General features: G+C 37.9%; 2 protein-coding genes across 2 annotated transcripts; both read right to left on the bottom strand.

Annotated features, from left to right (window-relative positions):
• Positions 1–27,098: 27,098 nt before the first annotated feature.
• On the bottom strand, positions 27,099–49,759 carry LOC147609618 (putative serine protease EDA2). The gene is made up of 13 exons (XM_086787656.1): positions 49,465–49,759; positions 49,248–49,373; positions 47,981–48,136; positions 46,734–46,919; positions 45,678–45,794; positions 45,188–45,238; positions 43,402–43,473; positions 41,705–41,801; positions 38,578–38,671; positions 36,538–36,632; positions 31,999–32,073; positions 31,780–31,857; positions 27,099–27,330 (listed from the first exon to the last, which is right to left on the bottom strand). Exons 1-13 carry the CDS (start codon positions 49,696–49,698, stop codon positions 27,236–27,238), a joined length of 1,476 nt encoding a protein of 491 aa, XP_086643782.1. The 5' UTR covers positions 49,699–49,759; the 3' UTR covers positions 27,099–27,235.
• Positions 49,760–50,369: 610 nt separating this feature from the next.
• On the bottom strand, positions 50,370–53,408 carry LOC147609617 (uncharacterized). The gene is made up of 5 exons (XM_086787989.1): positions 53,299–53,408; positions 52,099–53,160; positions 51,683–51,867; positions 51,428–51,507; positions 50,370–51,311 (listed from the first exon to the last, which is right to left on the bottom strand). The coding sequence occupies exons 1-5, from the start codon at positions 53,406–53,408 to the stop codon at positions 50,370–50,372; spliced, it is 2,379 nt and encodes a 792-aa protein (XP_086644115.1).
• Between the last annotated feature and the right edge of the window lie 18,681 nt (positions 53,409–72,089).

Genomic DNA, 72,089 nt, shown 5'->3' with positions numbered 1-72,089 from the left:
GATGAGCATGTTGACTTGTTTGAAGGCTGTTGGGACTTTTCTTGGAATGAAGGTTTAAGGTACGAGGGTTACAGAACACATTAGTTGGATTGTAAGGGATTTGAAAGCTACTCTCACAGCCAGAAGTCTCGCACTTCCCCAGTGACACTGCCCACGTCACGACAACGTGCGCCTGCATGTGTGTGCGCTTGTGCTTGTGCATGTGAGTGTGCCCATGCATGTGCATGTATAACTGTGTGTGCACATGTGTACGTGCGCCTGCATGTGTGTGTGCTTGTGCTTGTGCATGTGAGTGTGCCCATGCATGTGTCTGCATCATGTGCATATGGGTGTGCATGTGTATGCACGTGTGTGTACATGGTCATGTGTGCATATGTGTGTGTGCATGCACATGTGTGAGTGTGCATGTGTGTATGCATGTGCATGTGCATGTGTGTGCACATTTTCATGGGTTGACACATATTCATGTGCATGTGTGTGCACATTTTCATGTGTGTATGCATGTGCATGTGCATGTGTGTGCACATTTTCATGGGTTGGCAAATATTCATGTGCATGTGCATGGGCATAGGTGGGCACATAGTCTTGTGCCCACCCACATGTAGATATTCATGTACATGGGCATGGGTGAGCACATAGTCATGTACCCACCCACATACACATATTCATGTGCATGAAGATGGGCACATAGTCATGTGACCACCCACAATCATGCCCCCACCCATGCCTACGCACATATTCATGTGCATGTGGGTGCGTATATACCTGTGTGAGTGTGTATGTGTGTGTACATGTGTGCATGGGTGGGAACGCATGTGCATGGGTGCATATTAATGGGTGGGAACGCATGTGCATGGGTGCATATTAATGGGTCGACACATTACACAGCTATGCATGTATTGGGATGGAGATAGATATATATATATATATATATATATATATATATATATATATATATATATATATATATAGAGAGAGAGAGAGAGAGAGAGAAGGATGGTTTAAACTTACCTCCTTTTTGTAAATAAGTTTGGCATCCATTTATATCAACACAATGGGCACAGTTCTCACAAGAGATGCTTGTCTCTATAGCACAAAATATTAAGGATAAATAAGTGTACACAGACTTTTAATTATAACAAGAAAGTCTCTATATCACAAAATACTAAGGATGAATAAAAGTGTATGGAGTTTTAATTACAACAAGAAAGTTTGAATAATTTTCTTACCACTTGGTGTTGAAGTTTGTTTAGAAGCATGTCGATAAGGATCTTGCGAGCCATTCAAAAATAGAATATTCGAACCTATTGTTGCAAAATGGTAAACACCATTTGTATTTTCCTCAATATGTGAATATCCAATATAGTTAAGATTAATATGAGTTTGACCTAGTACAAAAAATATAGAAGATAACTATTGTATTTTTTTAAATAATGACTATATTAAAAACATTAATGAACTAATCTAGTATTTAATAGGAGTTTTACTTGCTTAAATTACTATTATATTCATAGTCTTATGTTTACATATGATTTTAGAAAAAGATTTTTTATGTTTTTATATTTCTTCTATAATAAATAAATAAAAGGCATTTTAAGGTAATTAGAAAATTCATGAGAAATTTCCTAAAGTATTCTATGGTGAATTGTTTTCTTTACAAGTTGTATATATTTATGGATATTCCATAATCTCATTTTTGGGATTCTAAAAAACATGTCAAAATTACAAATAATGTAAGAAAAATGGGAAATGTTTTTAAACCTACACCTAGGATCTTTTTGTTTCCTTGTTTATGAGACATATACGTGTGTAAATCTATCAAGATCTAGACTATGGATTTCACTATGACAATCTACCGTGCTTTTTCCATTCTATCTCTTTTTCGTTTGGCAAAACATATTCCTCAATGTTCTATAAAGTTTATTGTAAAACACTTACAAAAGTACACTCAACATCATGATAGAACTACTTGAAGAACTTGGAGAACACCCATGTGGTTCTATGGACGGATCTACAAATGGCCATACAATTATGGGGAAAAAAAATCCACTCCACAAGGGTATTATAAAAATTTTAAAAAATTTACAAGAGCTCAAGGAACTTAAATCTAATCTCTCATTAGCTACCCAGAAATAATATCTTTTAATCATAATCAACATCTTACTACCTAATCAAATGCAACTTATTGTACTCATAGGGTATAAAAACTTTTAGAACTAGGGGCTTGTGCTATTGTGGTATTGCTTTTGTGATATTCTTCTTACCCTAATCTTCCCATAATTATAGGATTAGAATACAAAGTTTAAATCTTAAAAAAAACAAATAGCCAATTTTGAATGTAATTTTGACCTTTTAGAACACCCAAATGTGCATATGCATGATTGCCTGCTATAGCAAGGGAGGACCAATAAGAGAATGAATGGAGAAAAATACTAGAAGCATAGGAGAAGGAAAAGGGAAGTTTGAAGATATAACACTATGACAAGGAGATTATAAAGTTAAAGAACTAAATCAAGGGAATACCAATAAGAGAATGGATGGAAAAAGATACCAAAAGCACATGAGAACAAAAAAGGAAGCATGTAGACACAACACTATGATAAGGAGATTATCAAGTTTAAGAAATATTCCCCTAAATCAAGGGTCCACATGACAATAGGTAAGTAAAAGGTCCCCCAAGGAGGCATTGACGTAAGAGTTAAAGCAACTCAAGAAGGAACCACAAAGAATTTCAAGCAACAAAGAAGTAAAACATGGAGAACTTCAAGAAACAAAAAAGGAAATCATAAAATATATTCTCTTAAATGCCACCAAAACTAAGGTCCAAGCAAAGCAAACAAAGAAGGAAATTAGACAAGAGCTTTTCATAAATGCCACCAAAACTAAGATCCAAAAAAACATTGCTAGGATGAAGAAAGAGATCAAGGCCACATCCTGACAAGACTGCAAAATGAGTGGAGGTAACTTAGAAAAAAATTGGCTCACAACACAAACACAATCATGATGACCTTTGAAGACAAAAACACAAGGAACTTTCACCACACATTACATGTGTAAGTCACCAGCCAGCTCTCGAAAGAAAGATGATGAGACCTTGTGGAAATAAGTGGAACCCTATTCACAGACATTTGGTGTCCAGGGGGGGTAAGGACCTTAATAAGGAGAGGCCTTTTCTCTTTAATTACAAGAGAACTTATTAAGGAGAGGCCTTTTCTCTTTAAATTTAATGACACAAAAACCCCTTAACTTTCCTCCAAGAGAGAGTGATGATTTCCTCCTCCATGAAGATCCATTTACTTGATGATCTCATCCCCTTGTAAGTAGAGCAGCATAAATGTTCAATTATGCAAGTTATGAACGTAAGAAAGTTTTCAAATTAAAATAATAATTAATATAAAAAGTAAAAATAAATATAAATTTATATCATATAATAATAATAACAAATGTATACTAAAAGCTAATTGGTAGAAAATGTAAACGTTTTTTAAAATAGACCCCTTCTTGAAAAGTAGTGTATTTTTACATACAACCAAATTTAGCAAAACGGCCCATGTAGGGTTGTATACCGACACTATTCCCTTATTTTTAAGTATAAAATCAACTATGTTCTGGCAAGAGACTAGAAAGTTGCAGAGGCACTGCAAGTTGTAGGCGTGTACCTACATATAGGGAGCCATGACATGTTAAGACAAGCAAATGTCTACAGAGAGTATCAATTTCTTTTATTGTTTTTCTTGTATGGTTTAATTATTTCATGTGAGAGAGAGAGAGAGAGAGAGAGAGAGAGAGAGAGAGAGAGAGAGAACTCTATTAAACATGGTTTTTCAAAATTGCAGGTTCCTTGGATGAAGCTCTCCTTTCTTTCTAAATTCTCTTTTTGCTCCTTTCTTTTTATATTATCTTTTCTCCCCCGATGAGATGATGTATCCTCTCTATAAAAGAGATTGATTGTATCAAATTACTTCATATGTTTATAAATCATTAAAATGCTCATGTGTGAGACCGGGTCTCACACATGGGGGAAATTTTGTACCAAATATGGTGTTTATGTCTCTGCTATCTTTTCTTACAAATTATTATTTGAAGTGACAATTTGATTATTTTGAATTCAGTTTGTTCCACTACACAACATGGACTCCCCATTATGTGCTCTCATATGGCATAATATCATTCATCTACATTTATCTAGCTCTTACTAGACATCATATAGATAAGACATTTAAAGAGGTCTTAATAGACTTCATATAGATAAGACATGAATATATGCAATGAATATTTTTTGAATGCTTTTATCCTATATACTTGTTGGGAAGGTTTCATCATGAGAGGTTGAGCTCTCTCCAAAAGATGCAATACAATTGCATCGTTTGTCTAGACTTCATCAAGATGAGACATGAATATCACAATGCCTTATTCCTACAAACTTGGGATGGTTTCAGTGCTAGATTGAGCTCTCTACATAGATACATATCCCATGGTATGATGATCATCATAGGTCAACTAAGGGTTTCATCGCATCACAGGATACTCAAAAGAAAGGGCGTCCCATGAGACATAGGCATGTATGTAGTAGCAAATGGGAGATTAATTTTCATGAGAATTACATACTTATATGCACAAGTTAATATGAGATAAGTGGATGCACCATTATCTCTATAGGGAGGGGTTTAGGCCTTTTCCTAGGGGTAAAGCATTTCAAATATTAGAGATGCTTCAGTTATATACCTATTGGACCTAAGGCACCATATAAAGCATTATCTCTCCAAAAGGCAGTCATGCTTGTTAGTATTCATGCAATGTAAGTTGTTTTAAGTTCCATATATCTTTTTGATACCCTACCCTTGTGTCCCTTCAAGTATATCTTGGACTCCCTATTCTATGATCTCCTATGGCATAATATCATTCATCTACATTTATTTAGGTCTTACTAGACTTCATATAGATAAGACATGAATATTCGCACAGTAAAGATTTCTAGAATGCTTTTGTCCTATATAGACTTGGAAATGTTTCACTATGAGAGGTTCAGCTCTCTCCACATATGCAAAACAACTACATCATTTGTCTAGATCTCACTAGACTTAATCAAGATGAGACATGAATATCCTAATGCGTTCTTCCGACAAACTTGGAATGGTTTCATTGGATAGATTGAGCTCTTCACATAGGTACATATCCCATGGTATGAGGATCATCATAGGTCATGTAAGGGTGTCATCACATAACAAGATACTCAAAATTAGAAAGGGAATCCCATGAGACATAGATATGTATGTAGTAGTAAATGGGAGATTAATTATCAGGAGAATTACATACTTAGATGCATAAGTTAATATGATATACATGGATGGATAATGTAATATGAGATATGCATGAGTTAATACATGGATGGATAATTTAATATGAGATACATGGATGCACCATTATCTCTATAGGGAGGGGTTGAAGCCCTTTCCCATGGGTAAAACATTAAAAAGATCAGAGATTCTTCACTTATATCTATTGGACCTAAGGCACCATAAAGACATTCTATTGAGGTAGTAGCCTAAGATTGAAGGTACCATATAGAAATTTGCCATTGAATTCTTTGGTCCCACCAAATCTCTAGCCAACATTCATCCTATAGGATCTATGAGAATACATGGACTAGGACCCATAGAAGATTAAATTTCAAAATGTTTCTAACTTTAAAGATGTTTTAAAAAGTAGAGAAGTAAATACCTGCAATTTTAGTTGCACCATAATATATATCAGTGACATCTACAGGTGGTGAAGTTCCATTCCCAAATACATTTGCACAAAGGTCCACATAATATCTTTAATAAAAAAAGTACGACATTAAAATCTATCTCTCTCTCTCTACTCATACATGTATACACACAAGTCCACATGCATGTGTTTGAACACAAACACACACATACACATGCATGCATGTATCACAATTTCACATACACACACCCCCCACACACACATGTGCATGTGTATGGACACAAGCATTAATATAGTTTCTCATGGTGTTTTTAAGACAAAACAAGAAGCAACAACCCCAAGCACCATTCATATGCCTGTACATGTGAATGTGCATGCGCATATATATATGTGTACATGTACGCATGTGCATGCACATGTGCGTGTGTGTGTGTGCATAAGCATGTGTATGTGCATGTATGTGCGTGTGTGCTTGTGCATGGGCATGTTGTGCTTGTGCTTGTGCTTGTGCTTGTGCTTGTTCATGTGGTTATGATTATGCATGAGTGGGTTTTTTTTATAATCTATATGATGTGTCACTTCTCTCTAGGACACAAGGTGCACCCCATACCTACCACCCTTTGAAGGCATTTTATGTTGGAAGGTGTAGATATATCATGGATATGATGAAGGGCGCAAGAGGGTGAAGATTGTATTAGTACCCCACATGTAGTGAAAGTAGTGAAAGTGTGAAAGTTCAAAGGAAAAGCTAGATACTTTGGGCAAAAAGGTCTAATAAGGCAAAATGGATCTTTATCTATTCATGATAGCCCCTCACATAGCCCATAAAAAGTATGCACCTCTAATGGGATAGTCACTATGGTTTTTAGACTCATCATTGGCATTGACATTGTTTTGGATATGGTATTATTGCATTGAGCTACTCCTCTCTATGCTTCATGAATTCAAGGGGATAATAAAAGGCATAAATCTTATGTGAAGCAAGTGTGAAGGATATGCTACTTATACTAAATGTGGTGAAATCGTGGAAGTTGAAAAGCTATAAAAAGTCCAAGGGCATCATCCCTCACATATTCATTTTCCCCAAGTTTGTTCTTTTGGAAAGAAAGGTCGGTTGGGCAAAGTGGGACCCTACGTAGTCATGCTACCCCCTTCATTTTTTCCCATGAAAGTTTTTGATAAAAATATGGAAGAGATAGCTTCAAAAGATAAACACATGAGTTTGTTAATTTGCCCCAAAATGATGATTCATAAAAGAGTAAGACTGTGACCCCAATAATTGGAGCACTAGAAATCATAGAATTATGGTGAATTACAATGTCCCATTACTTATAAGCATACTGAGTTATGTATGTGTGTTTTGTGAAGGCATGCATGTCATATCCATGTACGACTATGCCTATTGTGCTAACGTGGTGATGTGCTAGTGTCCTTACGTGGGTACCTACGTAGAGCTTGATCTCAAGATCTCTAAAAAAGTGAAATGAAAATGAAGTGAGAGAAGGAACTATTAATAATTTTTTTAACGGCAAAAAAAAACCTAACTAAACTTATTTTCTTAGCCTTATTACATCTAGATTTGTGCTGGTGTATGCACAACCCAACGCCTCCCTTGTCTCCTCATTCATGCACGCCACAAGCACCATGCCTATGGGGAGCATTGGTCTGCAACCATTCAAGCCGAGCATTGGTCTCCAACCATTCAAGCCGAGCAAGACTTTTTGTAGCCTTGCATGCCTCTTGCACAAGCTTTGATTGTTGGGCCCGCCGCTCCCTAACCAATACCCTTCCAAAGGTTGTGCACAAAGGTTGTGCAATACAACCAATTGAACATCTCTTGTAGATAGTTTGTACGTGTTCCTCCTACAGAAGCTCCACCTCTATGTCTTGTATTTTTGAAATAAACCCCCTTGCTTTATAATGTGATTTCTCCATCCCTTGGGTACTCCACATGTCGAGCGATCCATACTTGTTCATGAAATATGCACCATACGCATAAACTATGTGCTGTACACATGATAATAGAATTCAATCAGAAAAAGTCAAGGTTAAAATGCCAGTTTATTTTTTTATTGTACAACTTACCATATAGTGTGTTACTTTACTCTCTCCCCAAGCACCTAGCACACTTTTGTGGTGAATTCTACGATATGTTGTTGGAATGATGCTCGTTCTTGGGCAGTTGTGCTACTTTGATTCATAAGCAAACCATGTTATTGAAATTTATCCAAAGCTGTTTGCGCATATTTACAATAGCTGGCATCGGACAATCTACATTTGTGGTGATTGCACACAGGTCTCTCAAGAGTCCCTAAGTCTTCTTTGAATTCTCTATGTTTGCTGGCTTCTCCAAAAAGCTCCTTGTCTTTGCTCCAATCATGGAGACCTTTTGAGCAACCTTGGTATGACATACCAAAGGCCTGCTTATTCACTTTAATTTTCATGTTTCTGCCATGGCAGCCCAAAGAATTCAAAAGATGCTTTAATTTACCAAGGGCTTCAACTTTTGTCTCTTGTGTAGGCATTGTGAATGCATAATCGATATGGCACTTAAGCAATCGATCAAAGATTCTCATGAATGCATGAAGCGTGTAAAAGTGAATATTCTTTAGTGGAAAAAAGTAATGATGGGGCTCCAATTTGAATTCCTATTTGGTTCTCCTAGCATAGTAGGAGACATGACACCTTCCACCCATCTTGCATTTGGTTGTTCCTCATCTTCATCATCAGTTAACTCGGTTGGATCTAATGCATCTTCCTATTGCTTCTTCCCTTTCTTGGGACCTTTCGAGACATCCTTCCCCCAAAAAAACCAACCTTATGCATACCTTTTCCATTTGTCTTTTTTCGCCTAGCAATATCAATCTGAGCATTGCAGTATGGACAAGGCCATCTTGATGTCGCGCCTTGAGCACAACCCATCATGTATTTAATTGTCTTAAAATCTCTCCCAAGATGCTAATCCACCTTGAATTTTCCTATGTTTTCTACATCTCAAAAAGTTGACCACATCAATTTTATTTTTGATTACATCTTTTATCCAAGGAGTCCTTTCAAACATCCATGTCAATACCTCATGTGTCTCCTTTGGTACCTTGAGTGCACCAAGCCACTAGACCTCTTTCTCAGATTGCACACTAAAACTTGGTTTGGTAGTCTTTTCCCATGCACATATCATGGCCTCATTCATGAGCGTAATGCTCATGCATTTCAGCTTCCAACCTTTCACAATTTGGCACTCATCTAGCTTGAGCACAAATGAAAGTGTGCTCCCCAAAATTACAAATAAACAGTAATTTACAATATTTAAAACAAAATAATCGTTTTCATTTTCTACTGAAAAACATAAATAGTAGTAATTTCAAGTTCTCACCTTCTGATGAAAGACCATAGAACTTCACCATAGCTTGTTGTAGTCTCTCAATATGAACAAAGATGTTATTGTAAACATAATAGTGAAATTTTGTACTTGTTCTCTTGATTTTCTTTCTGCTCGACCCTGTGTCTAATGTTAGTGTGCCCTCAACGTGATACAATTGTCCCATAGCTCACTACACATCATCATTATTAATACGCTTGACATTGTGAATCATCTTGAGTGTAGGAAATAAAGTGCTAGTGATTCCTTGTCTTAGAAATGCATCTTTTACAACCTGACAAATTGCTTGGTATCCTTTCATGCTAATTCCAGCTGCATCACAAGCATGTTGAATTAATAAAGAATCGATGGAGGTGGTAATCTTGCTAATCACCACATTGTTGACAATAGCTTTGCGTATTTTAGGACGATGAGGGTCAATAATAATTGAGAGAATATCCTTGGTATTCATAATGGCTTTGACCAAATCCTTCCATCCCTCTTCGTTAGAACCACACACCTCTTGCAAAAAATTCCTTGCAGAACACAAATCATGACTATTTTGTTTAAATCACTGAGTGCATAATGAAAGTTTATGTTTCTTACTTTGTTGTGTATGAATCCTTTTCTTCCATGCTCCACCTTTAAACGTAAGAGATTTTTTTACCAGCCAATGTCTTTTTGCGTTCACGAGCACTATTCCACGGGAACACGGATTATGGAAGGAGGCCGGAAGCAATTAATGCGAGAGAGCGGGATTGTAGCCATGGGAACATAAAGACACACATAATTTTTTCATATTTTTGTGTCGAAGTGCGATGTAAATCGTTTTAGGCCAATGTGGGTTCTAAGTGTATTAAGCAAGGCTCACTTATGGGGTTGTCCACCCATGTTTGAAAGAGGTCTAGGGTTAGTGACATCTCTATAAAAGAGATGTTAGCTAAAGAGATGTCCGCCCATGTTTGAAAGAGGTCTAGGGTTAGTGACATCTCTATAAAAGAGATGTTAGCTAAAGAAAGAGGACGTTTTTTGGTCATTCTCATAAGCTATTGAGTGAAGCTCTTGAGCTCTTTGAAAGCTATGGCAACTCTCTAACTCTCTCTATTGTACTCTAATGAGCATCAAGCTCCAATGAGTATAGCTCCACTTCTTTCTCTTAATCTGTTTTAGCATCATTGAAGTAGATTAATCTATGATTAGTTGAATGCTTCTTTCTTTCTCTTGTGTATGCATGCTTGTAGTGTGTGTGTGTAGTCTCCATTGATGCAAGCTCTTGCCCACTTCATTGGCAATGAGTTCTTCATGGATCAACTCTCTCTATGAGCTTGTGGGTTTGTGAATGTTACATTCTATGCTTGCTTAAGCTTGTGGGTTAGTAGATGCACGCTTATGGGTTTGCTGGCATTAGGGAAAGGTAAGATTTAATCAATGTTTGAATGGGATTAAGAGATTGCCATGCATTGCTTGTTCTCTTGATTAGTGTAGTGGGTTTAAGGGATTGAGAGATTGATTGAGGTGTTGAATGGTTGAATCGTCAAGTGGTGGTTCGTGTATGTGAGCTCTCCCGCAAGGGATAAGCCTTCATGCACTAATCGGGTCGAGTCCTCGGATTGACATTGTGTTTCTCAACACATTTGTTGATTGGTAGTACTCTATGAGTACTATATTGCACGGTAGAGAGAACCACTCTACAATGGTGCCGCTCTGCCGGGGAACGAGTGCCTACATTAGTTGAGCACCATACACACACTAGCACTCCTTGTTAAGCTCCAATCGGTTGCAAAACCGTTGGATAGGAGAACAGGCTTTGGGACTAATTTTGGTACTTATTTAAGACTAATTTATTGTTAAATTCTCTTTATTGTCTTGCAATTTGAGGGCGATTGGCTAGCTACGCCTCTCCCTTGAGGTCAGAACAAGGATTCAACACACAGGAAGGATTGGAGGTAGGCGCTAAACCTGCCAATTTCAATTTGTGTGCGAAAGAGAGAGGCCTGATCAATTTGCGTTCCTGTCATTCTGTTTGAGGATAATTTTTGCTGTCTGAGGTTAATTTTTACAGTTTTAATTTTTTGCATGTTCGTTTTATTTTCTGTTCTTAGCTTAGTTTAGTTTTTTGCATCTTTAATTTTGTGCATTTTAGTTCTCTGTTAACCTGCACTTGTAGAAAAACTGAAATCTGTACACACACATGAAGATTGAACATTTCGAATTCGGTGCAAATCTCACAGCTGCACACGCATTGAGTTCCCTGCACACGTTTTGAATTTGCTGCAAATCTCATAGCTGCACACGTACTTTAAAAAAGAAAAATAATAATAATAAAAGAAGGCGGTGGTGCGTGAACAGCGCACCGCGCGGAGAGACTCACACACCGCACCATAAAGACCACCACCGCACTGGATAAAGGGGTGCAAAAAAAAAAACCGCAAAAATTGGGAGGTTTTCTAACTTTTCGAGAGGAGTTAGAAAACACCCATCGTCGAAATTTTGGTCCTGGAACCATTTTCCCATAGTGAGTTCAGTACGGGAAACTGGTAAATTTTAGGCGATTTTTTATCCTGAAAAATACGCTATTTTTTTGGCCTAATGTGTTCGAGGGGGTTCAAAATGGGTTCTGGCAAAGTTTGAGCCAACTTGATAATTTTTGGATTTTTCTGAAAAAAAATTAATAAAAAAAACCTTAAAATTTGACCTTATGCACTTGCGGTCGGGACGTCATATAGACACTGCCATAGGGTCTAGGGCACCTTCTAGTACCTACGCAGGAAAGTGGGACCCAATCGGTAGGAAATTTGGCAGGATATTGCTGAAATCTTTTTCGAATTCCAATCTGATACCCTTTCCAGGACAACTAGCTCATTGTCTATGGACAATCTAGGGCCGTCAAATAGTCATCCCTTAGCCCCAAATAGGACACCCACAAGATCTTTTAATCCATTTGAAGCCGACACCATGGGGTTACCACTAAATGTGAGACTTCAATATGTCTACATGAATGCTCAAGGAGCTGAGATCTTTAGGGATCCACAACGGTATCTCGTTAAGATTGCGGACTTTTTCTCAGAGCTTGATAGAGCACCTCTAGTCAATGACCAGGGTAACATGTACATGGGTGGAGATGGTGTTCGCTATGAAGTCACCTATCATCTAGAGAATGTAGACAAATTAGGGGGGCTCTCTAAGAGTGAGTTCTTAGACTTATCAAAGCCTTCCGACACCATGGGGTTACCACTAAATGTGAGACTTCAATATGTCTACATGAATGCTCAAGGAGCTGAGATCTTTAGGGATCCACAACGGTATCTCGTTAAGATTGCGAACTTTTTCTCAGAGCTTGATAAAGCACCTCTAGTCAATGACTAGGGTAACATGTACATGGGTGGAGATGGTGTTCGCTATGAAGTCACCTATCATCTAGAGAATGTAGACAAATTAGGGGGGCTCTCTAAGAGTGAGTTCTTAGACTTATCAAAGCCTTCCAGAGCAAGGGAGTCTAGAGATGATTGGCTCATTGAGCCAGACATGCCTGGACCAATGCACAGTCCTCAAAGCCGTCCATAGATGATTTACTTTTTGTAGACCTAAACTTGGAAAGGGATAGGAAATGCAAGAGCAAAATGGATCAGGGGACTGAGAACCACGCGGAGTTTGTACAACAAATTCCAGTGACAAAGGTCTTTCAGGATGACCCACTTCAAGAGGCCTATAAGGACTCTTTATAAGGATATTATGCCACAACTAGATTGCCACAGCTAGATCTTCCTCTAGCACTTGTGGTGGTAGTCGAGAAGCTTGCACGATACAAGAACTAAATCGTTGATAAATGGGCCAATGAATACTGAACCTTAGATTTGGAAGGAGATTTGTGAGCTCACGTGGAGAGGACAACCATTATTCATGGAAGTGTTCTCAACTAATACAGCTAAACCAGGAGAGATAGCCTTTCTTGGAGAAACTGTTTCTCCTCCCCTACGAGAGTTCACTAGAGAGGGACCCTCAACATCAAAGTGGACCACTGTAATAAGTAGCCCAACTCTAGCACCAAGATATTATCCTACACCAAAAGTGCGACCACAGATCACACCACAACAATGTTTCTCTCACTATGACAATCGGAGGGTAGGGGAGCCAACTCGGCCTCCCATAAATGCACCTCCTGAAATGCGGGTAACAAGATCTTTGAAGGGGGTTGGTGAGGTAGGTAATAGGGGACCCACACCAATTTGGGATGCATATGGACCACCTTACCAAAGAGAGGAACCACTGAGAGTGAGAGGCCGTAGGCCTGATGATGAGTATTCAAGACGAGTAAGGCCATCAACTCTTCAGAAACTGGTAAAGAAATACGAAGGGTCGAGAGATCCATATGACCATGTAGCAGCATTTAGGCAAGCAGTTCGAGCTGAGCAAGGACAAGCATACGCCAATTGAAGGATTTGGGCTCACTCTAGAGGGAAAGGCCCTTGCTTGGTTTGAGGCACTAGAGGCTTTAGAAAAATCTTCTTTACGAGCTTTGGAAGAGAGATTCATTTCTACTTTTTCCTTGATGGGGATTCAGCATGACATAGTAGCAAACATCTACTCTTTCAAGGCGAGACTGAGAGTGTTAGAGACTGTGTAAATAGGATGAAGCAGTACAGAGAAGCCCACGATTAATCTCTCTTCTTAAAAGGACTCAAAAATTCAACAGTGCACACACATCTCTATGCAAAGAAGCATACAAATTTCAATGAGTGTTGCCATGATGCTCTGGATTTCACAGATAACTTCAAATTCCAAGATGGTACTGGCCCTGAGGTGCAACCTAGAGATCAGTGGGGTGATGACCAAAGTTGAGGGTCTAGCGCACTAGTAAATCCAGACCAGATAGCTAACCTAGTACTAAGGAGATTGGGACAAATCTATCGCCCACCCATGTAGCCACAACAACAGCAGCGAATGAGGAGTGTACTACCTACAGGTCCTCATCTTTGTGGAGCATGTGGCGGTAACGATAAAACCGAAGAATGTAATACCTTTTTTCCTCTAGTCACAACCCAGCCTACAAAGAAGTGGTGCCAGGCCTGTGCTTGGAATTATACCCACACCACACAGGAATGTACTCGCATTGCAAGAATGAGACAGGAGCGTGAGCAGCAAAGGGGTGCAGTGGCTCCACAAATGCATCAACAGTATACTAATTTTGGACGTAAGCCACCAATGGCACAAGAGCAAGCACGACCTGTACTTGGAGCTCAACCTCCTACTCTTGGGACTGCTCCTGTGAGGTTTGTTGACTACGATAATTCAAATATGTGTAGAGATTTGGTTAACCCAAGCTATGTGGAGGAGGAATATGCATCATATTCATCCAAGGAAAATCTCTTTGAAAGTCCCGCATATCCAAGCCAAGCATTGGAGCCTCAACCAGGGAACAAAATTCTTTGATATTGCTAGGCGGCTACCAACCTAGGACTCCAGTCCCCTCAGGTCAATGGAAGCAAAGGAAAGTAGAAGCCAAACTAATGGGCCCCTGTTATGAGTGTGGAGAAGCCCATTGGGCTTGAGATTGTCCACATTGCCAAAGGCAAGCAGCTCGATCCAATACAACAGTACCACAGTTTCCACCAATTGAAAGATATTGTCTAGGGTGTTGTGTAGAACACTTTCCAAAGGATTGTTTGCTGAAACCACATGAGGAAGGCACCTCTCAACCAAAGGTCTCACTCAACTTTGTAGAGGCAGTTCCATCGCCACCTTCATCAGAGAATGAGGATGTCATGCCACTAGAGTCATGACTAGATCACAGACACGAAATGCCGAAATGCAGACTGATGAGACACCTTGAACTAGGGATGTAAAGGCAAATCTAGTGGACAAGACCCTACATTCCAATAGAAAAAGGACCACTAGGAGGAAAAAGAACCGCAACAAGCAAACTAAGAGTGCATCCACTAGCTCTCAAGAAGTCTCTAAACAAAACATGAAGGATCAAGCTTTTACATCCCAAGAAGTGCATGAGGAGCATCAACCTCAACCTGGGCCTAGTGCTAAACAAGATGAGGCTATTACAACCTCAGGGGGTTCTGTTTTTGTGGATAAGGTGAACGAGACTCTAGATGCCATCATTGATGCTCATAGAAGTCACATTGCAGCTTTATCTGAGCTACCCAAGAAGCTTCAAGAATACCCAAACCCTCGTGAGGAGAAGATCAATCTAGCTGTACATCAGCAACTCATTAGGGAAGCTTAATCAATACTTTAGGGCCCACCTCCACCTATCCCTCGGGTCCCCACCTCTCTTAAGCCAACATTAGAAACCATACCAGAAGTGTCATCAAGTTGGGAAATGAAAAGTGAGCTGATCTCACAAGCTCATAGCGAGAAGCCTGCACCAATTGACACCCCATTGAAAAGAAGGCATTCTGCCACACCCTAGTCTTGCCTTCCCATGCAATGATGAAGTTATTGATGCTAACGAGGACATGGCAAATGAGATGTGGGCAACAGTTCATGAGAAAGTTAATGAGAATATGTCCTCTATTATTTCACCTCCATTGTCTAAAGTGGATTTTACCAGGGGCACAGAAAACAACTTAAGACGCCCAAGCATCCAGGAGGAAGTCCAAACAATTGTTTCTCCTAGAAGTAAGCATACAATGAAAACCTTACCATCTTATTTGGGAGAATATGAGAACTGTTCTCAAACCCTGAGGATACCCTCCATGCATAGAAGGTTGACAAAGGAGATGGATATGGGTATCGTGCAAGCTACTTTGTCAGCACCAGTGGCTTGTACCTTACCTTTACTTGATTTGATAAAGCTTCGACGAGAGTTGTGCAATGATATTGCCACATGTTTGTCAGAGCAGGTATTGCAACAAAAGGGTCACCATCAATGTACTATACACCCTGAGACAAAGCATGTTACGCCAGTTTCTATCAACAAAGTAGGAAAATTTTGTGAGGACGATAAGGGAAATGCTACCCTCCCATTAGAAGTGCAAAAAGTAGCTTCAACTGCAATACTTGATCGTGGTGCAGGAGTGGGCATTATGACAAGGTCCATTTGGGAAAAGTGGGGCAAACCAGCTATTAGGAGTACAAGGATGCATTTGCAGCTAGCAGATGGAAGCTTAGAACATCCCATTGGGCTACTAGAGAACATATTGGTCACCACATGTGGGATTGAATATGAGCACACATTTGCAGTAGTGGATTTTGGAAAGCATCCAAACTATGAAGTGATATTGGGTAGACCATTCATGCGCCAATTTCAAATGATTCAAGATTGGGGATACAATTATTTGTACCTTTGACATGATTCTGTCATCACAAGGGTCAACCTAAAGAATCACTCATATCGTGATGTAACGCGGTCTCCAATAGATAAGTTTGATTCTGCTTGATCTGAGGGCTCAAGAGTTACATTGTCAGATGGGCGAGAAGATCTGTGGATGTGTGGCGCCTCATGTAAGGATTTCAACACTGAGAGACTTAAAGTGTATCAGATGAGGCATACATTCCACAACCCTTCCCTGAGCACTTAATTGATCCCCTAGAATGGAGTCATGTCCTTGCAACATTATCGACATGTGCTTTACCTAAACCAATTCAATTTTGTGACTTAGATGGATATGACATTATTCCTATACGAATGGTACAACCACGTGACCTTCTAGATTATTTGTACTATGGAGATGCATCCACAACGTCACTGCATGTAGAGGAAGTCTCAGTGGAGGATTTTACACTCGAATCTGCTAATGATGCTGATAAGGAAGATGGACGGGACTCTGATTTTGATGATGATGTGATAATCCCCGAGGAAGAGTTAGGAAAGGCACGCCTACTCTTGAGAGGAAGGGAGGTTCAAGTAGAGATCCCTCGAAGCCGACCTAAACGTAAGTGCTGTAAGAGCCATAAGAGAATCCGTAAACAAGATGAGAGGGAACGAAGTGAGAGAATACAAAAAGAAAACGAGGAGTTTAAGAATGAACACTCTCGACCACCACCTCACTTCTCAGGAAAGAATGGATATCTATACTATGTCCAAGCACAAGATAGTATCAAAGACCAAGTAAAACGATCAGATGGATTCCAACTAGGAGAAAAGCTAAAAACTATTAGCAAAAATTGTAAAAAAACAAAGAGACCAAAACAAAAACTCAAGTCTCAAATAGATTCAAAAGAGAGTGTCAGAAGTGCAAAGATAAAGGTTGAACGAAAAACTCTGATGCAAGATTGCAAAAGAGAGCTCAAAACCGCATGGTCTTCAATAAGTGATGACTCAAGTGGACAAGAACAAGGTCTCAATGTTCCCCCCAACTTCACACAGTATACTCTTAAAGATCGAAAGATTGTTCTTCAACAGCCCATGCGACAAAAGCCAAGCATGCCAGGGGTTTAATATGATGGTCTAGAAGATGCAAAAAAATTTGATATCGCTAAGCCAGGAAAAGAACCTCGCTATGTGTGGATTGCCACAGACTTGTTGTCCTTAGATGAGGAGAAGTTATTAATTCAAACAATAAAGGAGTAACATGATGTTTTTGCTTGGAGTTATAAAGACCTCAAAGGAGTTGATCCAAGCATATGTCAGCATACATTTCCATTGCGAGAGGATGCAAAGCCTTCCAAGCAACATCCTTATACTTACAATGAGAATTTTACACGAAAGATAAAAGAAGAAATAGACAAGCTCTTAGAGGCAAAATTTATCTATGAGATTGAACACACTGAATGGGTCTCCCCTATTGTAGTGGTGCCCAAGAAAAATGGAAAACTTCGAGTATGTGTAAACCTCAAGAAGGTAAATGCAGCTACTGTACGTGATCATTACCCACTTCCAATCACAGATGATGTTTTGCAACGTGGTGCAAGAAAAAAGGCATATAGTTTCTTGGATGGATTCTCCGGTTACAATCAATTGATCCGAAGGATCAGCACAAGACAGCCTTTGCTATACTGAAGATGGCATCTTTGCCTATCGTGTTATGCCATTTGGTCTAACAAATGACCCTGTAACCTTTCAGCGGCGGCGGTTAATGAGTCATGTATTCAAGGAGTACCTTAGGCTATTTCTTGAGATCTTCATGGATGATTTATGTGTTCACTGACAAGAAACACCATATTAGATAATTTGGGAAAAATCCCATTCCCATTTGAAAAATGGGAGCATGGTGAACTTGTCCAAAAGTTTGTCAAAACCCCCTCATGTGACATATCATTAAAAAGATCTTGAAGAGTAGAATCTAAATCTATGATCTCCAACAAATTTGGAGTTAGTATGTTTAAGATATGTCCAAAACTATATGGAGTAATTGATTCCCAAAATGTGAGATTTTTCCCAAATTACCTAATATTGACTTAAGAGCGTGATGATCATATAGAACACCTCAGATTTGTGTTTCAAAAGTGTCAAGTTTATCGTATATGCTTGAATCCTGACAAGTGCAAATTCATGGTAAGACAAGGAAAAATTTTGGGCCATATTATTTCTCGCAATGGCATTTCAACAGATATGGATAAAATTGATGTCATTGTCTCATTACCTCAGCCTATCAACCCTAAAGGGGTACAAATATTCATGGGACATTGTGGCTATTATCGTCAATTCATCTACATGTACACTGTCCTAGCCAGAACATTATATGCTCTTCTTGTAAAGTTTAATTGGACTGACGAGTGTGAGAAATCCTTTGAAAAGTTGAAGCAAGCATTAGTGTCTGCACCCATGTTATGAGCACCAGATTGGAACCAAATCTTTCATGTCCATATTGATGCTTCAAACTTTACAATTGGATGTATTTTGGCTCAATCGGGAGAACATAATAAGGATTTCCCAATCTCATATGCTAGTCGACAGCTAAACAATGCTGAGAAGAATAATACCACAACAGAAAGAGAAGGTTTGTCCATGATATATGCAGTGAAAAAGTTTCGCCACTTTTTGGCAAACAAATTTATACTTTTTGTGGACCATCAGGCACTGCTATATTTGGTGAATAAGCTAAGAGTGGACACTTTTCAAGCAATACCACAGCTAAGTTGATTAGGTGGTCTGGGATTTGGTGGCTAACCTTACAAATGGATGCCGAAGAATATGTAAAACATTGTGACGATTGTCAAAGGGCCAAACCTCCCATCACAAAGGACAATATGCCATTGCAGCCTATGTTAAGCACACGTGCTTTTGCCAAATGGGGTATTGATTTTGTCGGTCCCATTAAACCTCCAGCTCATCACACGCATGCCGAATATATTATAGTCGCCAACTGACTATTTGACCAAATGGGTAGAGGCAAAGGCTACAGTCAAAAATGATGCCAGAAGCACAGCCAAGTTCTTGTATGAGTACGTGTTTACACGCTATGGCTTACCTATTGAAATCGTTAGTGATCAAGGTGTGCACTTTGTGAATGAGGTCATAGAGTTTTTACTTCAAGAATTTATGGTAATTCACAAACGTTCTGCACCCTATCATCCCCAGACCAATGGTCAAGCTGAGAGTACTAACAAGATTCTCTGCGCAGCACTCACAAAGATTGTTGAGGGCCAGCAAAAGTTGCACTCAGTTCTTTGGGCATATAGAACAACCTATAAAACATCTGTGGGCACAACCCCATTTGAGCTTGCTTTTGGGCTAGATGCAATTCTTCCCATTGAATTTCTTGTACCTACTCTACGAGTTACTAAACAATTGGACTGGACTGGTCATGTGCTTTCTCAACGCATTGATGAATTGGAAAAGCTTGATGAGACCCGCTTATTGGTGGTAATGGGGATGTATGCCGAGAAGAGGAGACAAAAGCAATGGTATGATCGAAATGTAACAACTGGCCGATTCAAAAAAGGGGACCTTGTGCTCTTGTACACACTTAAGAAGCATAAGCGAAAGCTCAAGAAATGTGGCTTAGGACCGTTTGTGATTAATGAGCTTACTCCTAGTGGTGCAGTGCGTTTAGAGACACTAGAAGGTGAGAAAATGCCTAACTTCATTAATGGAAGTCGTCTCAAGAAATACAATGAACCACTAACTGAAGCCATGCTTCAACAAATGCATGCTGCCAACACACGGAAAGAAGCACATGACCTACTTAAACGTCAGGCTCAAGAAGAAGCTAAAGCTAGAGTTGCAAAAGCCAAGGAGTGTTGCAAGACTTCTGTGTTGACCTTACAGTTGGCTACTGATGAACAATATGTCGATCCTTTCAATACTCATGTGTGTCTTCATCTTCATGAGACTACCTACTTTGTCTCTACCTTAATTGACTCTGGTGCAGATTATAATGTTCTCTCATTTGACACATGGGTAGCCTTGGGACAACCAACACTTGTGCACATTCCTATTATAATGTTCTCTCATTTGACACATGGGTAGCCTTGGGACAACCAACACTTGTGCACATTCCTATTGACTTACGAAGCTTCTCAGGTGAAGATAACCCTATAGAGAAAAATTGTGTCATTATGATGTCCACTCAGGATCACCAAATGTCAGTTCCCTTTTATGTGGCTAGTAAGTCCAAGGCAGTGGTAGAGGTTGTTCTTGGTCGATCATGGTGGTTAAGTGCTACCAATTGTTCATTAGATTGGAAGAATAGACAATACAAATTGTAAATTAATTCTGATTGCATCTTGGGATCTGCTGCTCCATGAGTTTTATCATGTCAAAAGGGTGGTAGTTCTACCTTACACAACCCACTTTCAACATGTGCTCTTCAAGCTCCAAGACAAATGATGTGGATAATCGATGAGTCCTCAAGTGAGGGCCATGGCTGGCATGTTTCAACTACTCTAGTCACTGCTCAAAGAAGGCCAGGCAAGAAGGAATTGTCAATTTGGCTACCCAAAGATGCGTACAAACTTGTACCATCTAGCCTAGTTGCTAAACCTCCTAAAAAGCATATCTTTTCCAAGCCTAAACCTCAGATTGTTACTCATTGGGTCCCAAAGCATGTTCTTAAAGCACAAGGCTATTATGAGGGTGCAACAGCACTTTGGCTTCCCAAATTCCATAGTTTGCTAGAGCCAGAAGAGTGTATCAATAAGATTCCAAAAGCCACTCTTGGTTTTTCATATCAGTGGGAGCAAAGGAAATCAACACAACCTCTTCAAGATAGGATAGGTGGTTGTAATAGCACCTACAAATCTACTTGTGTTGACCTTCCCCAAACATGTATTGAATCTAGGGATTTCACCGACGTAAACGAGAACATGTGAACATGTTAATAACATATGTTAATAACACAAAAAATCTTGTGATCACATGTTATATTCACAAAGCTTTCACAAGGGTCCAAAAAAATTATCTTTGTCGGGCATAAAAAATCTTCTTAGGTGGCCACTGACCTGCTATTATGTGAAGATGGTAACATGAGAACATGTGAATAGCTTATTCCCATGTGTAGCCAAGCTTTTAAGGGGTTCCCAAATGGCAAGTGACCTGTTATTTTGTGAACGGTAACATGAGAACATGTGAATAACTTGTTCACGTGTTATTATCACAAAAAATCTTGTGATCACGTGAATATTAAATCCCTGATTGAATCACCAGTTGTCCCAACTTCTTCTTGTTACACACTTCCACCATCAACTTGTGTACCTAAGACAAATCCAACTTTTCTCCTTTGAGCATCAATTCTAGCACTTCATTGCCTAAATCCTCTTATCTTGCTCAAATTCCTCGACAATTGCTATCCTTCCCACCTCTTAAGAAGGACATACCCAAAACCAAAGGTAAGGCATTAACACTACAATTGAAGCTCTTTGGTAGATCAGTGTTTGAATAGTCTCACGTTTACTAATGTGGTTCCTTATGCCTTTACAGGATTGTGTTCTTTTTGAGATGATCTTATCTACATTGTTTTTGATAGGGATTGTAATGATGGATATGAGTGTATAAAGTTTGAAGTTTCTAAATTTCATTGTTCTACGCCCAGATACCTCCTGATGGATACTTGGTGAGATACATGTCCACCATGCATTGACCCTGATAGTACTCAACCTGAACATCGCGGGGGTTATAGTGCTCCTCCTTTTCAAACTCATTCTAGGTACTTTTATGTTCCCTTAGGTGAAATTTGCTGTGGGCATCACTTTGTCACTTTATTCTATCAACAACATCATCCATTTCCACATTGTCAAGAGTGTGCACGACTCGTATTAGGGGAAGCTTCACACATTTATTGGCTATGCTACTCTTACTTTCGACGATATGGCACCGGCTTAATGAAACAAATTGTGAAAATTACATCCCAACGCCATAACCTTCTTGATGTGAGTACCAAACCGAGGACCAAATCAACGTAGATTACCTAAGGAGGTTCAAGCACAACAATGGAGGGATACATGCATAAATGACTTGCAACCACCTATCTTGCAAGCCCTTCTTCCCCCAACCTCGACATGTCAATTTTGGATCACTATGAGTACCTATATTGAGAAATTCCAAAATCAGAATTGTCTGCTTAACCTTCCCATAGAACCAATGCCATATTTTAGCGCGAGGAAGCACTCCTTCCTCTACCACCTTCTCCAGAGGCCGGCTTTTGTACAGGGTTGTCCTTGCATCCTGAAGTGATTGATACCATCTTTCCAGCAGAAGTGGACACGGATCCACCACCAGTGTAAGGGTAAGCTCATTAACTCCACAATAAGATCAACAAGCCAGGGCACTTTTCTCCCACTAGGTTTTTTCCCCTGGCTATATTCGGTGATTGGCACCAATAACAAATTTTATTCTTTTCTTTTCTTTTCTTTTCTTTTCTTGTTTGTTAATAAGACATTTTGCAGAGATCTCAACTAAACAAGAGCATACAAACAAGCTCCAACAGTCCACCTACCGTGCACACAAATTAGGAAGGGGGGAGACATGCAATGTCTACAAAGAGCAAAGAGAAGCAATCTGCACATTAGCAATGCATCAAGACAAACGCACAACATCAACGAGCACTACAACAGGTGTATTCAAATCATAATCTTTTGTTCTTTATGTGCTTTTCACTTTTGCATATATTATTTGCATGTTCACACACAATTGGCTGGTTTAAGTTTTAAATTAGTTGTTACTATGTGGTGAGTGATTTCTAGGTTCTTCGAGGACTTAGTAGAAGATATTTCTATTTGAAGATGGTGTAAGATATATGCCAACGAAGTATGCCAAGTTCTTATGCTCTCGAAGTATATTAGTTATCCCTAGTGGTAGCTACCTCTTAGGTATGGGCTAGGTGCTACGATTAATAAAAAATTTATGAAACACATGCCCTAAAAAATATATAGAAGTGACTTGAGACATGACATATCTACGGCCATGTGGAATGCTTGGTAGGACCTTGGGTTGTTTTAGCACCTTGGGGCCGATGCCTTGGTTTCCATGGGGTGAACACTGATGTCTAAAAGATTAAGAAGAAAACCTACAAGGACTCTATCACCTTGATAGATGCTGGTAGGACTCTTGGGTACATTATGGGCCCTTGAGACCGATGCCCTCATCTTCATGGGGTACTCCTTATGTCAAAAAGAAAGAAAAGGGTCTGTCGCCCTTGAGATACTTAGCGGCCTTTAGATTCTCTTGGCGGAGGTCACTTGGCCATTGCTTGGGTCTCATTGGGATGGAACCTTCCTCTTTATCAAGCTAAAAATAATAATTCTCTTTAATTTTCTGCTCTTTACACAAAAAAAAAAAAGAAAGAAAGAAAAGAAAGAAAGAAAGAAAGAAAGAAAGAAAGAAAGGTCCAATCACTATGGCTTATATTTAGGAGTAGGGTTGCCACTTAGGAATAACTTAAACACTTGTAGGACATTGAGACTGCGGTCATAACCTGCGGTGTACAAGCACACTTGCCTTTGCATAGCACTATCTACCACTTAGTCTCACTTTGACTAGTCTTTACTTGCTTCTTTTAGTACTCTTTAAAACTCTAATCGACCTTTCACTTGCATGCTCACATGTGAGATAGTCATTGCTATTTTTTTTTCCCAATAAAAGACTTTACTTGTCTTCCATTGTTTTTTGCAGCTTCTGTTTCTACCGCACCCGAGGACGTGTGCGATTTAGGAAGGCGGGAATGTTCCACGGGAACACTCATGGGAACACGGATTATGGAAGGAGGCCGGAAGCAATTAATGCGAGAGAGTGGGATTGTAGCCATGGAAACATAAAGACGCACATAATTTTTCCATATTTTTGTGCCGAAGTGCAATGTAAATCGTTTTAGGCCAATGTGGGTTCTAAATGAGAGTTCTAAGTGTATTAAGCAAGGCTCACTTTTGGGGTTGTCCGCCCATGTGTGAAAGAGGTCTAGGGTTAGTGACATCTCTATAAAAGAGATGTTAGCTAAAGAAAGAGGACGTTTTTTGGCCACTCATAAGCTATTGAGTGAAGCACTTGAGCTCTCAAGCTATGGCAACTCTCTAACTCTCTCTATTGTACTCTAATGAGCATCAATCTCCAATGAGTATAGCTCCACTTCTTTCTCTTAATCTATTTTAGCATCATTGAAGTAGATTAATCTATGATTAGTTGAATGCTTCTTTCTTTCTCTTGTGTATGCATGCTTGTAGTGTGTGTGTGTAGTCTCCATTAATGCAAGCTCTTGCCCACTTCATTGGCAATGAGTTATTCATGGATAGACTCTCTCTATGAGCTTGTGGGTTTGTGAATGTTACATTCTATGCTTGCTTAAGCTTGTGGGTTAGTAGATGCATGCTTATGGGTTTGATGGCATTAGGGAAAGCTAAGATTTAATCAATGTTTGAATGGGATTAAGAGATTGCCATGCATTGCTTGTTCTCTTGATTAGTGTAGTGGGTTTAAGGGATTGAGAGATTGATTGAGGTGTTGAATGGTTGCATCGTCAAGTGGTGGTTCATGTATGTGAGCTCTCCCGCAAGGGATAAGCCTTCATGCACTAATCGGGTCGAGTCCTCGGATTGACATTGTGTTTCTCAACACATTTGTTGATTGGTAGTACTCTATGAGCACTATATTGCACGGTAGAGAGAACCGCTCTACAAGCACCATTTGGCATTGCTTTGAGTCGTTTGATAAGTTCCTCTAGCCTTTAAATCTTTTCATCCTTCTCCACATTCTCTGTGAGGATCTCTTTCATTTTATCTAATGATGTTTTAAGTCCTTCTTGACATTATAAAAGGGTGAATTGTGATGCTTGCAATTGAGATTGGAGAATATGGCTCCACTTGTAGTTAATTTTCTGCAGTATCCTAACAAGCCAAGCTCTCCTTCACCAACAAATTGCATAAAAGATGATAAATCACGAAAATGAGGGTTTGCTCTTAATGAAGGGTCAATTGGATAGAGACGCCCATTAACCTAAAGATTTGCATTTTTCTCCTTAGCTATCCTATGAGCTTGGACAGATTGTGCATCAGTAGGATGGGTTTTTTTAGAGCTGCCATACTCTTTAGGAATACGAATGTGTAAAACAACCTTCCGTTTTCTAGCTTCACAAGGGGCTACACACACAGCTTGCAAAGGCTCCATAGCTAAGAAGAGGAAGAAGCTAAAGCAGAGAGATCCTTAGAGAGAGAGAGAGAGAGAGAAAGAGAGTGAGTGAGAGAGACTGTTAAAACTTTGCTGTTGGAGGTTTAACACAAATCCATTTTTCTAAGTAGAAAATGATATTTTTGATATACAAATATACTAACATGGATTTTTTCATCAATAAATTACATTGATGAGAAAAAAATCTTAAAAAAATTTGAAGTCCCCACAATTTCAAGATCTCATGGATGTAGTGCTTCGTGATAGTAAAATATGTTTATGAGGTTGTGGGGACGTGACATTCAGCTATGTATTGGCTCCTTAGACAAGCTTGTGACGTGAACCTTGAATTACAAGCTTTTTGGAGGGAAAAAAAATATTTTCATCATACATATTAGTTGGGTGGTGTTTTTTCACCTCAAACGTTAAAAAAAGGAAAATTAAAAAAAATTCACTTTTTTGGGACCCACCTAAATATGAGAATATTTTGCTAATGTGGAAGGGAGATATGGTGGGAGTTAATGGAGGAAGGAGATTTCAAATTGACAAGAAAGATTCAATTTGTAGAGAGTGAAGATAAAAAATTCAAAAAGTAAGAGAGAAAGTATGAGAAAAGTCAAAAAGTAAGAGAGTATGAGAATATTTCCTTTAAAAAGTGAAACTAGGGGGTATGGCTGATGTGGCAAGGCAAAAAATAGGTGTCATCATAGCCTTTGTCTCCCTTAAGCCCAACGTTTAAAGCTCTAATCCCTTAAAATTAGGAATCCTTAGGAGGCCCTTTTTGGGTCCAAAAAATTCCTAATGTGGATCTTCACATTTTCCATTCAATCCAGGTGGTTCGAGGATCATTTCTTTGGAGTCTACATGGTTTGGGTTTCTCTTTTATTTAGGTGAATGTGATTGTATGCATTACTTCATCTTCGGCAGGGGACATTCGTACCTCATCATCGACAGGAGTCCTTTATCTTTTCCATTTGGCTTGGGGGTCATGAGATTCATGTATTGGTATTGGTGCTTTATGATGGTGACACTTGGTCATGTATTTGGTTCATTGTATATAGCCTTTTATTTTTGTTTTGTACACGACCACCCTTTGATTTTGAAGGATGAAATCATTATAGGAGGGGATGGTTTGTAATGAAGTAGATTTGGTTTCACATGCATGGGGCCTAGGAACTTGGGCTTAGGGTCATTTATATGTGCACTTTTGGGGGGCCTTGTGCTATATTAAGCATAGGGCTCATAGGCATTGTACCTTTTCATAACCATCATAATACAAGTCAATTACTCTCTTCTCTCTCTAAACCTAGGCTAATCGTCTTAATATAGGTTAATCTAAGGATAATTAGGTTAATACAAGGCTAATCTAGATGCTCCTTTCTTTCAAGAATGAAAGTCTTTTTCTAGTTAAATATGTTCCTTGGTTAGCAAGACCATTAAATCTTATGTTTTCTAAAGAATGTTTCTAATCCTAGCTTTGGAAAATCTAGTTGAAAGCTAAGTTGTTGGTTTTCAACTTTGAAAAGTCTTAAAACTCTAAAATTTCCAAAGTAAAATTAGAATTTATCCTTGAAAGCATGATTTATTTTGTAGCAAATGATGTTAAGCTCCAAGAAGCTCTGAATATTATGCATCTTTTGAAACTAAGTCTTTTATTACTACTAGATTTCTACAATCTCTTAGTACTTATGAGAAATCCATTTCTCGATTGAACTCTTCATAATAGCCCTTGCTTGAGTAACATTTTGAGGGGACGTACATGAGCTTGAATCACCTATAAAATAAAAAGCATATAAGTAAGTTATTGAGATAATGCCATGATATAAAGCGTCATGCAAATAAAACAATATTTAAAACTTTCCATAAACTTTAACTCATGATCTTAAAGGACATTGGAAAATTATCATTATTATTTATGATAACTTATACTATGGTCACCTTATAACTGTTTGGAAACCAAAACTCTTATCTGATTGCTCTACTATCCAAGGAAATCATTTTATCCTTATTCAAATTACACACTTCATAATATACATAAAAATGTATAGAGAAAGTGTTTTTAACTTTTACTTTTTAATCTCATAAAAAAATTGAATGAGATGTTCTAATGAAATAATTAAATTAAACACTAAATATGTATTTTATTTTTTTAAATATGTCTTCTTGGCAGCTTGGTGGGATGTGACTCTCTCATACTAGTGTAAACAATGTGGACTACTGTTATGATAAGTTCTTGTTTACGAAAATATGGTATCACATGATTATTTAAACTATTCTTTTTTATAACTAGCTCAGTACTCTTTCCCTTTTATAACTACGGAACGTAGGTGAGATAAGAATGTGAAAAAAAGTAACATCTAGGTTATCCTTGGATTAACCTAATTAGTTTGGATTATGGAAAGCTTGAGAGATTATCACTAAGGACAATGGAAAGTAAAGTGTAATGATAGTCCAAAGACTTCAAATGGTTCAAAAGGTATATCAAAGGTGCAGTAGTCCTAGAGCACATGCCTTTTATATTCCCAAGGCCCATGTACCCTAATCCCACATGTAATTGATCCTAAGCCTATGTTCCTAGGCCTATCCCATGTGCATGTGCATCCTAAAAAAACTTTGTTACATAATGCAAATAAGCATATCACATGATTATTTAAATGATTTTTCTTTTATAACTAAATCGCTCTTTTAAAAAGACACGTGTATGTCTAGAATAATTAAGGCATATCTTAAATAGGCAAAATCTAAGTGTGTAAAAACATTGTCAAAGAAAAATTGTATTATAAATCATGATCAAGCTTACAATCAAATTACTCATATTATTGTGATATCAGAGTTTACATACATGCATTTTACACATCCTTTGTATTTTATGGAAGATAAGAAAACACTGGTAGTTTGTATTTTAAGGACAATAAGAAAGTGCTTGCACTTTAAATAAAAATGTTCTCTATATTTGAAAGACAATAAGTAAGGACTTGTACTATAAATAAAATTTCAACTCACCAATGAGGTGATCACCCAAGTGGTGAAGATTTTGGCCTAGGACTAGGTCCTAGGTTCAAAACCCCACAAGGTGCTTCCTTAGGTATATCGCCTACCTATGGGTAGATAAAATAAGCCCACCTCATGTGCCTAACGCACCTACTATGGGTAGTTAAAAATAGTAACTACTACGAAAGGATCTTGGGCCTAAGGCTAGTCAGATATTAAAAAAAAAACAACTGAAGAACTGCACTTAAAAGACCATGTGTGGCTATCTATATCATGAAATCCCCACTTTTGATAACATTTAAAATATATGAATATCCTTCTTATAATTTAAAACATGCCATACATTACATATTGATTAAGTTTTACCTAAAATACCCTAACAATATATATTGAAAGTTTAGCATGCGTGTTATGTTCATCATACACATACAATTACACACAACATGATGTTAAAAAAACATAACATACTTACCTCTTTGATTTTTTTAAAAGAAAATTAAATCTTTTCACTATCTCTCATTTGTAGCTAAATTTTTGAAGTTGTGATGTTTTTAGGTTTTAGAAATGAAGTTATGATTTTTTTTTACGTTTTAAAAATTGAATCCTTGTAGACCTACTGTGTTTTTCTAAACTAGAAATTTCGAAGGATTGAATTTTTTTAATGAGATTTTAAAGTTTAGAAATTTTACCTTTTCATACATTGCAAAAAAATGAAGTGCTTGAATGTTTGGAAATTTTATTAGCTTCTAAAGTGCTTGAATGTTTATCCTTTCTACCTTTCTATAACTTTCATCCTTTTGTTTATCATTTTTATGTGTAAATTAACGTATACATTTTCTATTTCATATTTGAATGATAACTTCAATTATGAATACCTTTATGTGAGTAATAAGAGGCCAAAATATGTTATTTTATAAAACATAAAAGGCCTCTATTTACACTATAATCATAATAAATAGAATTATTTAATTTGATTATAGAACTATATAATATAATTTAAAAAACTTGAAAAGTTAATTAAAATCCTAGGTTTGATATTTGAAATCCAATGATGTTGACAAGTGAATGCTTATTGATTCTAATTGGTATATTTAGATGCATAAAATAATGTGAATTTAAACGAGACTTGAATATTAAAATTTACCCCTTTTTATATTGAACCATTTGAAGCGCTAGTTTGATTATCTACTCAAGGCCCTTAGAATACTTAAAATCTATTAATAGACTTGATACAAATACCTATCACATTTGTTATCTACTACTTGTAAGAAATGTTTGCAATAAAAGTAACATGTGCATTCCATGTGTATGCCAAGCATGAAAACCTTAACTTGTGCACAAAGATAATTAGAAATGAAAATTAGTATCTCACGTTTTTCTTTGTGTTCTGATGGTAAGAATAATAGTCATATCATGTCGCAACTTAAGACCCTAGATTGAAATAAATATTTATGTACTAAAATTAATTTGAAACAGTTATATATATATATATACTCTAACATGTTTTTTATTTGTTAATTTATTTTTTGTTTATTTTCTTACATATTTAAAAGAAAAACAATTGTTATCTTTACATATATTACTTGTTATAATATTTTTAATCTAAATATATTTCATACAATATTATTAAGGATATGCACATTACTACAAAATATTTGATAAGAAAATAAAATTTTCTAAAAATCTATGAAGTTAATGTGGTCATTACCTTATAACTCTTCTATGTAGAAACAAAAAAGCTATAATGTAAATGATTTGGTCATTACTAAAACACTTCTATGTAGAAACTTAAAAGCTAAAAAGTGAATGTGGTCATCACTATACAAAACTTCCATGTGGAAACGAAAAAGCTATAGAGTTAATGTGGTCATTTACTGTCCATAATTTCTATGTAGAAACTTAAAACCTATAAAGTTAGTATGGTCATTGCTATCTATAACTTCTATGTAGAAACTACTCAAAATTGAACACCGTACATGTGCTACTACATTTTTTTAAAACTATTCACATTGTATTAATTGTTATTTCTTCATTACATTATATAAATTTAGTTACTATCCACTCTTCTATAATATTCAAGTCATGAACCTATTTGTATATTGAAATTGAAAATTAGCAAATGATATAAAAACATATTTTTTATCAATGCATGTGTTGTGTTGTGTTTCATATTTCTTCATTTATATATAGGTAAATGTGTTATTTGTACTTTATATGTATGAATGTTTATGTTAATGTGTATCTATGTGTGTGCTTATGTGAATTGGCATGAGTGTGTGTATGTGTGTGTATGGGGGGGGTGTGTATGCATATATACATGTGTGCATGTTTTTCCTTGCTTACATGTATGCCTATGTGCATGTGCATGTGCATGCACACACACACACACATGCACATGCTTACATGTATGCCTATGTGCATGTGCATGTGTGCATGTTTTTCCTTGCTTACATGTATGCCTATGTGCATGTGCATGTGCATGCACACACACACACATGCACATGCTTATGTGTATGTGTGTGCTTACATGCATTCCTATATACATGTGTGTGTGTGTGTGCACAAGTTTACATGTGCATGTGCATGTGAATGTGCCTCTACATGTGTGTGTGCACGTGCATGTGTAAGTGTGTGTGCACATGTGTACGTGCGCCTGCATGTGTGTGTGCTTGTGCTTGTGCATGTGAGTGTGCCCATGCATGTGTCTGCATCATGTGCATATGGGTGTGCATGTGTATGCACATGTGTGTACATGTTCATGTGTGCATATGTGTGTGTGTGCATGCACATGTGTGAGTGTGCATGTGTGTATCCGTGTGCATGTGCATGTGTGTGCACATTTTCATGGGTTGGCACATATGCATGTGCATGTGCATGGGCATGGGTGGGCACATAGTCTTGTGCCCACCCACATGTAGATATTCATGTACATGGGCATGGGTGAGCACATAGTCATGTACCCAGCCATATACACATATTCATCTGCATGAAGATGGGCACATAGTCATGTGACCACCCACAATCATGCCCCCACCCATGCCTACGCACATATTCATGTTCATGTGGGTGCGTATATACCTGTGTGAGTGTGTATGTGTGTACATCTGTGCATGGGTGGGCACGCATGTGCATGGGTGCATATTAATGGGTCGACACATTACATAGCTATGCATGTATTGGGATGGAGATAGAGAGAGAGAGAGAGAGAGAGAGAAGGATGGTTTAAACTTACCTCCTTGTAAATAAGGTTGGCATCCATTTATATCAACACAATGGGCACAGTTCTCACAAGTGATTAAGATGCTTGTCTCTATAGCACAAAATATTAAGGATAAATAAGTGTACATAGACTTTTAATTATAACAAGAAAGACTCTATATCACAAAATACTAAGGATGAATAAAAGTGTATGGAGTTTTAATAATCAAGAAAGTTTGAATAATTTTCTTACCACTTGGTGCTGAAGTTTGTTTAGAAGCATGTCGATAAGGATCTTGCGAGCCATTCAAAAATAGAATCTTCGAACCTATTGTTGCAAAATGGTAAACACCATTTGTATTTTCCTCAATATGTGAATATCCAATATAGTTAAGATTAATATGAGTTTGACCTAGTATAAAAAATATACAAGATAACTATTGTATTTTTTTAAATAATGACTATATTAAAAACATTAATGAACTAATCTAATATTTAACACGAGTTTTACTTGCTTAAATTACTATTATATTCAGTCTTATGTTTACATATGATTTTAGAAAAAAGTTTTTTTATGTTTTTATATTTCTTTTATAATAAATAAATAAAAGGCATTTTAAGGTAATTAGAAAATTCATGAGAAATTTCCTAAAGTATTCTATAGTGAATTGTTTTCTTTACAAGTTGTATATATTTATGGAGATTCCATAATCTCATTTTTGAGATTCTAAAAAACATGTCAAAATTACAAATAATGTAAGAAAAATGAGAAATGTTTTTACACCTACACCTAGGATCTTTGTGTTTCCTTGTTTATGAGACATATACGTGTGTAAATCTATCAAGATCTAGACTATGGATTTCACTATGACAATCTAGCGTGCTTTTTCCATTCTATCTCTTTTTCGTTTGGCAAAACATATTCCTCAATGTTCTATAAAGTTTATTGTAAAACACTTACAAAAGTACACTCAACATCATGATAGAAGTACTTGAAGAACTTGGAAAACACCTATGTGGTTCTATGGACGGATCTACAAATGCCCATACAAATATGGGAAAAAAAAATCCACTCCACAAGGGTATTATAAAAATTTTAAAAATTTAAAAGAGCTCAAGGAGCTTAAATCTAATCTCGCATTAGCTACCCACAAATAATATCTTTAAATCATAATCGACATCTTACTACCTAATCAAATGCAACTTATTGTACTCCTAGGGTATAAAAACTTTTAGAACTAGGGGCTTGTGCTATTGTGGTATTGCTTTTGTGATATTCTTCTTACCCTAATCTTCCCATAATTATAGGATTAGAATGCAAAGTTAAAATCCTTAAAAAAACAAATAACCAATTTTGAATGTAATTTTGACCTTTTAGAACACCCAAATGTGCATATGCATGACTGCCTGCTATAACAAGGGAAGACCAATAAGAGAATGAATGGAGAAAAATACTAGAAAGAAAGGAGAAGGAAAAAGGAAGTTTGAAGATACAACACTATGACAAGGAGATTATAAAGTTAAAGAACTAAATCAAGGGAATACCAATAAGAGAATGGATGGAAAAAGATACCAAAAGCACATGAGAAGGAAAAAGGAAGCATGTAGACACAACACTATGATAAGGAGATTATCAAGTTTAAGAAATATTCCCCTAAATCAAGGGTCCACATGACAATAGGTAAGTAAAAGGTCCCCCAAGGAGGCATTGACATAAGAGTTAAAGCAACTCAAGGAGGAACCACAAAGAATTTTAAGCAACAAAGAAGTAAAACATGGAGAACTTCAAGAAACAAAAAAGGAAATCATAAAATATATTCTCGTAAATGCCACCAAAACTAAGGTCCAAGCAAAGCAAACAAAGAAGGAAATCAGACAAGAGCTTCTCAAATGCCACCAAAACTAAGGTCCAAGCAAAGCAAACAAAGAAGGAAATCAGACAAGAGCTTCTCAAATGCCACCAAAACTACGATCCAAAAAAACACTGCTAGGATGAAGAAAGAGATCAAGGCCACATCCTGACAAGACTGCAAAATGAGTGGAGGTAACTTAGAAAAAAATTGGCTCACAACACAAACACAATCATGATGACCTTTGAAGACAAAAACACAAGGAACTTCCACCACACATTACATGTGTAAGTCACCAGCCAGCTCTCGAAAGAAAGATGATGAGACCTTGTGGAAATAAGTGGAACCCTATTCACAGACATTTGGTGTCTAGGGGGGGTAAGGACCTTAATAAGGAGAGGCCTTTTCTCTTTAATAACAAGAGAACTTATTAAGGAGAGGCCTTTTCTCTTTAAATTTAATGATACAGAAACCCTTAACTTTCCTCCAAGAGAGGGTGATGATTTCATCCATGAAGATCCGTTTACTTGATGATCTCATCCCCTTGTAAGTAGAGCAGCATAAATGTTCAATTATGCAAGTTATGAACGTAAAAAAGTTTTCAAATTAAAATAATATACAATATAAAAAGTAAAAATAAATATAAATTTATATCATATAATAATAATAACAAATGTATACTAAAAGCTAATTGGTAGAAAATGTAAACATTTTTTAAAATAGACCCCTTCTTGAAAAGTAGTGTATTTTTACATACAATCAAATTTAGCAAAACGGCCCATGTTGTAGGGTTGTATACCGACACCGACACTATTCCCTTATTTTTAAGTATAAACTCAACTATATTCTGGCAAGAGACTAGAAAGTTACAGGCACTGCAAGTTGTAGGCCTGTACCTACATATAGGGAGCCATGACATGCTAAGACAAGCAAACGTCTACAGAGAGTATCAATTTCTTTTATTGTTTTTCTTGTATGGTTTAATTATTTCATGTGAGAGAGTGAGAGAGAGAGAGAGAGAGTGAGAGAGAGAGAGAGAGAGAGAGAGAGAGAGAGAGAGAGAGAGAGAGAGAACTCTATTAAACATGGTTTTTCAGAATTGCAGGTTCCTTGGATGAAGCTCTCCTTTCTTTCTAAATTCTCTTTTTTCTCCTTCCTTTCTATATTATCTTTTCTCCCCCGATGAGATGATGTATCCTCTCTATGAAAGAGATTGATTGTATCAAATTACTTCATATGTTTATAAATCATTAAAATGCTCATGTGTGAGACCGGGTCTCACACATGGGGAAATTTTGTACCCAATATGGTGTTTATGTGTCTATGCTATATTTTCTTACAAATTATTATTTGAAGTGACAATTTGATTATTTTGAATTCAATTTGTTCCACTACACAACATGGACTCCCCATTATGTGCTCTCATATGGCATAATATCATCTACATTTATCTAGCTCTTACTAGACATCATATAGATAAGACATTTATACAGGTATTACTAGACTTCATATAGATAAGACATGAATATATGCAATGAATATTTTTTTAATGCTTTTATCCTATATACTTGGGAAGGTTTCATGAGAGGTTGAGCTCTCTCCAATAGATGCAATACAATTGCATCGTTTGTCTAGATCTCACTAGACTTCATCAAGATGAGACATGAATATCACAATGCCTTATTCCTACAAACTTGGGATGGTTTCACTGCTAGATTGAGCTCTCTACATAGATACATATCCCATGGTATGATGATCATCATAGGTCAACTAAGGGTTTCATCGCATCACAAGATACTCAAAAGAAAGGGCGTCCCATGAGACATGGGCATGTATGTAGTAGCAAATGGGAGATTAATTTTCATGAGAATTACATACTTAGATGCATAAGCTAATATGAGATAAGTGGATGCACCATTATCTCTATAGGGAGGGGTTTAGGCCTTTTCCTAGGGGTAAAACATTTCAAATATTAGAGATGCTTCAGTTATATCTATTGGACCTAAGGCACCATATAAAGCATTGTCTCTCCAAAAGGCAGTCATGCTTGTTAGTATTCATGCAATGTAAGTTGTTTTAAGTTCCATATATCTTCTTTTAGATACCCCTACCCTTGTGTCCCTTCAAGTAAATCTTGGACTCCCTATTCTATGCTCTCCTATGGCATAATATCATTCATCTACATTTATTTAGGTCTTACTAGACTTCATATAGATAAGACATGAATATTCGCAGTAAAGATTTCTAGAATGCTTTTGTCCTATATAGACTTGGAAATGTTTCACTATGAGAGGTTGAGCTCTCTCCACATACGCAAAACAACTACATCATTTGTCTAGATCTCACTAGACTTAATCAAGATGAGACATGAATATCCTAATGCGTTCTTTCGACAAACTTGGAATGGTTTCACTGGATAGATTGAGCTCTTCACATAGGTACATATCCCATGGTATGAGGATCGTCATAGGTCATGTAAGGGTGTCATCACATAATGAGATACTCAAAGGTAATCCCATGAGACATAGATATGTATGTAGTAGTAAATGGGAGATTAATTGTCAGGAGAATTACATACTTAGATGCATAAGTTAATATGATATACATGGATGGATAATTTTATATGAGATACATGGATGCACCATTATCTCTATAGGGAGGGGTTCAAGCCCTTTCCCATGGGTAAAACATTACAAAGGTCAGAGATTCTTCACTTATATCTATTGGACCTGAGGCACCATAAAGACATTCTATTGAGGTAGTAGCCTAAGATGGAAGGTACGATATAGAAATTTGCCATTGAATTCTTTGGTCCCACCAGATCTCTAGCCAACATTCATCCTATAGGATCTATGAGAATACATGGACTAGGACCCATAGAAGATTAAATTTCAAAATGTTTCTATCTTTAAAGAAGTTTTAAAAAGTAGAGAAGTAAATACCTGCAATTTTAGTTGCACCATAATATATATCAGTGACGTCTACAGGTGGTGAAGTTCCATTCCCAAATACATTTGCACAAAGGTCCAGATAATATCTTTAAGAAAAAAAGTAGGACATGAAAATCTCTCTCTCTCTCTCTCTCTACTCATACATGTATACACACAAGTCCACATGCATGTGTTTGAACACAAACACACACATACACATGCATGCATGTATCACAATTTCACATGCACACACCCCACACACACACAAGTGCATGTGTATGGACACCAGCATTAATATAGTTTCTCATGGTGTTTTTAAGACAAAACAAGAAGCAACATAGTATTACCAACCCCAAGCACCATTCATATGCCTATACATGTGCATGTGCATGCACATATATATGTGTACATGTACGCTTGTGCATGCACATGTGCGTGTGTGTGTGTGCACAAGCATGTGTATGTGCATGTGCATGTATGTGCGTGTGTGCTTGTGCATGTGCATGTATGTGCATGTGTGCTTGTGCATGGGCATGTTGTGCTTGTGCTTGTTCATGTGGTTATGAATATGCATGAGTGGGTGTTTTTTATAATCTATATGATGTGTCACTTCTCTCTAGGACACAAGGTGCACCCCATACCTACCACCCATTGAAGGCATTTTATGTTGGAAGGTGTAGATATATCATGGATATGATGAAGGGCGCAAGAGAGTGAAGATTGTATTAGTACCCCATCTGTAGTGAAAGTGTGAAAGTTCAAAGGAAAAGCTAGATACTTTGGGCAAAAAGGTCTAATAAGGCAAAATGGATCTTTAACTATTCATGATAGCCCCTCGCATAGCCCATAAAAAGTATGCACCTCGAATGGGATAGTCACTATGGTTTTTAGACTCATCATTGGCATTGACATTGTTTTGGACATGGTATTATAGCATTGAGCTACTCCTCTCTATGCTTCATGAATTCAAGGGGATAATAAAAGGCATAAATATTATGTGAAGCAAGTGTGAAGGATATGCTACTTATACTAAATGTGGTGAAATTGTGGAAGTTGAAAAGCTATAAAAAGTCCAAGGGCACCATCCCTCACATATTCATTTTCCCCAAGCTTGTTCTTTTGGAAAGAAAGGACGGTTGGGCAAAGTGGGACCCTATCTAGTCATGCTACCCCCTTCATTTTTTCCCATGAAAGTTTTTGATAAAAATATGGAAGAGATAGCTTCAAAAGATAAACACATGAGTTTGTTAATTTGCCCAAAATGATGATTCATAAAAGAGTAAGACTGTGACCCCAATAATTGGAGCACTAGAAATCATAGAAGTATGGTGAATTATAATGTCCCATTTTATAGATTTAAAGGGCGATTCAACATAGAAAACTAAAGTAAAATAGAAAGCGGTGTCAGGTGGCATCAACTTTAAATGTTGACATTAGTGTTTGTGTGTGTTACAATCTTTTATTGGGGTCAACCACAAGACTAAAAGATTGTGTACATGCATAAGTGGTCAACCATAAGTGGGTGGTAGAAATCTCATACTAGTTTTTAGGAAGCTAAAATATATAGTCTTGATTAAATTTTGTCCCTTTTATCAAACTATGTAAGTTAAATAGCGAGGAATTAGTAAACTAGTCTTAAATAATATGTTCTATCATACTTGATTTAGCTCCTTCTTTAATCATGCATGTCATAGATCATGAAATATATATGCTATTTCATGATCTATGACATAGATCATGAAATATATATGTTACTTCGACCACAACTATAACATTGTGTACATGCATAAGTGGTCAAGCATAAGTGGGTGGTAGAAATCTCGTATTATTTTTTAGGAAGCTCAAATATATATTCTTGATTAAATTTTGTCCCTTTTATTAAACTATATAAGTGAAATAGTGAGGAATTAGTAAACTAATCTTAAATAACATTTTCTATCATACTTGATATAGCTCCTACTTTAATTAATCGTGCATCTCATAGATCATGAAATGTAAGTGGGTAATATCACGTACAGTACGCATTAGAATAAGTAAAAAGATTTATCTTACTGTAGATTAAGTGGACGCATAAAGATATTATTTTTTGATGCTGCTGTAATAAAATAACCGACTTCCGAGCATTGTTGGTAAGTCCATTGCCGCCCTAAAACAAACACCACATGAATAGATGCTTTTAGCATGTTAGTGTAGTTTCATCATTATTTCACAAAAATTGCTTTTTAGATATTTAAGGTGAGAAATTTGACTTCTTTTTATGTGATTTGAAAACCACCTTTGAGGTTTTTATCACTACTAATACCATTTATTAAATTATATTCTTTTATTATTGTGCTTTAATATGAAAGAAAAAGACTCTCAAGTTTTATTTTTAATCCATGTTAAAGTTAATTCAAAATATTGTGAGTAACATCTCACATCTTCGCATGCATCCATTTACACTTCAATCCAGGGCTTCGAGCAATATATCCGTTGTTCTTCGAGCAATATATCCGTTGTTCTAGCGTAGGTGAAGAGAGAAAAGATCATTATTATCCGTTGTGTTGCCAGATTTATTGTATCTCATGTGCGTTTGGAAGCATGGAGCGCACACAGGAGGGCTACACTGTGGAGCACGGCTGGCTCGGGAGATCTTGGGCTGGTCGATGGGGTGAATCTATTGGGTAGACTAGCATGGACACGTGGGCAAACTACTAGATTTGGTTCAGTTGGCTAGGGTTGACTACCTTCTACCTAGGGTCCCATAGTTGGCTAGGGTTGACTACCTTGTTCCATTACAAGTTGCCCCCAAGGTCTTGTATTCACTATAAAATGAATTCAATTACAACTGAAAGTCCACCAACTGAAAAGTAAGTGCATATAGAAGATCATTGTAATTGCTTGATACATGTTGTGTTGATCTTGTTGCATCTATTTTACTGCCTATTTTCTAACAAACAACCCAAAAAATTTGCAAAACCATCTATTGAGAATATAGAACTACCTGCCTACAATCGCTTGCCATTTGATTTTACTGGAAAGTTGTCGTGTCATCTGGAAAGAAGAACTAAAATTGCAATAATGTGCATCTTTGTGCACTTTGGGTCATCCTTGAATATGTGAAACATGTGCTTCAAAGATAACATAAAATAATATGGATCCTCCTAAACCATAACCAAGTGTGCATGACATAAAGATTATAGTTAGTTAGTCTGTGTCAAATTAGATCCTCCTAAACCATAATGAAGTGTGCACAACATAAATATTATAGTTAGTTAGTCTATGTCAAATTAGAAATGTATCATATGGATTCTCTTGAGTTAGCCTAATGTCAAATTAAAGCTTTTTAAATCCATCTCAACGCTATTAGCAAAAGATATGTCTAAGGTTAAGGCCACAATCTTAGGAATATGTTGCTTAAATATGGATTCTCCTCATAAGAAGAATCCATTTTTTTTAATGGTCTTGTCAAGGAGACCATAAAAAATGACTTCAATGAGTTAAATTATATGCAATAATGAAACATGAAGGCTCAACAATTTGTTTCTAACAAGTAGCGCACTCCCTTTCCAAAAGACACTAGTTTTGGAGGCTAAAATTAATTTTAAAAACAAACAAAACTCCTAAAAGGATACTTAAACAAAGTGAACTAGAAAGATTTGAAATCTCTTTAAAAGTAACTTTAAAAAAGCACGTTTTTTAATCTAGATACTTCATCAAATGAATTCCTTGGTTCTAGTTATATTTTTGCTCGACAACTAATTCACACAAACTTGTTACTTAAATAAATGATACTTTATATTAATACCTAGTATATATGACCCAAGCTAATAAATAGTCTCTTAAGGGAACTAAAAATTACTTGATTACCAAAACATGTTCTATAATATTACAGCTAAGAAATATAGGTGATGCTACTCTTTGCCTCTATTATTCATTAAATATGTATATTATATTCAGACTCCCTTGGTTTAATACCTTATAAGGTCCAAGTTCTAGACAAATGATAAAGTAACTTCACTTTCAAAAACCTTAGAGCATTAAGTTTGTAGCTAATAATACTAAATTAGTGGTTGCAAGGAAACTAAATCTAAGCTAGCATCATAGTATATTGTGTCTCCTAATGCTAAATTAGTGTTTGCAAGAATAGTAAACCTAAACTAGCATCATAGTATATACAAACATACTAGTATTTAATGCTTGGTTCTTGCCTAAGACTGAGGCTTTATTTATTCCAAAAGAACCCCTCCATATCATTTTACATGCAAAGCATTATTTCTTCCAAAAAAACCCAAGATATTGAAAATATGGCCCATAACTTTGTTGTTCTTTTCTATGAATTTAGGTTCTAACAATACTGACAATGTGTAAAACAATAATAAGGAAATGGTTTGACTAACCAACAACTATTTTTAAAACAAATCTTTTGGTTTGGACAGCCACACCTATTTTGTTAACAAATGCTTAGAGAGAAGAAAAACTAAGAGGGGGGGGGATATGTAACTTCGGATCAGTTTCGATGAGTTAAACATCAAGATGTAAAAATTAAAATAGATAGTGGAAAAAAGAAAATTAATATATAGTATTCGAAAAGGAAAAAAATAGTTAGATTTTATCTTTTGTAAATTTTAAGAACTGTTCTAATAAGCTAGTTTTGTTTTTTAATAAGTCTCTTTGTTTAAGTATTCATAAAAAATTTGCATTTCAAACCATCAAGGTAAAATGAACAATATTAAGAGAGTTTTAATGCTGAAAAAAATGGAGGCGTTATTTGTTTCCTAAGATAAGTAGTTATACAAGGGAAGTGTTTTCTAGTTATTATTCACAGTCTTAGGAGAGATTAAATGCAAAAAAGGGAGGGGTTACCTAATTAACACAAGTAATTAGATAAGAGAGGGATTGTCTTAATACAAAACAAGTAATTAGATAAGAGAGGGATTATCTTAATACAAAACAAGGAATTCAATAAGGGAGGGTTTAACTAAATACTAGACAAGTAATTGGATAAATCAGGGGTTATCTAAATATTAAAAAGTGAAAACAAAAAGATAAATGGAATACAATACTTTATGAAGACTTTATAAGTAAACCAAAAACTCTAAATGGAATAAATAAAAAAACCAAAAGATAAATGGAATAAAATACTTTATGAAGATTTTTTTTAATAAAACAAAAACTCTAAATGAAAATTGATACATACCAACATCAACCTTAGGGTCTACATTCTTGTAGATTTCTTGGCTAAAATAACTTGTATCTCCTCCTGTCATTGCATTTATCACTTCCACATATGCTTCCTAAAATATTTACAAAAAGATATTTATTTTCTTGAATCACTTCAATAAAAAAATTTAAATCAGGATGTCATTTTTACTTTTTATGATGTATAAATCATTTATCAATAATTCCACATAAATGTTTGATATTCTCATAATCATGGTTTTTGCATAAACAATTATATAAAAAAGAGTTTTTTATTTAATGAAAAATAGCTTAACATTGAAAAAGTATGGTGCTAAGATAATATTAAAAAATGACCTAGCCCTTTTTTATAGCATGGCTCTAAGACAAAAGAAATATGTTTCAAGAAACCTATTTTCCATGGTGTATCTTCCTAATAAAAGCAAAATTTTTGTTATAAATTTCACCGAAGAAACTAGAAAATGACCAAGCCCTTCAAAAAGTTATGATATAAAAACATATCATTGGTAGAACTAGTTTCACATTTATAGTTTTCAGTTTCAAAATGTGAGGTTATGATTTTTAGTTCTAAAATGTGAGGTTATAACGGATGTCTATCCATATGTACACCTAAGCAAAAAAGATTTGGCCTTCAAATAGTCATACTTTTTGGTGGAAATCTAAAGGTATATATTTAGTTAGTTATGTAGATTTTCAAGTATATTTTCTATTCCAATTTAGAAGCTAGCCTTAAATCCCTCTAGTGGCTTACTTAAGTACACCTATAATTATTTATAATACAAGTTTCACAATCACAAAGGGCTTCTCAGTATGTATGCTTTACAACATCTTTTTACAAATATGGTTGATGCTAGAAATGGTACCTCACTTTCTATATGTTCTAAAGCTTCAATTAGAAGAAACGAACATCTCCATTTCAAAAGGTCTTAAACTTGTAGGAATTTATAAAGTCTTTACAGTAAAGTTGAATTGTGGCCTAAGCTTAACTTTTATCAACAAGTAAATGTTTTTGAAAGTTTTACCTATAATAACACATTCATTCAACAACAAGTACCGTATTGAACAACATAGAAAAATTAAATTTTAGGTATATCACTTGTATAGGAACAAGGTTTATATTTTCATCCACATAATTCATTACTTTTTAGGAAACAAATATTGGACAAGATACAAAAATTAAAATTTAGGTGTATCACTTGTGCAATAAGAAGATTTTGCATTGTCATGAACATAATTTATTACTTTTTTGGAAAACAATATTGACATCTTTAAGCTATTATGGACTTTAATTATGCTAGAATATAAAACATGAAAAAAGATTACACTCTAGCCAATATGTGCAAGTGTGTCTTTGCATGCATGTGCATTTTTACCTTCATGTGTATATGCATCTTTGGGTGCATGTGCATTAGTGTAGGCATGCTTGTATATGCACATACATATACATGCATCTACATATTTGCATTCATGTGCATTTGTGTGGGCATGCATGCATGAAAATGCATTTATGTAGATGTGTGATTACACCATGTGTGTACATGTGTGTTTGCGCATGCACACATAGTGAAACATTTATGTATAGTTACAATGATCTATATACTATTGCATAGTGTAATAGTGATGTATGGTTATAATGATCTCTATACATTATAAACTATTGATTTCATAATGATCTCTTTTAGGCATCGTACTTACCAAAGTGTCAGTTCCATTGCTAATTGCTTCCAAGATGGGTGTACAGGGAGTGATTGGATCTCCATATTGAACCTGTATATGTATACCAAATTACTCTTCTTATAATTGTTGATAGGTAGCAATATGGATTAACATAATTAAAACTTGTTAAGAAAATTAATAACAAATATAATCTTACATTAGCAATATGGATCAACATAATTAAAACTTATTAAGAAAATTAATAACAAATGTAATCTTACATTTATGCTAATTTTGTATATATAATTTAAAAAAATGCTCAGTACCTCTCAAAGTTATACCTTATTTTTTGACATAAATTATGCTACAAATTGAATGGTTAAAACCCTTGATCTATGCTTGTGTGCATCCCATGGTGTTACCATTTGTGCTTAAGCCTTCTAAGGGCTAGCATTTATTTTAAAAAAAGAATGATTTCAATATCAAGAGAAGATATAATAGGAAAATATTAAATAACTTTGAATATATTTTGTATCTATAGATATTTTTGTTCGATTTAAATTTAAAAAATATTCTTATAGATAAATTTTAAAAATCATCCATGAAGAATATGTTTAAAAAATGCCAAATGTATTGGCAAATTCGTTTCACATATACCAACTTTTATTGTACATATTCTTCATCTATTTACTTTTTAATTTGCATCTTAGAGGTACAAACATCTTATTAATTTTTTAAAAATTTCTCACATGTATTAGAAAATTCGTTTCACATGTACTAGCTTTTATTGTACATTTTTCCCATCTATTTACTTTTCATTTGCATCTCAAAGGTACAAACATCTTATTAATTTTTTATAACTTTCTCATTAAGTTGTTTTTTTAATTTATGAAAATCTACAAACTTGTGACATTATGTGTTCAACTTTACAATACTCTGCTCTCTCTCTCTCTCTCTCTCTCTCTCTCTCTCTCCCTCCCTCCCTCCCTCCCTCCCTCTCTCTTCTCTCTCTCTCTCCCTCTATCTTCTCAAACCCCCCCTCTCTCTCTCTCTCTCTCTCTCTCTCTCTCTCTCTCTCTCTCTCTCTCTCTCTCTCCCCTCTCTCTACTTATAGAAATTAAGCCGTAAATGGTGTATCAATAGATAAAAGGACCTTTTGTCTTACTTGAAATAGGAACCATATTTTTATCAAAGTCCAATCATATCCATTGTAATACAAAAATACAAACTACTTTAGATTATTTCACTAATAAGTTTTCTTTGGTTACTCATGCAGAGGAAGCTCTTACACTTGAAGTCAAATGTGAATGTATTATGTACTCTCTATTTCACTCCTTCATTTTACAAAGGGTTTGTTTTAGAAAAGTGTTTACCCAACAAAATGATGTATGATTGCTAATAAGAAATAAGTTTCATGAAAATGTTATTTATGCTAGTAAATATTTGACCTAGTTCTCTATCTAAGGGATAATTAATTTGGAATATTGTTAGTGCTCTCATTCTTCAATTTCATAAGTTTAGTTTTCATTAATTAACTAAAGGTTATTTGATTTTCTTTCCTTTTCAAAAACATAACTATTCACTTTGATTATATCCTTAAAGAAATATTCATCTTGACTATTTTTTTAAAGAGATATCCATTTTTCTTATCTTTTAAAAAATAAAATCTCCACTTTTAAAGAATTGTCCACTTAAAAAAGAAGAAGATATTTTCTTGTCTTTTTTAGATATATGATACACCACAACCCTTACTAATAGTAACATAAACATTGAAAGTTAATTATTTTGATTAAAAAAATAAAATAAATAATGGAAGAGCTCTTACGTAGCCAGCAGGGAAAATTCCCATGAGACCTGCAAAGTCACCATCATTTAACTGCAAAATATATTTCATCTATTAATGAGAAATTCATGTAATCTCCTCTCTCTCTCTCTCTCTCTCTCAAGTTATGTAAGTTATAGGTGTTTCCACTAGCTAGCACGTGTGTGTTCTCAAGTACATGCATGCATGTGTCTTGGAATCCCTAAATATGAATGCATTTGTGCATGCATGTGTCTTGGAATCCTTATATATATATATATATATATATATATATATATATATATTATAATGCATGAATTTCTATGCTTGCATGTGTTTTGGCTAACTGTGAACAAATGTTTATAATTCATGAATTTCTATGCGTGCACACACACACACACACACACACACACACACACACACACACACACAGAGAGAGAGAGAGAGAGAGAGAGAGAGATGTTAAATTGATTTTAATAACCAATGAACCATCTTTCTATGTTAGACTTGGAACCTGTGTAGCATTGACGAGTGACTTGATATATGTTGCATTTTTCACAAGGGCTTCATCTAAGCGCTTTGTAATGTCCTTGTAAGCAGCACCGCATTTGGGGCCTAAAGATTCTCCAAGCTACATTCAAATGTTTGTAGAATAAAGAGGCATATTTAACAATGTTGAAAAGAAAATATTAAAAAACTTTGAAAGTTTGAAAACCAATTCAATTGTCATCTCTATTCTTATGTTTGAACATACGACATTCTAATTTACCTTATTTAAAAAGATATAGCTTTACCATCACCATAATGTGATCGTATACCTCCACTTTTGCAACACACAAACTTGGGTACATTTGCACTTGCACAGATAATTTGAACCACTCACACAATGTGCTTGTACATCTCCACTTTTGTAGCACATGCACTTGGGTACGTGTGTGCCACATCGCACACGCGCACATGTACTGATACTAGGATTTTTTTCACTTGAATTTTCATTAAATTGATGTTATGATCATGACAACATTGTAAATTCATGCTGCTATGGAGCTTGTATTAAATGAGCATCATCATATAGAATAATTAAATCATCTACTATTTTCTTAGGATAAAATTAGTTTAATAGATGGTCATATTTTAAGAGTGATTTTTTGCTTTTCTTAGAGTCAAGGTTTTGTATAAATAATGGTTGTCCCCGTCTCATAATTTAAGAAGGAGTCATTAAGAATATGTTATTCCTCTCTTTCTCTTATCATTAGTCGTGCTTTTAAGCAGCACACGTTGAGGCATTATGTCCAGAAAAAAGGAGCCCTCACAACACACATTTCTTGTACGTGTGCACATACACACGCACACATATGCATATACTGGCATGCACACACACACACACACACACACACACATAGATAGATAGATAGAGAGAAAGAGAGAGAATGACAGTTAGGCAATCAAGCATACTGTATTTCTAGCATATTGACAATACTAATACTATGGTTCACCTATGGAAAAGAAATATTTATTTAGGAACATAATTCAAATTCTAATACAGACCTATAACTTTCTATTTTATTACCTGTATATCATATGCTTGATAGTTTTCAATAGTGTTCACAACACCAGAGCTTGAAATGCTTCCCCGCACGAGATGTGGAAACTTAACTCTAAACCAAGCACTGAGTGCACCTGAATATGAACCACCCAAGACTATCCAAGCATTCTCAAAATTTTTTGATAAATTATAACGCTTGATAATTTGTTCCTGAAATTTCCATTTAAAAAAAACATATTATTATAGTAGCAAAATCATTACTTTTGTATACAAAAAGGATCATAAAAGCTTTTTATGTAGTAATCACGGTTGGTAATATGAAAATTTTTATAAGTCATATCAAATGTAGTTATTATATCATGGAAGTCTATATACATAGATGCATTGACGTTAAAATAGTTAATATACAATCTTATTCAAAAGACATAACACAACTCTGTAGATCATATATAATCAATTAATTTTGATTTAGAGAAACCATTTTGTAGTGTCTAGAAGAAATTAAAATTTTCTTAATTAACACATTAACCATAGAAATCATGTTGTAGTGTCTATAAGAAGTAACAATTTTCTTAATTAACACATGGAACCATAGAAAGGTGAGCTTCTAATGACCATTTTTGCACTTTAAAAAAAATTATGACTTGAGATTCCAATTTAGAGTTGAGTTTCCTTTGCATCATTCACTATAAATCGTCTTCCAACAAATTTTACAATAATGATTTGGAAAAATCTATAAAAATCAAACTTTAGGACTATATGTTATGTAGTTGTTGAAAATTGATATGAGAGGAATATACATGTAACATAACACTTTGATTTTTAAAAACATTACTTATAATAATGCTAAAATGATCATTTTTGTTTAATTTGTTAAGTTAAATAAATTTTACATTGATAAATAATATGATGTTGTGCTTTTATCTTTCTTATCATAATTGTTTTAGACTCTTTTTAACATAAAGTTTCGAAAGGTTGTAATGAGATTGTCAAATGACTACATAAAATAATGTTGTTATTGCATTTCTAATGCATTTTTTACTTCAATGATGAGGTATCTTTCTTATGAAATCTTTTACCTATAGTTCATTCCTTATCAATTCTCTCTCACAACAATAAAATACCTTTCTCATCAAATTCCTTACCTATTGTTCATTTTTTAAGAAGAATTTTTAAAAAAAGCATATTTAAATAAGTAAGACTAGGAGACACTTTGTGATGGCACCACTTAATGAAAAAAAGAGTGCTTGATACCTTGAAATGATTCATACCTGATAATAGCTACGAAACGTGGCAAGGTCAAAGAGAGCTTGCTTTGAGCTCAGATACTTAAGGTTTTCTAATTGTAGGTCTGGAGTTGGAATGCTTTCTCCATAATAGCGATGCTCTAGTGTGACACAAGCAGCCTTCACACCTTGCGCCAAAACCTATAATAAGAAGAAAAATATAGTAAGCAACTTTCACATCTAGTGCTAAAACATATAGTAATAACAATATAATAATTTCCTTATCCCATGTTACAATAACTCATAAAGAAACCTTTGAGAAGATATTTATGTGCTCACACTTGTGCATATAAATATGAGAGAGAGAGAGAGAGACGAAGAGATCATTTGTATGTCATGTGCATTAAGAATGATGTTATCTGAAGGAATGGTGGCTCAATGAGACACTTTGTTGATTGTGGTATTGATTCAGCTTGAAATTCCATACTGTAGCATTTTTTACTTTTTATAGACATACATGTATGCATCCATATATGCCTAAATGCATGCTTTCATAAAAGCATATGTAGGTATTTGCACAACATGTAGGTATAGAAAATGCATTGGTACAACTCCACTTCGTCTTTATGCAACTATTTAGAATTTGGCTCAATTTCATGCGAAGTGGATTATTCTATGCTAGATTAATATCATATATACATATTCATCTAGGAAGAGATTGTGGTTTAAAAAATCACATGATATAACCAATTCAAAATTAAAAAATATATGGAAGTATTCTACCCGCTTGTAGTATTTTAAATGACTTTAATAAGGATGAATAGATGGGTGTGTGATCACCAACAAGAGCTAAGATGGGAGAGGAAGGGAGAGGAGAAACATTTGGTCTTATCTCCCTTTAACTTCTGGGATCACACACCCAACACATTGCTCCAACATTGTGGCTTCCTTTAACTTCTGGGTAAGCACCTAACGAACTTAAGGTCTAGGTTTTCATCATATAATGGAGGCCTTGGGAGCCCTTTCTTCATTTTAACTTCATGGTAAGCACCTAATGAAGGTCTAGGTTTTAGGTCTTCCTTTTCATGTAATAGAGCCCTTGGGAGCCCCACTCGATAACGATGGTGTGGCAGATTTGGGAAGCAAGCGTACAAGTATGATTGTACAAATGAATAAACCTGTCCTTTTTAGCATAGTAACACATGCATACACATAAGTGTTTCTTGTTTGACACTAGGCTACATATAAATATGTAGTTAGGCATAGATGGAAGGCTGAAGAGCCTTGTGTACAAATCGGTTTATATACTGACCAGGTAGTAGTCGTCGTCTATCCCTCCACATGCGGACTCTCCACAGATCAGCAAGAATATAGGACCTTGAGGGTCAACGAAATAGTCAAGAAACTCATAATAACGCTGTTGGAACGTTCGTGTGTCCTGTGATCATAATGAAGGTCACCCAATGAATTAGTTATTTTGTGTGTGCGCGCGCGTGTGTGACTGAGAGAGAGAGAGAGAGAAAGAGCACCTGAGGGTTGAAGTGATCCACAGTTTGATTCATCCAGAGAGGGGCACTACTTGCAGAAGCTACTGTCTTTTGAGATAGCTTGCTATGAAGCCGTCTAATGTGGTTGTGCAAGAGACTCTCTGAAGTGGGCATGTGCGCAACCAGAAGACAACACGTGACAGCTACCACGAGCGCAAATCGCCCGCAGCACCTCCTCCATGAGAGTGGCAACCTAGGAGAAGATGATGAAGCCATTACTATTACTAGTGCGAGCTGCTGCAGCGATACGACTTGCAGCTGCTGGTAATGGTGGCCTATACATCGCGCTTAAATAATCACCTATATTAAACCGAATATTAGCATCAACCACAAGAAAAAGAACGCCTTGAGACCGGCCGCGGCCCGCGGCCTTGTCACTATGCGTATCTCCTTTAAAAGTTTATGCAATAGGGTGTGAAGAGTGGGGGATATTGATGGCCTGCAAACTTGCCGGCCGTGAAGATGCATTTATGAGGGAGTGGCCCATTCATGACTTGTGTCTAGTCCTTTTGGGCATATGATGGTGTTCATTGTTGGGTTGGAACTTGGAATTGCTCCTATTCACACTAATGGAGCTTTTGTATCTTAGGTTTGATTCACATGTTCACATCAGCTCAAGAGGTGTAAGTATCTAATCTTTACTTCCTATTACCATTTCTATTAATTTTTATGAAAAAGCTTGAAATCTTTTTTTTTTAATAGTTAAAACAGAGGAATATTTTTTTAAAAAAAAGTGAGGTTACAAGTCCCCATGAGGAAGGTCCATGGGGAGACCCTCAGAACTGTTAAACCCTGAAGATAATGGGATTAACTCTGAACCTTCAAAATCATATGCAGCAAAACTAAAACAGTAGACATAATAAAAGCTTGATGAGCAGTTTCATGAATCAAAACTTGATGAACAGCCTGATGAATTCGGCTGAGGCAAACAAGACCCAAATGTAGCTTGACTTTCTTATTTTCGGGGAGAGGAGCTGTGCAATCATCTTGTAAGGACATGGTCGGACCACGTGAACAGTAGCCTGAGTCCGAGAGGGTTTAATGGACACTTCGGAAACCTTCCGATGCCTGGATGTGATAAGCAGAGTGCTGAAGCCTTCTTTGACATTCGAAATCCAATCCTTGTAGCATGGTTTCCTTCTTTTTGTGCAGAGCGAGGAGCTGTGAAACTTCTTCCATTTCCTCCATGGCAGGTCCTGCCAACGAACCACCTCCATAGGTACACCAGTTGGTTGAAGCTGATGGATTAGCTTACGGACACTGTCAAGAAAGAGATTAAAATGGTGATTAGTTTTAATTTCATAAAGAGCTTCATTTCGTTGATTCGATACATGCCATAGAAGCAGCATTCTGACGGACTGCCACGTTAAGGGGTCCAGGGTGTGACATTCTCCTAGGAGGACTTCTTTCCAACTGAGAGGGAAGTTCCTAATCTTCATGAAAGCCTTGTTCAGTACACTCAAGAATTGCCTAGTGTTAGGGCAAGAGAAAAATAGATGTGGGACAGTTTCTAGCTTGGTTTTGCAACGGGGACAAAGACCATTCCGATGACCAAACTTCATAGCCTTCTCAAGGGTCCAGGTTGCTTTGTGGATGACCAGCCAGGCCAAAATGGCGTGTTTTCTTTCTTGAGCGAAGGCCCAGATTAACTTGAAGCGGAAGACCCATTGATGTTTGTTCCAGGACAAGGACCATCTATTGTTGAGCTTGAGAACCAGGTTCCCTGCATGAAACACGTTAGGCAGCTTGACAAGATTACTAGAATACCCCCACAGAAGGGCTTTAGAAAAGGTCTTGCAGTCATATATAAGCCCCGGAGGAATGGAAACCTTCAGAGCATTACATCTTTGAATTACAAGTTCAACTCCACCCCGTGGCAAGATGAACTTATTACTGATTTGCTCACTGTTTAACATGCCAAAGAGTCACATAGGTCACCCCACACCTTTATACCATCTTTGAAACAAGAGAGGGTGATCTGAACCTGTTCATTGGAAATCGGAGTCACAAGATGCCCAAACCAGACTGAATCCGCAGCATAAGCATACCACCCTCTCTTGGTATATGTTTGAAAGCAGAAGAGCTTCTTATAGTTCATCCATGACTCCCACATCCTGCAGCATAGCTTGCTGCCTATTGGAGAGAGATATGCCTTTGAAGAGAGCTTCATTGAGAGAGAACCCCTTCCAAGCCCTTTTACCTTTGAGCCAAAATTTTCCAACATCCCTTTTGAGCAGGTCTGCCCATACATCATTTGACAAGATAGCTCTTTGCACCCATTTAGCTGCAAGCTTCTCAGCCAGCAAACTAATATTGATTATGCCAAGACCCCCCTGCTCTTTATCCAAGCAACATACCTGAAAAGCAACTTTGCTGATCCTCTTTCTGTCAAGTGACCCCCCCAAAGATAATTACCCATGATAGAGTTAAGGGATTGGAGTTGGGTCTCGGAGGGCCTCCAACAGGCTAGAAAGTATACAGCTGAGGGGATGATGAAGTGGTTGAGGACAAAGGCTCGGGAAGCCACCCTGGTGTTAATGTGACTCCATTTCTTGACCTGATTCTTAAGTTTATTAAGCACATAGGCCCATCTCTGTTTAGTTGAGATGTTAAAACCCAAGCAGCCTGAACACTACACCTTCAGGGATAGCCTTACAACTTGCAGACAGAATAGTTGGAGGGGGCACTCCTTCGAACACTCTGAAGCTGGTCTTGGAGTGGTTTATTTGAGAACCACTGGCTAGATAGAAGGTATCAAGGCAGGCCGTGAAGTGGGCTGCAGTCTGCACTTCATTACGAAGAAGAACATTAGTGTCATCAGCAAAGAGTTGAAGACATAAGGGATCTCCCCTGTTTGGAACCGAAATACCCTTGATGTTATTGTTGGCTAATTCCTTGTTAACAAGCCACCCCAGGGCATCCGCAACAATAGCAAAGAGAAGGGGGGAGAGAGGACAACCTTGCCTTATAGATTTCCTAAGAGGAAAGGCATCAGTGAGAGACCCATTAACTGCCACCTTAGATGAAGCATTCCCCAATAAGGTTTGAACATACTTTATGAATTTCCTGTTGAGGCCAATATCTTTAAGGGATTGGAAAAGGAAGGACCAATCAATTCTATCATAAGCTTTATCAAAATCTATTTTGAGAAAGATGTAATTCTGGCTAGAGTTTTCAGCATCTTCAATACCCTCCCATAGGCTAATGATAGCATCTAGAATATACCTTCCCCTAATGAAACCCTTTTGCTCCTTGAGGATCCACTCATCCATATAGGGGTTGATTCTATTAGTCAGGATATGCGCAAAAACTTTGTAGAGAGAAGAGAGACATGTTATGGGTCTCCAGTTTCCAAGGTCTTCTTTCTCATCTTTTTTGTGAATCAGTTTAATAACCCCCATATTAGTCCTCTCAGCCAGACCCCCCTTCTTCATGGCTTCTTTCCAGATGTTTAGGATGTGAGGGGTAAGCTCGTCTTTAAATGCAAGAAAGAATTCATTTGGGATCCCATCTTCACCCGGAGATTTTCCCTTTTTGAGGTGAGAGATAGCCTCCTTGACCTCCTTTTCAGAGAAGGGGGAGTCTAGCTTAAAAGCTAAAGAGGGGTTGACAACCTTTTTCCTTATGAGAGCAATCTTGGCCCTTGCTGTGCAATAACTTCCGGAGAGGGAGGTAGGGCTGTGGAGAACAAGTCAAAAAAGTGATCCTTGATTACCTGCAAGTTTTCAACATCATCTGCAGACAGCTGAAGGCCCATTGGGTTTCTTGACCATAGGAATGAGCTCCCTAACTTTTTTCCTTTCGAGGAGAGCAAACATCTTAGGGTGAGGCATGTCAATTTTCCCAGCCCAAACCTCTCTGTAGTACCATAGCCTTGTGGCCTTGGCTGCAAACAACTCCTCAAGTCTGAGTTGATTCTTAATCATGATTAGTGATAATTATTTTTAATTTACTATTAATCTAATTTTTTAGAATGTATTTTTTTAAATCATGATTAGTGTTAATCATTCTTGAATTAGAGATTTCCATAGTTTTGAAAATGCATTTTCTTGATTTTCTTGCATTTCTTGATGTTCTTGATAATATTCTTGAATTTTGGAGAAGTTTTGCATGAATTAGAGTCTATTTTCATCAAATCGTCACACAAACCCTAGTTTCTTGCTATCATTTGCAAGAGATCCTTTGAGTTTCTTGTATTCTTGGGGAGATTCTTGGTTGCTATACAATTTCGCTGAAAGGTTCATGAAGAAAGGTATTGATTATCAAAGGAATTGGAGACAGATTGTAAATATTACAAATTTTGGTGCAGTTTTGAACATTAGTAAATAGATTGAAGGTATGTTGGAGAGTTATTGTAGTTTTCTTGCAAATTTGAGTGCAAAATTCAAGATCAGTGTAGAGTTATTATTCAAAGTACAGTTCTGTGTAGACTATTACAGAGCTAGTGTGTATGGATTTATTAATCCCATTTTGGATTGACAAACATGCTCCTCCTATTGAGGAAATTAATAAGGGTTATGTAAAGGCACTATAAAAGTTATACATTTTGAGATATTGTCCACCCACCAAGGCCTTAGTTAGAAAGTTTTGGGTGCCCAGGTGTGAATAAGGGCTAGATGTATGAAAGGCAATTTCTCATAATGAAAGAACACAATCCCCATTTGTAATATGAGAGCTCTTGCGTTGTCTTGTGTGTGTGTGTGTGTGTGTGTGTGTGTGAGAGAGAGAGAGAGAGAGAGAGAGAGAGAGAGAGAGAAAGAGAGAGAGAGAGAGAGAGAGAGAGAGTACTCTAGTGTATGTTCCTCCTTCTATACATGTGTGTGGGAGAGTGAGAGGTAGATTTTGTTGCATTGTGGTGAGAGAGACTCCACAGTGACAGCGTGAAGGTAGAGATTGGAGGAGTGGAGCTTCCAAAAGTGAGCTTGGGGAGCCGCAAGGGACGTGAGCTCAAAGCATTGGTAAGTAACCAATAATAGTTGTTGTATAATGCTTCTTCTGATTGTGAATGGCTAGAGTAGAAAATACTTCACGACGTGAACCATAACCTGCTACTTCACAGCATGAAACACTTTTGGCAATCAGCGCCAGAGGAATCTTGGGATTACCATACTAAAATTAGGGCGCCTTGTCGTGACACAAAAAAAAAAATCTCATCTCGTGAAATAGCAAGGAAGCATTTCACAGCATGAACAACACTCTGTTTCACAGTGTGAAGCATAGTCTACTTCATGACGTGAACAATAACCTGCTACTTCACGCGTCAACATCTCACGATTTAACACTTCACATAATAACACTTCATGGACTGTTAGTTCACGAATTAAGGGTTTTCAAAACAACGGTAAGAGAGTACCTTAACTGCACCATTGGATTTTATCCGACTCAAATTAAAGTTATTTTGAGCTAAAAATTTGAAACATGAAACACAAGTTGTCATGTGTGAAACACAGTTCACGATGTGAACTGTAGTCTACTACTTTACGACGTGAACCATAGTCTTCTGTTTCACGGAGATCTACTATTTCATGACCAAAAAAGATAGTTCAAGAAAACGCTAGGTGAAATGGTTCGAGTATTGATTTTGCCTATTCATTCTCATGCATTTGACATCCGAGGTAAACTCATTGGAGATGACCTTGCCCCCAACAACAGTGCATCAAATCACCGAGATTATTCCTACCAAAAAAGTGTTGGCTCAGGTCGCTCGACGAGCATTCAATTGAGTGTTTCAACTTGGAAGAATCTGACCACCATAGAAACAAGTAGTGAAGAATCCATGGAAGAAGGGCTAAGATTCTGTGTCCTTGGAGAGGAAGAAAAACCCTCTTCTCCTGTGAGATCCAATGGAATCTTTGATATGGATAGGGGATTTTTTGGTCTCTAGCATGGAACGGAAGATGAAGCACAATCTGGGAAGCATGGGCCCATCAACAAGCACGGGACATGGTCTAAAGCCGGATTTACCAACCCAACCTTCTAGCCCCAGGAATGCTAACATAGTGAGGATTAGTGGGATGACCCCCACGGTTAGAAGGGATAAGGAAAGTGTCGCTAAGGACACGTCAAGTCTTCTTCCCCGCATCAGAGGAAATGGAAACAAACTTAAAGAGAGAAGAGGTAGAGCAACAATTGCGGCTATTGAGCTTAAGAAAACAAGAGCTTGATATGTGAAGAATGAGGGGCAAAACAAAGGCAAATGGAGAATTTGAATCTGTTTCGACCACGTGGCAAAGAACCATAGACATCTAGAAATGCTACTAATAGCATGTGGATGGGAATAACAGAAGGAGGGATACCAAAACTAGAACCCATCAATGAGGAATCAAAGGCTGACGAAAGCCTGGAAACACAAGAAGAGGAGGACAATCTACCTAGGGCACGTGGAGGAGGTGAGGATCATCTCTATACAAGAGAGGATATACAAGAAATGATCAATGATCCCACGTTCTTATAGAGCATGGAACTCCTAATCCAACAGAGGCGGCCAGCTAAGGCTGCTAACAATGAGCTAGATAATGAGGAATTATGCGGACCCAGTCATAGACCCAAATTGAATAGAAGAACCTATCCAGGAAGAGAATGTGGTCAAGGTAGGTGGGGTTTCTCCTCGAAGGTCAATTGTGGATCCCAACGAGCAGATCTAAGCACAGTCATAAGGGTGGATCTGCTGAATATGGCCATGGAGATTGGCTTAGATATGGTTAGGGAACTAGGTACTTCCTTGGAATCCAGACCATCCCAGATGAAGCCACATATCATTTCAAAGCTTGTGCAAAAATTGTTGCGAGATGGAGACTTGATCCAACATATAGAAGTCTTTGAGTCTACTTGTGAAACTTGTGGGCCAGTAAGCGATGTAACCATGATACATGCCTTTTCTCTGACCCTAGAAGGGAAGGCTCACCAATGGTATCGAACACTAAAACCTGAGAATAAAGTTAATTTCACTCGGCTTAAAAATGTGTTCATACTTACCTTTTTTTGAGATGGTGATAGATGGAGCCTTGTGGCTCAGCTCCACAATATTAAGCAAAAGGAAAATGAGTCCATGTGGGATTATGTTTCTTAGCTCAAGCACTTGAATTCAAGATGCAAGTAGAGAGAAAGGCTAATTGATTTATCAATTATTGCCCTGCTTCAGGAGAGGAGTCCAAGATCATAAGATGCATGATTATCTAGTGTTAGCCCGACTGGCTACTCTAGATACTTGTTGTAAGCTGGCAATTGAATATGAGAACAATATGCTTAAGTTGTCGCAAACAAGAAAATGCCAAGGTAGCTTCAGTAACATCATGAATTTCCAGTCATCAGGACACAAGAACCAAGAGCAAGAAAGTTGGCAATATGATAGTGGAAGAACTCTTAGTAATGCCATCTCGAAGAAATTAAAGGGAGGGATGGGAGAGAAGTAGCAGGGAATGCTCATCTCTACCCTTGGAGATAATTGATTTGGTGATCAATTTGCAGAAAAAATCACGAGCACCAAATGCTCTCGCTTAAGACCAAGGCAATTACTCTATTGTGCTCACTATCAGAGATTGGGTAACCATGACACTGACATGTGCAGATATCCAAGGGTCTAGCCCTTAGTACAACTACCAACACCCAGAGTGTCGCTAGGCTTACCAACACCACCAGTGCAAACCAATGTGATCAAGCAGGGCAGCTAAATACCTACCTACCAAGAGGGATGTTCTAAATGCAGGACATGTCACCTTTGCTGCCACCACTTGTTCTACCACCACAACCACCACTGGCCAAAATCAACCAGGTGTTGATTGAGGAGCCCTTGGATGATGAGAGAGAAATCATGCCTAAGGTAGAATTCCATAACGACTACTACGAGGAGCCCACTATTTCTTACAGAATAGCATGCCAGTACCAGTGTTTCAAACCACGGTACAATATAAAGGAAAAGACATAAACTCAACTATGAGAAGGGGACCCATACAGTGTTTTCATTATAATGGACCTCATGAAGTGGTGAAATGTCCTCTAAAGAATGTGGTTAATATTGGTCAAACCCAACCAGCACAGACCAATGCCATGCCTACACTTTCATGTGTTAAGTGTGGTGTTGATCATTTGATCAAAGATTGCCCATATCGCACCAGTGGTTCCACTTCTTACCATGCCATTATCAGGACTATAAGTGTGCAGCCTAGGAATATCACGCCATTGAATGTCCTGATGCGAGCGCAAGTGAAACAAGTGGACAAAGGGAAAAACCCAGGGAGTGGTACAGCCTCTAAGACTGAGAGAAGGAGACGAGTGAAAAAGGTGGGCAAGCTATACCATAGTCATAATTCAGGATGGATCCAAAGAAGATACCATTGACACTAGATCCATCCAATCAAAGGAAGAAGGTGACCATGTGCCGAAACAGGATGGGCATGGCCAAGAAACTGCAAGGGAGAGACTAAGGGGATGGGAGAATATCCAAATGCTGAAGAAGAAAGAAGGAAGATTAAAGAAACTAAGGACTTGGTTGAGGAGTGTCAACGCAATCACGAAGCCAAATTAAGGGCTAACCGGGCTAGGGATACAGTGTATCCAAGAAATGAGCTATTAAAGGAAAAAGGAGATTGTGTGTGCCTACTCCAATCCAAGAAGAGTCTGAGGAAGGTACTCAAAGGGACCTCATGGCAAGAATGTTTGAGGAAGCAGATTAAGATTTTTCAATCAAAGCTTATCTTGATTAGTCAAGATGTTGTTTTTATGGAAGATGCTGTGCAGCCTTTGTTATGGTTGGTGCAGCTTGGTTTTCTTGTGGTTGGTCATACTCATGAAGATATTGATGCATTGTTTAGTCGCTTCTCTGAGAAGTTGAGGAAAAAAACCATTTTCACATTTCCACATTTGATGAAGATCTTTAATGAGTGTGTTAGCATGCATCCAGCACCCTTTCTCCTACAAAAGGTGGCAGACTTCAAAGGCTTTGTCAAGGGATGCTTACATGATGGAGCCGATAGCTTGATTGGACATTCAAAGCCATTGCAATTCAGGTTTTATATGAGTGATGGAATACCTTTAATGCAATACAAAGTACACCCCAAAAATGTTGATTGGTTACCAGAAAGCGGTATAGAGTTATGGAAGAGAAATGATCAGGGAGGACCCAAGCTTCCTAAAGGTTTTCCAAAAATATTGCCACCCTTTGAGTATGTTAAGGAAAATGAGAAGGTTGTGGAGGGCTTAAAAAAACATGTCAAATGGTGGAAAGAACACTTGCAAGAGAAAGGAGACCAAAGTGATTATGCTAAGTGGATCAATCCGGTCCTTGCCTACTGGGAGAATCTTATGCTAAACATGCAAACCCCTAGTGTAAGGGAAGACATTGGATTTCATGACTTTTGGCCAAAGAGTGTATGCAAAAAAGCTGAGCCTCTTAACCTTCAAGTGGAGGATGATGTAGATGAAAGGTTTGATGTAAATGAGGACTATTATTGTGGTCCAATGCGCAACAGACCTGCTGAAGAGTTCAACCCGACTCTTGATGTGTCTAAAGGAGATTTTGTGCTTGTACAACCGTGTGATGCAAATTACCCAATATGGTTGGGAGTGACAACAAGTGATGTTGATCAAAACAACAACTCGATAAACTACCTACAAGTTCAGATACAATATTAGGCACCAATTTCAAAGAAGAAGAATGCAAGTGATGTGGAGGTTTATAAGGATTGTTGGAACAAGTATTTGGTGAGAGAATAGAAATGATCCTCATCAGTGCTGGGAAGACACTAGCTGTATCATTTGGGCATGGAAGCCCAAGGGTGGACGACTTCCAGAGAAAATCAAGATTCCAAAGGCTATAATACTCAAGGCCAAACAAAAATCAATTGAATCAACATGAAAGTGAGGCACCATCACACGTCAGTGCAGTTGAGCAAGAATGATTTGTTAGCACATGGGCAACTAGCTTCGTAATCTTTTAGCAATGTTGTATGATGCTACCAAACTCATAGTTCAATCATTATTCGGATTGTAAGGCTTTCTTAAGCTTTTAGATTTATGGTTCACCAATTGTTCAAGAATTTTGATTCAATACAGATGGTGATCTTTTTAATTCTATCACCTAGTCTTACACCAACATCATATATACTTGTTACAAATGTACAATAGTACATAAATCATATCGCATTATTCAAATGCTTGTTGAGAACATCCAATAATAAATCTTGCATATCGCACAGTAAACATTGTATTGGATCTAACAAAGAATTGTCCCAAAATTGTGCATATTTTTCAAAATTCCTAAATTTGAGTTAAATGTTACTCACATCCTTTAAGGATGTGTTTGTATGGACTTACACAGAAATGAAAGGGATTGACCCCCGCTTCTATCATCATCGAATCAACCTCAAGGAAGATGCTACCCTATCCAGCAACAAAGGTACAAGATGAGTCCCAATTATGCGAAAAGGGGTTTCCTCTCATTTTCCTTCCAGGGTTATCTTACTAAACTCCTCACCCCAGCTCTTAGAAAACTCCTTGTGTACCTTGGTGACCTCATGATATCTTAGCCATTGGGCATATGTGGGTTTACTTCGTAATAGGGCATTTCGTCGAGTGATATACCTCTTTTGTTTATACCATCTCGTGAGACGTTGGATGCTGTTGTTTGCAGCCTTGCGATCCAGCCCCTTCTATGCTAGAAGCTTCATCCTCTGTTTCCTCTTCATTAGGTTGCACATCTACCATGCGCACTGAGGTAGAAATGTTTCCCAATTCAATTTACTAGGTTTCTTTGGGGGGCAACACATCTATAGTGGCAAGCATGTGCATCCAGTTTTCACTAAAATCCGGAGGTGGAAGCGACACGTACATTTCGGCCTCTTCCTCTTCCCATGAATTCTCCTCAACTGGTTGACATACTTGTAAGGATGTTGTTTGTACTAAATCATTTCCAATTTATTGCCCTTCCATGGGATGTGCTTTCCAATTATGGAGATCATTTTTCAGAATATGTGAATCCTTTCAAACACACACTTGATCTAACACCCAATCATGCACCAATTTGGCTTCCCTCATGAAGGGTCTGCCCAGGATAATGTCAAGTGAATTCGGTTGGCGTAGAGAGTCCATTACAAAAATGTATGCTCACACCCTCACCTCCATCAAGGATAGCCAGTGCTTGGTATACCAGTTATGGTGGATTGTATTTGAGGCATTAATATCATCACTCTCATAATACCGGTCGAGTTGGTTGATGTATTTTGACGAATCTGGGTGTTCCTTCTTCCTCATGCACTAGGTTTTTCTCTACCAAAGGTGACTGGCTCTCCTCTATAGTGGACGTCGGGTTAAATATTCCTTGTACCTAGTCCTTGACATCTACCCACAATGCCAGCGTGTTGTGTAGCAATGGTCATAGCAGCATTTTGACAGTTGTGGATAGTATGGCTATGAGACTGCCTATGTCTCTAGGTTGCCTGCTGGGCAAGTGATGGCTGCTTACATGTGTTTGCCACATATTCAATCCTAGGGAATGAATGGATAACCCTTGCTCTCAGCACTGTAACCAACAAAAATGCATTTGACAGCCTTATCATCCAATTTTCTACGTTGTTGCATAGGCACTAAAGCATAGGCCAAGCAACAAAAGACACGCAAGTGACCAATAGAAGGCTTCTTGCCATGCCAAGCTTCGTATGGAGTAACATACTGCAAGACCTTAGTGGGACACCTATTGAGTACATATGCAGCACACATGACAGCCTCAAGCCAAAACGCATGCGGCAAAGCTTAGCTCTTGACCATACATCGTGCCATCTCCATAAGTAACCTGTTTTCCCTCTCAGCAACACCATTTCCTAAGGGGTATACGGCATTGTACAATGGTGTTTTATCCCACGACTAGCCAGAAATGCATCAAACTCTTTAGACATGTACTTCCCCCCTCGATCAGAATGGAGGGTGCCCACAATACAATTGGATACATTTTTCCCATAAGCAAAAACTGTTTGAAGCACAAAAATAGTGGATATACCCATGCATGCCTTGAGTAATCATCAATGAAAGTCACGAAGTACAAGTGTTTACCAATGACGGAGTTTGCATAGACCCACATACATCACTATGTACAAGTTGCAATTTGCGACGACGAGTGGCCCGCACAGAACCATCCTTTGGAAACGCAGAACGTTGCATTTTGCCCAAAATACAGCCTTCACAAACATGTTTTAATGGTGCCTCAAGAGGGGGCAATGAAGCAACCATATCAAATTTCTGCAAACGCAACAAACTAGCAAAGTTCAGATGACCAAAATGAGCATGCCATAGTTTTGCATCTGAAATTGCCTTTTCATCAGAAACTGCATTTGCTGAATCTTCCACACAGTTGTCATAAGAACTGAGCCTATATAGCCCACGAAAAAAGGTGCCAGATGCAATAATCGTATCACCAGAAGTCAAATCATGAACAGTACATCTGTCATCCACAAATTTGACTGCAAGTCCAAGTCTAGCAAGTGCAGAGACAGACAATAGATTCTTCTTTATCCCTGGCACATATAAAGCATCTGAAAGTGTGAAAGCATTGCCATTTGCAGCAGTAAGCATAATTTTACCAATGCCCTTCACTGGGTAAGAAGCATTATTGGCACATGTGACAGTATTCCCATTAGGGACAGCCTCAAGACAAGTGAACATATCACGATGCGAGGTAATGTGCTTTGTAGCACCACTGTCAAAATACCATACATCAGAGTCAACAGAAACTACCAAACATGCATCATGTACAGATGGGTCAAACTAGCAATACACGCTAAATGCCTATTCTGTATCCTACACAACATTTGCAGCATTTGCATTTGTAGAAGCATCCGCTATTGTGGCTGCATTTGACTCTTTCTTCTTTGCCTCTTTAGCCTTTAGCTTAGGGCAATTCTTAATGACATGATCAATTGCCTTACAATAGTTGCACCTGATTTTTTTCTTGCCTTTATCAAGAGCCTTCTCAGACCTATTGTTGCTACCTGTGGAAGGAGAAGAAGTTGCAGACCTACTAATAGGAGAAGAAACAGTGGAAGGGGCTGCCTTACCACTTCTTCTCTGCTGGGCAGCAACAAATGCTTGATCAACTGCACGCTGCTAGCCCTATTTTTCATGGACTGCGCTTCTTGCAAGAGCTTGTTGACTAAAGTATCATACTTGACAACATCAGGTCTGTCCTCAGTAACAAGTCTCCACGTGGAAGCAAAAGTCTGATATGACTCAGGTAAAGCATCAAGAACAGTCTGCACATAAGAGAATGATCAGGAATAATCTCACCTGCAGAAATCAATTGTTCCTTGAGATATTTAATCTCAGCAAGAAAAACATTCATGTCATCATCTTCTTGCATAATCTTCGATTCTATCTCTTTACGTAGGTAAGAGATTTTTGCCTCGTTACGACCTGCATACAAACCAACTAGAATATCCCAAGCCTGTTTTGCTGTTTTAGCTGAACGAATATGTGGAGTGATGTTATGTTTGACAGAAAGTGCAATCAAGGCATGAGTCTGTACATCTTTACCATCCCAACGAGCTTGTTCAGCAGTGGGTAAAATAGTAGCAACAGTAGAGCTGCTAGAACGTGCAACATCCTTAATAGATCCTACATCCACAGAACCTGAACGTACATCCATACCCTGCACAATGTTCCATACTCCTTTTGTAACCAAAACATGGTGCATCATGTATGCCCAAAGTGGGTAGTTACTGTCTCCATCCAATTTGTCATCAGCAGACAACATGCAAAATACATCATTTTGTTGTTATCAGCCATGGCCACTGATGACTGAAACTGATGCAAAAGCTACCTGTAATGAAGCAAAGACTGAACAGAAAATAACTAGTGCTATGTAGCACGGTCCACAATAGAATACGTATGCCTGTTTTTACAAAAAATTGCACTGTCAAAATTTCTGCACAAAATGACGAAAACACCTGTACAGAACTTGTAATGCAAAAACGGAGCCCGAAACGACCCCAGATGCAATTTCTGAGACCTGCAAGCGCTCGTGAAAGCTTGCCTCAATCAGAGAACGTGAGTCGAAGGGTGCTAGTAGTGTAGCCCTGGGACCGATGCCTGCTCTGATACCAATTGTTGGAATTAGGGTTGCTGGAAAGCACATAAAGCTTGGAGAAGAAGAAGCAAGAATGCACACAACACACAGTGTATTAGATTGTGTCAATGTACAAAGATAAGTTAGCCCTAGAATGATGGGCGTATATACAAGCCGGGGAAAAAAACCTCCTAAGGAGGGAAAAAGTGCCTCGGTGGTCCTAAGTGTGTTCACACACATCACTGCCTATAGATATGGCAACACCTTTTTGGGTTCATTTCGGAAGAGCTCCTCCAAGCATAGTATAGATTTCTACAACTCATTTGCTCTGCAACATGTGTGCCCTTCTTTGTGCCATGTATCTGGCATGCTCCTCTTGATTCTTTGTTTGACCTTGATTGCCGTACAAATGTCGCATTTTGAGAAGGTGTTGGTTTTTGATAAACTAACTGTCTTGAACTCTGTGTTCCACAATCTTTAGAATGATGGTTGTGACAGTGGCCGGTATTCGAATGAGACAAGTGTGTCATTCACTTCACGCAATATGTCCACCTGTTTGTACATTGCTGGTAGAACACATTGGGTATCGTGGGCTCCATGCATAGTTATCCTTGACCTATGTGGCATTTGATCGGTATTATTATCTATGAAGCCCTATATGATTAATTTTGCCATCTCAACATGTGTCATGCCCTTCCGTATTATCCCACTGTTGCCATGACTGACATTACATGCACCATTCAAGAACTTCTTTCTGAGCCTATAGAACGTTGACTTACCAATGCCATGCATTACATACCATGCTTTACTATACAAACCTTCTTTCCATCAAAGCACTCGTCATCTTGACCTTGTCTATAGGCCATGCCCATGCAATCCAGTACAAATGTGTATCGTGTACTATAGCTCTGTCCCAAAAAGTGTACCCTAGCTTGAATGATTTTGGATCTATCTCCAAATTGACATCGCTTCTCGCAACAATCAATGGTTGCGACATTGTGAATGTTTGCAACATCACATTTTTTGCTAGCCCCATGGGTTTTATCGTAATTTTTCATTACCCTTACCCTATGGACATAGCTCCTTTTCTTATTTGTCCCTTCAATGATATCATAGTCAGTGATCATGGCATCATGGTGTCTGTCATCAGAGCTATCACATCATTGTCAGGACTCTACATCATCATCCTCTTTTTCATCACTTGAATTGTTTAGGCTGTCAATAATTTTTTGCATGAAGTGATACCCTCATCAATAGAAGAAGATTCTGTGTCCTTCACTAATGGTTCACCATTCTCAAATGTGAGTTGCCTAATCGACCAACTAACCAAATTCAGACCTGAAACACAAGTTGAACTTGGATGCAAAGATCCTTCTATAATGACACCCAAGCTACTCTCCCCTAGTTCTCTACAATTTATAGTCTCGTATGGGTGGACCAGCAATACTACTCCATTGCCAAGTTTTGTAGATCTGTTGTCATCCCAAAGGATGACACTTTTCTCTTTCCAGCTCTCCCTATCTATAAAGTGATCTTCTTGATCAACAAGAAGTTCCACAAAATTATCCTCTTTGGTATTAGTAATGTCTTTATCCATAACAAGGTTGACCAATTGGCCATTTGATGATGCTTCCAACTGCTTGAGACATTGTTCTTGCATCCATTGTGGCAAATGGAATGAGAAATGTGTCATCAAAGCTTTGTTGAACATGTATTGTTGCACATGTCTCACCAATGAATTGAAAACCACATATTTGAGATGCATCAATGGAATGAATAACCCCGCGTGCCTTCCTTGAAGAACCATCAATGAGAAACACTGAAGCACCTTGTTTTAGACCCTGCAATCCCTGAGAAAATCAAGATCTCAATAAGAAAGATTAAAGCGATGTTTTTACGGTAGTACACAAAACTATAAATGTAATTCAATCTCAACATGAGTTCAGGCTCCAACCAAAGTTTGAATCTCACCTATCAATGCTAGTTTGCTAGGAGGCTAGGCTCCATCTAAAGCTTGAGCCTTGCCTGCATATGCTAGCTTGTTAGTAGGAGGCTCCATGAGCCTCACCATAATATGTTAGTTTGCTAGGAGGCTCCAGTTAAAGTTATCATCCTCACTTGCATAATATATTAGTTTGCATATGTTAGCTAGAAGGGTAGGCTCCTCCAACAAAAGTTTGAGCCTCACCTGCGGATGCTAGTTTGCTTCTAGGAAGCTGAAAGTAAAGTTTGAACCTCACCCACAAATGCTAGTTTGCTTGGAGAATCCAACCAAAGTTTGAACCTCACCTTCATATGCTAGTTTGCTATTAAGAGGTCCCAATTGAAGTGATAATCCTCACCTCATGTATATGCTAGTTTCCCAAGAGGTAGGCGTCATCACCCTCTGCATCTGGCCACACCGTTTCATTGGGATATTGAGTCAAGGTATGGTGTCAATTAGCCATCAATGTTTCATAGCTACAAAAGGCAAAGGTGAGTGGTTACAACAGCAGCAAAGGCAAAGAGAAAGCAATAGAGAGAAACAATATGCTAGTGAAGAGAATGTGACATGGAAATGAGCAAATGGACATTGGATTTGGGACTCTTCTCCTTCGTGAGGCTCAAACTCAAGTTTGAGCCATTGTGCATTATATAGATTTTAGTAGCTGAATTTTTAATCGCATAGTTTATAACTATATTTGGGTGTATGGGGAAAGAGGGAAGAAAAGAAGAAATCTCAAGCTTAAGCTCAAGCTCAAGGCTCAAACTTGAGTTTGAGCCTTGTGTATTACACAAGCAAGTAGGAATAGAGAGGGAAGCTAGGATAATCCCAGAGTACAAGTGGGGTGTGGGGTGAAGAAGGGTATATAAACAAAAGTGAAACCAACTATAATCAAAAGACCTGGGACCTGGGCTTGGGCTTGGGGAAGAAATCGAAACCGAAACCCGACTGAACAAGACGAGAGGGAAGAAAAGAAACCTAAACGGTCCTCTCCCTCTTGTTCAGCGGCTCCGTGCCCTCTCCTCTCCCTCTCGTTCAGCACCATAGTTGCCTCGGTGCCCTCTCCTCTCCTCTCCCATGTTCAGCCTGCTAGGCGAATTCAAATACGTCTCTCCTCTCCCGCGTAGCTGCTCGGCGAATTCAAATGCATCTCTCCTCTCCCGTGTTCAGCACCGTAGCTGCTCGAAAATGCGTCCGGTGCCCTCTCCTCTCTCGCGTTTAGGAGAGCAGCTACTTGGCGCCCTCTCCTCTCCCCTTGCTGCATTCAGTAGCTGCGGCCCTCTCCTCGCCGCATTCAGCAGCAGCAGCAGCGGACCTCTCCTCTCCGACGCCCTCTCCTTGCTGCGTTCGCTGCATTCAGTAGCTGTAGCCCTCTCCTTGCCGCATTTAGCAGCAGCAGACCTCTCCTCTCTGGCGCCCTCTCCTTGCCGCGTTCAGCAGCTCTGCGGACCTCTCCTCTTCGGTGCCCTCGCCGCGTTCTGCAGCTATGGCCCTCTCCTCGTCGCGTTTAGCAGCTACGGACCTCTCTTCTCCGGCGCCCCTCACCCCGCCGCCGCTGCTTGGCGAATTCAAATTTCCCCACTCCTCGAATTCAAAATTAAAAATTTCCCCCCAACTCCCACCCTCCTCCTCTCCTTGCTGCATTCGCTGCATTCAATAGCTGCGGTCCTCTCCTCACCGCATTCAGCAGACCTCTCCTCTCCGGTGCCCTCTCCTTGCCACGTTCAGCAGCTGCGGTCCTCTCCTCGCTCGCCGCATTCAGCACAGTAGACCTCTCCTCTCCGGCGCCCTCTCCTCTTCCCTCGCCGCGTTCAGCAGCTATGGCCCTCTCCTCATCACGTTCAGCAGAGCTGCGGACCTCTCTTCTCCGGCGCCCCTCACCCCCCCACTGCTTGGCGAATTCAAATTTCCCCGCTCCTCGAATTCAAAATAAAACATTTCCCCCAACTTCCGCCCTCCCTCTCGTTTGAAATCAATTCAAATTTCAACTCCCGCCCCGCCCCTCGTTTGAAATCAACGTTTGAAATCAATTCAAATTTCTCCGCCCCTCGAATTCAAAATTCAAATTTCCCCCCAACTCCTGCCCCGCCCCTCCTCTGTTTCCTGTCTCTGAAAAGTACTTGCTCAGCCCTATTTCAAGCAGTTTCTTTTCCTCCCGCAATTGACATCTATTTCCTGCAAAACCATCACGCCCACACGCCACCGGAGACTTCAAGCATCCGTCACGTCTCTACGACATCGACGTTTCGTGTGTTCCCTCATCTAATTGAATACTTTACGCAACAAGTAAGTCCTTCTTTAATTGATTACAGTAACCAATATAAACACTTACTTGATTGCATGCTAAGTGTGCCATTTGTCAATCGTCGTTTTTGCTCGTCGTAGATTGTTTGCACTTCTTGCTGCTCTCTTTTGTATCTTCACATATGTTGAGAACCTGTAAAACTGATCTTTGTGCACATTATATAATCTAAATGACAAGGGTTCCCTATATAAACATGGTATATGTGTCACATATGTGAGTGCACAACTTGGATATAGACTCCACCTTAAGTTCGAGCCTCCCCTACATAGAACTTATGTGTTAATGCTAGACCTAGATTGAGTCTTTGTTCTCCATGTTAGTGTACCCCGGCCTTAAGGCTCGAACTTGAGTTTGAGTCTTTGCTCTCCATACTAGTGTACCCCGGCCTTAAGTATTAAACTTGAGTTTGAGTCTTTGCTCCTTTGCTCTCCATGCTAGTGCACCCCGGTCTTAAGGCTCGAACTTAAGTTTGAGCCTTTGCTCTCCATGCTAGTGCACCCCGGCCTTAACGCTCGAACTTTAGATTGAGCCTTCGTTCTCCATGCTGCACCCCGGCCTTAAGGCTCGAACTTGAGTTTGAGCCTTTGCTCTCCATGCTAGTGCACCCCGGCCTTAAGGCTCGAACTTGAGTTTGAGCCTTTGCTCTCCATGCTAGTGCACCCCGGTCTTAAGGCTCGAACTTGAGTTTGAGCCTTTGCTCTCCATGCTAGTGCACCTCGACCTTAAGGCTCGAACTTCAGATTGAGCCTTCGTTCACCATGCTGCTTTACCCCGGCCTTAAGGCTCAAACTTGAGTTTGAGACTTTGCTCTCCATGCTAGTGCACCCCGGCCTTAAGGCTCAAACTTCAGATCGAGCCTTTGTTCTTCATGCTAGTGTACCCTGGCCTTAAGGCTCGAACTTGAGTTTGAGCCTTTCTTAGCTCTCGTTCTCCATGCTATTGTATCCCGGCCTTAAGGCTCGAACTTGAGTTTGAGCCTTTGCTCTCCATGCTAGTACACCCCGGTGTTAAGACTCGACCTTCAGATTGAGCCTTTGTTCTCCATGCTAGTGTACACCAGCCTTAAGGCTCGAACTTGAGTTGGATCCTTTGCTCTCGATGCTAGTGTACACTGGCCTTAAGGCTCGAACTTCAGATTGAGCCTTTGTTCTCCATGCTAGTGTACTCCGGCCTCAAGGCTTGAACTTGAGTTTGAGCCTTTCTCTCCATGCTAGTACACCCCGGTGTTAAGGCTCGACCTTCAGATTGAGCCTTTGTTCTCCATGCTAGTGTACACCGGCCTTAAGGCTCGAACTTGAGTTGGAGCATTTGCTCTCGATGCTAGTGTACACCGGCGGCCTTAAGGCTCGAACTTCATATTGAGCCTTTGTTCTCCATGCTAGTGTACTCCGGCCTCAAGGCTCGAACTTGAGTTTGAGCCTTTACTCTCCATGCTAGTGCACCCCTAGCATCTGAGTGCACAACTTGGATATAGACCCCACCTTAGATCGAACCTCCCCTACATGGAACTTATACGTTAAGACTCATTTTCCATTCTTAACTTTACTTGGAACTTGGCCTTAAGGCTCCAACTTGAGTTTGAGCCTTGCCTATCTATGCTAGCTTATCCATAGCATATGAGTGCACAACTTGGATCTAGGCTCCATCTTAAAAGTTCGAGCCTCTCCTACATAAAACTTGGCCTTAAGGCTTGAATTTGAGCTTCAAACTTGTCTCTATATGCTGGTGTACCCCTGTCATATGAGTGCACAACTTGGATCTAGGCTCTAGCTTAAGTTCGGGTTTCCCCTATATGGAACTTAGCGTTAAGGCTCCAATATACTAGTGTACCCCTAGTGTATGAGTGCACAACTTGGATCTAGACTCCCAGCTTAATTTCAAGCCTCCCATACATGGAACTTTGCCTTAAGGCTCAAACTTGAGTTTGAGCCTTGCCTCTCTATGCTAGTGTACCCCTAGCATATGAGTGCACAACTTGGATCTAGGCTCCAACTTAAGTCAATTATGAATACCTTTATGTGAGTAATAAGAGGCCAAAATATGTTATTTTATAAAACATAAAAGGCCTCTATTTACACTATAATATAGTTTAAAAACTTGAAAAGTTAATTAAAATCCTAGGTTTGATATTTGAAATCCAATGATGTTGACGGGTGAATGCTTATTGATTCTAATTGGTATATTTAGATGCATAAAATAATGTGAATTTAAATGAGACTTGAATATTAAAATATTCCCCTTTTTATATTGAACCATTTGAAGCGCTAGTTTGATTATCTGCTCTCAAGGCGCTTAGAATACTCAAAATCTATTAATAGACTTGATACAAATGCTTATCACATTTGTTATCTACTACTTGTAAGAAATGTTTGCAGTAAAAGTAACATGTGCATTCCATGTGTATGCCAAGCATGAAAACCTTAACTTGTGCACAAAGATAATTAGAAATGAAAATTAGTATCTCACATTTTTCTATGTGTTTTGATGGTAAGATTCATAGTCATATCAAATGTCGCAACTTAAGACCCTAGATTGAAATAAATATTTATGTACTAAAATTAATTTGAAAGAATTATATATATATATATATATACTCTAACATGTTTTTTTTGTTAATTTATTTTTTGTTTAGTTTCTTACATATTTAAAAAAAATTGTTATCCTTACATATATTATTTGTTAGAATATTTTTAATCTAGATATATTTCATACAATATTATTAATGATATGCACATTACTATAAAATATTCGATAAGAAAATAGAATTTTCTAAAAATCTATGAAGTTAATGTGGTCATTACCTTATAACTCTTCTATGTAGAAACAAAAAGCTATAATTTAAATGATTTGGTCATTACTAAAACACTTCTATGTAGAAACTTAAAAGCTATAAAGTGAATGTGGTCATTACTATACAAAACTTCCATGTGGAAACGAAAAAGCTATAGAGTTAATGTGGTCATTATTGTCCATAATTTCTATGTAGAAACTTAAAACCTATAAAGTTAATATGAATGGAAAATTAGCAAATAATATAAAAACATATTTTTTATCAATGCATGTGTTGTGTTGTGTTTCATATTTCTTCATTTATATATAGGTAAATGTGTTATTTGTACTTTATATGTATGAATGTTTATGTTAATGTGTATCTACGTGTGTGCTTATATGAATTGGCATAAGAGTGTGTGTATGTGTGTGTATGGGGGGGGTGTATGCATATATACATGTGTGCGTGTTTTTCCTTGCTTACATGTATACCTACGTGCATGTGCATGCACACACACACACACATGCACATGCTTATGTGTATGTGTGTGCTTGCATGCATTCCTATATACATGTGTGTGTGTGTGCACAAGTTTACATGTGCATGTGAATGTGCCTCTACATGTGTGTGTGCATGTGCATGTATAAGTGTGTGTGCACATGTGTACGTGCGCCTGCATGTGTGTGTGCTTGTGCTTGTGCATGTGAGTGTGCCCATGCATGTGTCTGCATCATGTGCATATGGGTGTGCATGTCTATGCACGTGTGTGTACATGTTCATGTGTGCATATGTGTGTGTGTGCATGCACATGTGTGAGTGTGCATGTGTGTATGCCTGTGCATGTGCGTGTGTGTGCACATTTTCATGGGTTGGCACATATTCATGTGCATGGGTGGGCACATAGTCTTGTGCCCACCCACATGTAGATATTCATGTACATGGGCATGGGTGAGCACATAGTCATGTACCCACCCACATACACATATTCATGTGCATGAAGATGGGAACATAGTCATGTGACCACCCACAATCATGCCCCCACCCATGCCTACGCACATATTCATGTGCATGTGGGTGCGTATATACCTGTGTGAGTGTGTATGTGTGTGTACATGTGTGCATGGGTGGGAACGCATGTGCATGGGTGTATATTAATGGGTCGACACATTACATAGCTATGCATGTAGAGAGAGAGAGAGAGAGAGAGAGAGAGAGAGAGAGAGAGAGAGAGAGAGAGAGAGAAGGATGGTTTAAACTTACCTCCTTGTAAATAAGGTTGGCATCCATTTATATCAACACAATGGGCACAGTTCTCACAAGTGATTAAGATGCTTGTCTCTATAGCACAAAATATTAAGGATAAATAAGTGTACATAGACTTTTAATTATAACAAGAAAGTCTCTATATCACAAAATACTAAGGATGAATAAAAGTGTATGGATTTTTAATTACAACAAGAAAGTTTGAATAATTTTCTTACCACTTGGTGCTGAAGTT

Source organism: Cibotium barometz, chromosome 51, assembly GCF_041138505.1.
Source record: "Cibotium barometz isolate CiBa-2024 chromosome 51, ASM4113850v1, whole genome shotgun sequence".
NCBI classification, from domain to species: domain Eukaryota; kingdom Viridiplantae; phylum Streptophyta; class Polypodiopsida; order Cyatheales; family Cibotiaceae; genus Cibotium; species Cibotium barometz.
Note: the sequence above shows the minus strand (reverse complement) of the source record. Positions and strands in the feature narration are given on the sequence as shown.

Excerpts from the sequence above, each read along its gene's own strand:
- LOC147609617 (XM_086787989.1), bottom strand. The coding sequence starts at position 53,408 with ATGATTAAGAATCAACTCAGACTTGAGGAGTTGTTTGCAGCCAAGGCC. Across the intron at positions 51,868-52,098 it reads GTAGTGTTCAGGCTGCTTGG|AAAGAGGATCAGCAAAGTTG; the intron begins GTTTTAACATCT and ends GTCACTTGACAG. Across the intron at positions 51,508-51,682 it reads TGGAAAATTTTGGCTCAAAG|TCTGGTTTGGGCATCTTGTG; the intron begins GTAAAAGGGCTT and ends CTGCGGATTCAG.
- LOC147609618 (XM_086787656.1), bottom strand. The coding sequence starts at position 49,698 with ATGGCTTCATCATCTTCTCCTAGGTTGCCACTCTCATGGAGGAGGTGC. Across the intron at positions 48,137-49,247 it reads TAGACGACGACTACTACCTG|GTTTTGGCGCAAGGTGTGAA; the intron begins GTCAGTATATAA and ends TTCTTATTATAG. Across the intron at positions 41,802-43,401 it reads GCAATGGAACTGACACTTTG|GAAGCATATGTGGAAGTGAT; the intron begins GTAAGTACGATG and ends TAAATATTTTAG.